General features: G+C 41.9%; 3 protein-coding genes across 8 annotated transcripts in view; 2 read left to right on the top strand and 1 right to left on the bottom strand.

Moving 5' to 3' along the window:
• MAT2A (methionine adenosyltransferase 2A) overlaps positions 1 to 9,929 on the top strand; it is an 11,144-nt gene extending 1,215 nt beyond the window's left edge. The window contains exons 2-9 of the mRNA XM_060683535.2: positions 2,870 to 2,947; positions 3,074 to 3,196; positions 3,351 to 3,463; positions 3,841 to 3,984; positions 4,097 to 4,315; positions 4,829 to 5,011; positions 6,366 to 6,499; positions 8,377 to 9,929. Of these exons, the coding sequence (XP_060539518.1) occupies positions 2,870 to 2,947; positions 3,074 to 3,196; positions 3,351 to 3,463; positions 3,841 to 3,984; positions 4,097 to 4,315; positions 4,829 to 5,011; positions 6,366 to 6,499; positions 8,377 to 8,479 (1,097 nt within the window). The 3' untranslated portion in view covers positions 8,480 to 9,929. The remainder of the gene's footprint in view (positions 1 to 2,869; positions 2,948 to 3,073; positions 3,197 to 3,350; positions 3,464 to 3,840; positions 3,985 to 4,096; positions 4,316 to 4,828; positions 5,012 to 6,365; positions 6,500 to 8,376) is intronic.
• Positions 9,930 to 15,657: 5,728 nt separating this feature from the next.
• On the top strand, positions 15,658 to 30,423 carry VDAC3 (voltage dependent anion channel 3). Of its 6 annotated transcripts, none has more exons than XM_087875805.1 (11): positions 17,580 to 17,663; positions 19,950 to 20,032; positions 22,673 to 22,790; positions 23,535 to 23,606; positions 24,157 to 24,206; positions 25,698 to 25,850; positions 26,678 to 26,730; positions 27,164 to 27,391; positions 28,239 to 28,389; positions 29,385 to 29,442; positions 29,868 to 30,423. In XM_087875805.1, exons 3-11 carry the CDS (start codon positions 22,763 to 22,765, stop codon positions 29,957 to 29,959), a joined length of 885 nt encoding a protein of 294 aa, XP_087731931.1. In that variant the 5' UTR covers positions 17,580 to 17,663; positions 19,950 to 20,032; positions 22,673 to 22,762; the 3' UTR covers positions 29,960 to 30,423. The 6 variants fall into 6 exon arrangements, with proteins under 6 accessions (XP_060539514.1, XP_087731931.1, XP_087731928.1 ...); XM_087875802.1 differs by having other exon boundaries at positions 17,580 to 17,690; XM_060683531.2 differs by lacking the exons at positions 17,580 to 17,663; positions 19,950 to 20,032 and adding an exon at positions 15,658 to 15,880.
• An 867-nt stretch (positions 30,424 to 31,290) lies between these two features.
• On the bottom strand, positions 31,291 to 66,214 carry IKBKB (inhibitor of nuclear factor kappa B kinase subunit beta). Its single transcript, XM_034435198.2, has 21 exons — positions 65,749 to 66,214; positions 60,950 to 61,044; positions 59,311 to 59,428; positions 55,846 to 55,915; positions 54,421 to 54,509; positions 53,295 to 53,384; positions 51,722 to 51,846; positions 50,845 to 50,952; positions 50,606 to 50,735; positions 48,562 to 48,756; positions 46,451 to 46,565; positions 45,922 to 46,045; positions 44,941 to 45,092; positions 43,162 to 43,223; positions 41,670 to 41,779; positions 41,289 to 41,338; positions 39,482 to 39,581; positions 39,153 to 39,300; positions 37,512 to 37,639; positions 33,358 to 33,448; positions 31,291 to 31,992 (listed from the first exon to the last, which is right to left on the bottom strand). Exons 1-21 carry the CDS (start codon positions 65,896 to 65,898, stop codon positions 31,924 to 31,926), a joined length of 2,319 nt encoding a protein of 772 aa, XP_034291089.2. The 5' UTR covers positions 65,899 to 66,214; the 3' UTR covers positions 31,291 to 31,923.
• Positions 66,215 to 71,010: the final 4,796 nt, after the last annotated feature.

Raw genomic sequence — 71,010 nt, 5'->3', positions numbered from 1 at the left:
AAATCCCACCTCCCTATATTTCGCAGAGCGCTTCTTGGGGGTGGGGGGCTGGGAGGAGGGGGTGTACAAGACAAGGGGAAAACGGGGGGCTGGGAGGAGGAGGAGGGGGGTACAAGGCTTAAGGGGAAAACTGGGGGGGCTGGGAGGAGGAGGAGGGGGGTACAAGGCTTAAGGGGAAAACTGGGGGGGCTGGGAGGAGGAGGAGGGGGGTACAAGGCTTAAGGGGAAAACGGGGGGCTGGGAGGAGGAGGAGGGGGGTACAAGACAAGGGAAAAGGGGGGGCGAGGAGGAGGAGGAGGGGGGGTGCAATATTTAAGGTGTAAAACTAATGACAAAACCCTTTGCTGATTAAAGAAACCAAATAAAAGAAGCATTGGAAGGTTTAAATGGAAGGATTAAAAGAAAGACCACTCCCCCCCCCCAGAATGGAAATGGGCAGTTTAAGAAAGGCACGTCTTTTTTGAGCTCTTCTGCAACAAAGAGGCTTCAGTAGAGAAGAGGAAATGAGAACACAGGTCGGGCTTAGAACCAGGCGGGCGATCCTGCTTTGGATGCCCAACGATCTTGAAGGCATCTTCCCTTTTCCATTGTCTTCCGCCATGATGTCTGAGCTCTTTTTGGGGGGGGGGGTTGTACTTCAGCTTGCAAAAGGGCTGGTTTTCAGCAACAAGCTTTTGTTGCCATGTTCATCTAAATTTGAGTTATTTCTTATTGGAATATTGCTGCCTTGGATGTAAAAAGTGGGAGAGGTTTAGTGCATCGCCCAAGCCTCTTGCTACAAAAGAGCAGGAAGAACCGGTAGACCATTTCCGCCATTGACATGTAGCCATTGAACACCATGTGGTTCATATTAAAAGGGAGAATATTATAGTGTTCCCTGCAGGGTGGATCCGATGTCTAGTCTCAATTCCTCTGCTTTTGGGAATAAATAAAAAGTTTGATAGTAACTGACACACATTTAATACATGTACTTGGGGAAATGAATGGAGACTTTGCCCCCTTCACTTTTAACTCTTCATTACTGTCATTCCTTTCATATCATAGGACTCGGGCTTGTTTGGGGAGCCATGCTGTAGAACAGCATCTCAAAGGTCATCTAACCCTACCTAATGCAATTGCTAAAAGATACACAAGAGATCCTCTATTAAGTTTCTTTGGAGAGACTAGGAGCTAGAAATTCTCTGAAATTTATTCTGAATCTCCAGTTGTAATTTATTTTATGAAACTGATAAAATTACATTTTACTACAGAACATAACATCAGTATGTACACAATCTTTCTGATGTGACATCTACCAGAATATTGAATTGAATTCTAAAACAATGGGAGCCACATCTCTACTCTTCACTCTGAAGGGGATGTTTAAAATAGTGTGGTTTTCTTTTTTTAAAGCTTTAGGCGCAAGCATTGTCTAGGTTTTAGTAGCATTGCTTGTGGTTGTTGCATTGTCTTAAGATATTGCTTGCTTTTACAGGCTTAGGTACTCCAAAGCAGTCCAGCATTTTATCCCATAGCAACCGGTCATTCCTACAAGAAACCCACAGACAGGATATGAATGCAGTGATGCTTGTCCACTTATTTCACCACTTAGTATTACACCATAGCTTAAGCCAAATCTTCCATGTTCAGCTTTATTGATCAATAATTTTTATAGCAAATAGAATTCCAAACATGTTCCCTAAATGTTCATGTTTCTAAGGTTACCATTTCCTTGTAAAAGAATTGGGAAGAGCCTTGATTATTAGTTTGATAATACCACATTTAACAATGCAGTGTGTTCATTTTTCTCTTGTCCTCAATTGCCTGTATCTGGGATTCTCCTCTAAAGATGCTTATTCACCTTGTTGCCATCTTGTGTCCTCTAAAGAGCAGGATAGTAGGGAGAGTACAGATATAGCTTCTTATAATAGACTGTAAATCAGCAGGGGCTCTGTTAAGCTCTGTTAATTGACTGTAGGATATTCGAGTTTTGTGTTTTCAGAGGGGATGTGAAAGATAACCTTACAGTAAAGAACCGTGACTTTGCTATTAAGCTTTCCCATCCCATAAAGTGCCTAAATGCAGGTCTTAATAATTGATAATATACCTACCTAGTAAACAGAGTGGGTTGAGCAAATTTAAACATCCATGACATCAGGAAGAGCCACTTTGGTATGTTTAATGGTGCCAGGCCAAGAGATTTGAATTGCAGTCCTATCTTGGGCAGAAAAACCAGCTGGGCAGCTTGTTTTTCAGGCTTTAAGAAGAAAGCTGTGGCAAACCACTTCCAAGAATATTGCCAAGAAAACTGCATGGACTTCTCCAAGCAGTCCCCAAGAACAGGGATTGACTCAGAAGTTCACACATTTAACACCTGGACAATTGCAGCTGTGTTACTCAATTCCTTGAGTAACTCCTATGAAGCAATGAATTAGCAGAAACATAGTTTTATCATTGCCCCCAAAGCGAAGAACTATATACATAAATAACTCTTGAATAAAATAACATTTGCAAATTTCGGCCAAGCTATCTTCCATGGTTTATTGGGCTTGTGTGCCATCAGCTTAAACCCAGCCCTTGTGATCCTTTAGCTAGGATTTCCTAAGACGAACTGTTTAAAAGAAAGGATGGCTGCTCCCAGTTCATGTGCTAAACACTGGGTCAGACTGAAAGATTACGCAGGATAGGAGGAATGACTTGTTTGCCGTTAACGTAAACTTAAGTCACCCTGTTGCTTGTCAAAGATGACCAGAACAGATTTTGATGTGGTTTTAATTGATCGGTGAAGTAACAAATTTCTTAAAATGTGGGAACAGTTGCTCTTTAAAGCACAAAACACGAACAGATGTTCCTAGAATCGTAAAGAATGACGGAACCTTTTTGTTTTCAGATAAGATCTGCGATCAAATTAGCGATGCTGTTCTCGATGCGCATCTGAAGCAGGATCCAAATGCCAAAGTAGCATGCGGTGAGTGCACCTGGCTTTTTATGGAAGGGCTGAACAGTATATTCAATATTTTATTCTATTTTTTAATCTGTGGAAGATTCTGTTCCACTTGGAACTGACAGGCGTTCAATCTGTCTTCCATTGCAGAAACTGCTGCAAAGACTGGAATGATTCTCTTGGCCGGAGAGATCACCTCCACTGCCGCGGTTGACTATCAAAAAATTGTTCGTGAAACAATCAAGCACATCGGTTATGATGATTCTTCAAAAGGTGAGCAGATTGTGAATGCCCGTTTGGCTTAGCTACCTTTGTTTGGTTTGGGTTTTTTTTTTTTTGCGCTCCGGGTTTTGATCAAGAAGCTTTTTTTGGTTTGGATGCTGTTTCACTTCCTCTTCCTTAAGGTTAAAACTTTTGTGCATTTTAGGCTTTGACTTCAAAACGTGCAATGTGCTGGTTGCTCTGGAGCAGCAGTCTCCTGACATCGCTCAAGGGGTGCATCTTGACAGGAAGGAAGAAGACATCGGTGCTGGGGATCAGGTTGGTATTAAGACCTTATTGATTTGTGATAAACTAGAACAGGGGTGTCAAACTCAGGGGCCGGATCTGGCCCGGTGGGGGGTACTTAGATCTGGCCTCCTGCAACCCTCCGCTGGTGAAAACAGCGCTCGGGAGGGCCCATTTTCGCTGGCAGAGTGCTTGGGCCGCCACAGGCACCCCTGACGAGACATTGAGCTGGCCATGCCCACCCCGGCCACCCCCCCTACCTCCCCCCCTCTCTGAGGTCAAATACAACTCTGTTGCGGCCGTCAATGAAATCGAGCTTGACACCACTGAACTAGAACCTAATGTGAATTCTTAGCCCTTGCCTGTTTTGAGTCTGGAATTTATTGTTCCACATGTCGTCCTTGCTTCAGGGTTTGATGTTTGGTTATGCTACTGATGAGACCGACGAGTGCATGCCCCTGACTCTTCTCCTAGCACACCAGCTGAATGCAAAACTGGCCGAACTCCGCCGGAATCATATTTTGACTTGGCTGCGACCAGATTCGAAGACCCAGGTAACGATGGTTGGCATCTTTCAGTAGGAAGGCCTCCCTCGCTGCTCTAGGCAGGCTAAAGATTTCTTTTCGGCAATCGTACGAGATGTGCTCCTTTTTGGCTCCATTTCAGGTGACGGTTCAGTACAAGCAGGATCGCGGGGCCGTCATTCCCATTAGAGTCCACACGATTGTCATTTCCGTTCAGCACGACGACAGAATTGGATTGGATGAGATGAGAGATGCCCTGAAGGAGAAAGTGGTCAGAACGGTTGTGCCTGCAAAATATTTGGATGATGATACTATTTATCATCTGCAACCTAGCGGCCGATTCGTGATTGGTGGCCCCCAGGTATGTCAGCTGTTGCATTTTTGTTTGTTGTCTAATCTGGACATACAGTATATTGGCAGCCTTCTGAAATGACCACAGCGGGAAAGTTCAGAAGCACGTGGCAGTATTTTATAACGAAGCCAGGACTTTGCAAGATAGCAGAGATGTTTTAAAAGAACAGAATAATGAGAATTGGAGGGGACTGTGGAGGTCTTCTAGTCCAACCCCCTGCTCAAACAGGAGACCCTATGCCATTTTAGACATGGTTGTCCAGTCCCTTCTTAAAAGACTCCAGGATTGGAGTACCCACAAATTCTGGAGGCAAGTTGTTCCACTGGTTAATAGTTCTCACCGTCAGGAAGTTTCTTCTTAGTTCTAGATTCCTTCTCTGTTTGTTTGTTCGGTTGTTGCTTCTTCTCTTGCAAATCTTACCTAAGATTTGCACAAGAATTGCATAATAAGCACAATTGTTGATTTATGGTGATGCTGGTTCGACTGGCTGAGAAATCATTGTTGACACAATTGTTGTTTTAGGGAGATGCTGGTTTGACTGGCCGGAAGATCATTGTTGACACTTACGGTGGTTGGGGAGCCCATGGAGGAGGGGCTTTTTCTGGAAAAGATTACACAAAAGTTGACCGTTCGGCTTCTTACGCTGCTCGCTGGGTTGCCAAATCTCTTGTGAAGTCTGGCCTGTGTCGACGGGTGCTTGTTCAGGTATGTTCAGCCCGTTTCTTGGGAGCTAAAAGATGCTTGGATCAGTTTCATACCGACATTCACCTTGCTCTTCCCTTTTGGGGGATAAGCAGTGCTGTCTAAAGTGCAGATTACATTAAGTAGCCTGAGGGATTAATGCCATAAGATAGAGGAAAGGGAATATAGCTAAGTGCACAGTGCTATTTGTTATATAAGTCCATGCCTTTTATGGTTTTCTAAACACTGCTCGTTTCCATCCTGCCCATATTCTACATCTAGCCCAGGGATCTGCAAATTTAAAACACTCAAAAGAGCCATTTGGACCCATTTCCCACAGAAAAGAAAACACCGGGAGCCACAAAACTCTTCCCGTGCCTGACTTATTTCTTGAGCGGCTACAAAACTAGAATATATAGTTGAATTAAAGATTCTGTTTTCTTCTGAAACTTTTCTTTTCTTGGATTTATCCATGGTTGGCCTACCGGGGGTTGAAAACTTTAATAAATCATGTTCCAGCTGGTGCCGCACATTGGCGGTTGTGACACATATTTTGAGAGAGGGAGCTGCAGCAGAGGGATGACAGAGCCACATGTGGCTCCAGAGCTGCAGATTGCTGACCCCTGACCTAGCACTTGTTACTTCTGATGAAATGCATCAATTGCAGCCATTTTCCTCTCGCCCTCTTATTTTCATTGGGCACTTATTCATTCTTGACTGTTCCCTTGTTTTATTAAACCTTTTTAAATACTCACATTGCACTGAACTTCTGTTTCTCTCCCTCCATATCCAACCCTTAATATCCCTTAGAAAAACTGAGCAAAAAAAAGCCATACCCACATTTGTTCCCTCCGTTTTCCCTTCAAAGGGCAACTACTATTGTCTTTTATGTAATTTTGAGGTTCAGGTTCTGTGCCTTGTGCAGTTTTCATCCAGTATCTGCTACAGAGTTGGGTTTTCTGTCAGACATCCCAAAGGTGCTTTTTTCAAGAGGCAACTGGACTTTTTCTTTGAAGACATTTCTCTTCTCATCCAAGAAGCTTCTTCAGCTCCGACTGGATGGTGGGGAATGAGAAGCGAAACGTCTTCAAAGAAAAACCAAAAAGTCCAGTTGCTTCTTGAAAAAAGGGACAACCTGGATGACTGAGAATCTCCATAGGCTGTCAGCAGGCATATTGCCTGTATCCCAAAATACAATATTTAGCTTTGAAATAACGGCCCTGAAAGCACGATGAGTAAAAGTCAAAAGAGTTTTTGAAAAACATGGAAAAACGTGTTCTATGATTTTGGAAGTAGCAGCCCCCCAAAAAAGGAGGAATTTCCTGCTCCTGCTTGGTGGCCAACCAACCCCACTGTATTCCTTCCTCTTTGCTTGCAGGTCTCTTATGCTATTGGAGTCGCCCATCCGATATCAGTCTCTATTTTCCACTATGGCACTTCTCAAAAAACGGAGCACGAACTGCTGGACATTGTGAAGAAGAACTTCGATCTTCGCCCGGGGGTCATTGTCAGGTAAAACATGGTAACGCGTGTCCGTATACAAACATGGAAAATACATGGGGGTTAGGAAGGAGGGGATTAGGCATAAAGGAACAATGGCCGTTGGGGGCAAATCTTGCCCTTAATGTGCCAACGTTTTGTCCTTCCTTCTGCTGTATGCGCCATACCCACTACGAAGAGACAGAGGAAAGCAGCCTGCCGAGCACGGCGTGTCTTGGTTGTGTGGTCACAGGAGATGGCTACAATGTCAATCAAATCAGAGGTGATGTCCCTGCATTGGGGGGCAGGGGGGGCGGAATGCGCACTTGAATGCCTTCTAACTAGCAGCGGCATGTTCTTTGATATGTGACTGTCAAGGTAGGTTAGGTTAGGTTAGGAAATGGGTATTATGTAGGTTAATACTACCTCATTGGAAAGCTGTAGGAAGAGAATCTTGCACGCCTGAATGCCCTTCCCCTCCTCCTTCCCTTTATCTTTGTGAGAACTAGGAAGCGGGCTGTCTGAGACGCTGACTTACTCTAATTCTTGCTCCAGACTCAAGACCTCTTTTTGACCGTTGCCTTGATAAGCAGTTCTTCCTCCCGTCCCTCAAGGCCATTCCCTCTGACCTCTACAGTGATAGTTTTCATGGGATGCTGCCCTGAGAGACAGGGAAGAATTTGCCTGGAGGGAGGAAATTCCTGGAAAGCAAAACACCTTTGAGAGGCTGACCTTATACACACAAAGATACTTTTAGGTGGTTGCTTGACACCTTCAAAATCATTTCATGGCAGGGTGGATAAAAATAATAATTTTTTAAAAAAAATCAGATTTTTTTTTATTTAAAACAGATTTTTTTTTATTTTTATTGAATTTATTTTAATAAAAAACTTGGGGTAAAAATCTATCGTAAGATAGTTTTCTATTTAAGATACATAATTTAGTTTATTCAGCATGAAATGGAGCTGAGGCTGTATATTCTGCAACACTGGGACTATCGGTGAGTCAACAGTGGGTCAAAGGAGTAGCAGAGATGACAGTTGCTCTTTAAAAATTATGATTTAAATCGAGTTGATTTAAATCAAGCCTTTTTACTAGTGATTTAAATCATGATTTAAATTGTGATTTAAATCAACTCGATTTAAATCAAATCCACCCTGTTTCATGGGAAATTTCACTTGCCGTGTAACACCAGCTACATTCGCAATTGAAATGTTACTTTCTGAACAATGCCAGAACTGTAGGAGTGATTTATAAAAGGTTTTAATTGCTACACAGTAAGCATATAATAATACTTGGAAGTAAAACTCCCATGATTAATACGGTAATTATAGTTTTTTTTTTTTATGGGTTTTGTGTCCTGATTGAGCTGAGGCAACAGAGTCGTTGATTAACTCCTTTTTAGAAACATAGAAAAACTGCTGATGGTTAAACCTTAATTACTTTTCTTTTTCGTCCAGAGGCTAGCCATCGTAGGTAGAAGTTGGTTGTGACTTTGGGGGGGGGGGGTGGGTGGGAAGCTTAGCTCCGCAGACAGTTAGTGCAGGTTTGTGTGCCTGTTATCTGTCAGGGAAGTCTCTGCCTTGAGGTGGGCTGATGTTGAGATAGGAAGTATCCCTTCTGGAGAACTTCTGTGGTTTGCCTGGGAAGTAGAGATTCCTAAGTATAGAAGGTAAGTATCTCATTGCTCTCAGTTTGTGCCCGGGGGCTTAGAATTTCCAAGACGCGCTTCGGCAATGCTGTTTGTGACCCTAAAATGGGAAACTTTGCCTCTTGTAGAAGGATGATGGTCTCTGGGGCCAAGAAGCGTTGACCGTCCCCACTAACTCAGCGGCCTCTTGGGATGTAGGTGCTTTTTGCTTCGTTTTGGGTGAATGCTGTGTATTGAGTGATGGACTTGTATATTCCAGGGAGCTGGATCTGAAGAAGCCTATTTATCAGAAGACTGCAGCCTATGGTCACTTTGGTAGGAACAACTTCCCCTGGGAAGTCCCCAAAAAGCTTAAATACTGAATATGTTGGGCTTCTTTTCCCCCCAGACCTGTTGGTGTACATTACAGAGAAACCTTCAGGCTCCTTTGTGGGAAAGAGCCCCCAACCCCTCAATTGGTCCTATCCTTCTCTGCTCTTAAAACTTGGCACACTGTTCACGACCATGAATAATATCAGTCCTCTGGGGAGGGGCCGCAAATTGCACTGTGCTTCCTCCTCTGCCTGGTGTGGGCTTGACGTACGAGCCAGTTTGAGCCTAGGCACCATACAAAAAAAAAAACAAAAAAATACAAAAAAAATCCATAGAGAAAGAAAAAAAAGGCTGTAACGGAGACAGTGCTTCAGCCTAACCTTTTGCATCGCCCAAAGGCTTTATAAACCTTTAACCTTCGAAAAGAAAAAAAAATCCCAAGAAATTTCCCTTGTGATGTGTATGCAGTCCGTGGTTTTTACCTCCTCTGCCCAGATGCTTAGAGCAGGGCGGTGTCAGCAGCCGGTTTTGGAGAATGCCAAGGCCACCACCCCAATTGATTACTTAGAGAGAGCTTGCATGTTACACAACTCCCGATTGCAACTCTTAAAAGTGCGGTTCTTAAAACGTTCCTTAATAACGGAGGCAGTCCTGATTCCATGCTTTTAAATTCCAAGTCGGCATCACGTTGTGATCCTTTCCTGCTGCTTTCTTTGAGGTTCATTTTTTTTTATTTTTTACACCTATGCAGTTTTAGCACTAGCCAGACCTCAAACCCCTTCCCCCACTTAATCAAATGGGCGCTTGGGCAATCTTGGTATACTACAAAGAGGTCAGAAGATGGTACCCAGGACTTGTAGGCCGCACACTTTTTTGGCACCTGGATTTTTTTTTAATTTTTTTTGGTTAGAGCCAAGAATTTCATATTGCACAAAATTCCCAGTTTACTTTCACAGTCGAGTCCAAACTTGCATTCTGAAGTACTGGCGTAGCTACAGAGAAGCCAGGCCCCTTCAGAGCACACGTGCAATTCGGAAGGTTGTGGGAAGATAACCTACATACTTGAAAAAAACTTTTTAATAATTGCTTATTTATTGTGTTTGGGATGGGGTGTGAGTACAGAGAAGCCCTTGTCTCAAATGGCAGCTTTTAAACTTTACGTTTGACACCATGAAATTCCTTGACAGTTCCCAGCATTCCCTGATAGGCCAAGGTGTCCTACAGAAAAGCCTTGGGTGCAACCTACAGGGGGTCTGGCTTGTGTAAAACAGGGGAGGGCAGTGCTGGGGGACCTGACCATAGGATAAGGCTAACTTGGTTGGTGTTGTACAGAGAAGCCAGCTTGTTTACTTGCCCATCCCATGGTCAGTATCCTAAACAGGAAGTGCCTTTTGCGTTCCACTTTTTTTTTTTTTTTCCTGGGCGTTTTATTACATATGTCTGGTTCTTGAAATTCCACATTAAAATCTCAATAAAGTGCTAGGTTCTATCTTAAAACGATGGCACGTGTAATAGTTTGAATTTTTTTTTAAAAAAAAAGGTGAATGTTTTCCCTCTCCAATCATGTCTGACTCCGGGGAGGGGGGGGGGGGGGCAGTGTTAATCTCTGGTTTCTAGCTGCGAGAGCCAGCATCGTCTGAAGATGCTTCCCTGGTCATGTGGCCACTGCGACTATATGCCAAGGCCCTAAACCAGCAATGGCTAATCTTTTTGCCGTCGTGTAGCAAAAGCGGGAGCGTCTGGGGTCACGTGCACATACCCATACCCATAATTCAATGCTCCATGCGTACGCGACCCCTGTGCTCCCCCTGCTTTTGGCATGCAACAGCAAAAAGGTTACCAGTAGGCCTGTTTTTCGTCCTCCCCAGGCTCCAGAGGCTTTCTTGGAGCCTGGGGAGGGCGAAAACAGCCTCCCCCACCCTTCTGGAGGCCGGAAATGGCCTTTTCCCAACTTCCGGAAGGTCCGAAAATCAGCTGGCCAGTGTATGCATGCACGCTGGAACTGAGCTAGGGCAACGCACGCATACCCACAGATACGGCTCCGCGTGCCACAGGTTTGCCATCACAGCCCTATACACTGTTACCTTCCCACCAAAGTGGCACCTGCTTATCTGCTCACATTTGCATGCTTTCGAACTGCAGATGCTGGTGCAAGAACGGCAGCTCCTTCCTCTCTCTCTCCTCTCCTCCCCCCCCCCCCCGGGTCACACAGCAGTTGGTCTTCAAATTTGGCTGCTTTAAGATTTGTGGACTTCAACTCCCAGAATTCTGATCAACTCTGATCTAAACGGTTGGGGTGTGACTATAAAAGAATGGCTTCCTTAACAGCAGGTCTTCCCTTCCTGCTGCTGGACGGATTTTCATGAGCCATTAAAGAAGCGGAAGACATATTCAGCAAATACCTGACTAAAGCACGTTCCCCAGATAATCTGTCTCAAAACGTTGTGTAGGAGATTGCCACTCCTAGCTGGTAACATTGAATGAAATGCTGCCCTCTGTGCTAACTGAATAGGACAAAAGGATTTGAAGAGAGTTTGGCTTGTTCCTGGAAGCGATTCCAGGCTCATTTTCCAAAGCCAAGACGCTGCTTTCTGGCTGTCTGAACGCAGAGACACGGACCACTTAACTCAGAGTGGCTTGTGCCAAATGTTACTAGATTTTTTTAATATCCTGGCAGTGAAGTACTACTCGTTCCTCCTATTTTCCCCGCAATAGCAATAGAATATTGGCCAAGTGTGATTGGACACACAAGGAATTTGTCTTGGTGCATACGCTCTCGGTGTACATAAAAGATACATTTGTCAAGAATCGTAAAGTACAACACTTAATGATAGTCATAGGGAGCAAATAGCAAAACGCAACAACCCAGTGAAGCGAGTTGGGTGGAGAGAGGAATTGGCCCAAAATCACCCAGCTGGCTTTTGTGACTAGAGTGGGGCTTGAACTCGCTGTCTTCTGCTTTCTAAAAGCCAGCAACTCCACTATCGGCACCAAACTGGCGCTCTTAACATTTATCGCATCGCGAGGTTGAAAGGCTGGGTTTTACAGCTTTGCATGAACCGACTATTTTGGAAAGTGTGGCTGGGGTGGCTCCAATTTAGGTGTCACTTTCTGATTGTGGCACATTATTCTGCTTCTTCCCTAATGGACTGCTCTCCAATCTTTTTCCCCATCCTGAATTCACCGGGGAGTTGAAAGCTGGTTTTTAAATGGGAGCCCTGAGACCGAGATCCATCGACTCCTCTCAAGAAAAGTGAACATTATTTGGGAACTGAACAGGGGATGATAAGCAGTAACGGAAGTTAATGATAAACTGGTTTTAAAAAGCAGCAAGGAAAGAAAAGAGCTGCAGGTGAGACCAGTTGCCTTTGTGAGATTTTATTCTGGATTTATCCTGTTCAGGTAAGCATACCTGCGTCAACTTCCACCAATATGCAAGTCGGAGCTGGATAATTTGGGGACGATGACACTAAATTGGGAAAAGTTTCATGTTCCTAAAGGAGAGGAAATCACAAAAATACAGGGCAGAGTTGCCTTCCAATACTTAACTCTTGCCTATGTTCCTAAAACCAAAGAAAATTACCCTAATATACAATGTTTGCGTGCCTTATTGAGCAAATAAACTAAATAACCTAATGTAGGCAGCTATTGGCTTCAACAAGGGAAAAAAACCAGACTAACATTAAAAGTTAATGCTTGCTATTTTTAAACATTCGTTCCTTAATAGGCAACAAAAGTAGTATCAAAAGTCGTTTGATCTCAAAAGCAGGGTTGTTCCTATTTAATATTAGGGTGGGGCACAACCACGAAAATTAAGAAATGGGACGCTACTGTAGAAAAGCATGACTAATTTTGAGTTAGGTGAGCTAATATCAAAAGCATCTTTACCTTTGAATGCTGTTTTAGCAAAAAAAAATAAAAACATTCAAAATAATATCTCTGGCCCACATTTCTTTTGGAAATTCTTTGTGGAGAGAAACTTTTCAAGCACAGAAATTCTTGAGCCCCTTTTTATCATCAAGGGGAATAAATAGAGGCCATCTTCAATTTACAACATTTCATTTAGTGACCGTGTGAAGTTACAATGGCACTGAAAAAGTTAACATGACTTTTTCACACGATCGTGCGATTAAAATTGGGATGTTTGGCAACTGACACAACGGTTGCAAACAAATATAAACCTTTTGACTCCTTTTTTATTTTTGTTTTGGCCATCCTAATGTGGTTGTCTAACAATGTCTTCAAAAGTTTTATCTGCATTTCTGCAAACATAAAAACGCTCAGTAAACAAAAGGAGGGGTTTTGCAATCACCTGTTGACTCATGAAAATCCTATGTACCCCACAGAGGGAAAGGCTTATAAAGATCAGCAGCTTCTGAGCGGCTCCAAAGTTCAAAAATGACCTTTTGTAACATTTAAGAAATAAAATCCAGGAGCACATTGTTCCTTTGGGAGCTTGTTTCCCTGCCTTGTAGAATTTGGGTGAAAGGTTGGATTGGATTGGATTGAGCGGCTATTCACATTAATTCAACATAACGTGATCCCGCGTGCTATTAGAATGGCCCTATCGGCTGCAAAACTCCAGATCGCCACAAGGGGGCTGCGGAGACACCACGTTTTTCCTGCCCTCTGGTGGCCTGAAGTTCTGCAGCCTGAATCTGGGCTAAAACTATGTTATAATAATAATTTTAATTAGCAATTTTATGATGTTTGTGTATCTATATTTTTCTTGACAGTACACCGCCTTGAGTCCTACGGGAGAAAGGCGGTATAGAAATATAAATAAATAAATAAATAAAAGAATGGAATGAAATAGAATAATGGAATATAGGGTAAAATAAATGGAATGGGATAGAACAGGTGTCAAACTTGCGGGATGGATGTGTCACACGCTGGCCACGCCCACCTTGGTTTAGCAAAGGGGGGGAAATGTCACGATACATCACGACAATGTGACACCATGAGTTTGACACCCCTGGAATAGAACAATGGAATGGAATAGAATAGAATAAATTTATTGTCCCTTTGAGCGTACACTAATCAGCATATATTAAAATGAAATTTTGTTGCATACAGCTCTCAGAGTCACCAACCTCCAATATATGCCCCTTGAACATAACAAAACAAATGCAAAATTATGCATATAAATAGCGCAATCGACGGCCAACAATGGGGCAGTTGGTCCCTGCGCTGTGACTTGCTAGATCCCGTCAGGGTGGATCCCTGGAAATGATGCTATCTTAATATGGAGGCAGGTGGGGGCTCAGGATGCCTCCCCACCATGCCCGGTCAAAGCAGAGCGTCCAACCACCCTCCATAAAGAAGATGTGCTATGTCACCTTGGGTGACATTTGTCCTGTTGGTTCTAATGGCATGAAGCTGCAGATTTCCCCTGCGTCAGGCCTCGGGACCACAAAGCCCATCGATCTGCCAAAGCCCCTGCAGGAGGGAAGATCATGCTGGAGAGCGAGAGGTGGTGCATTAATTTACATGTGGTTTCTCCCGCACAGGGCAGCCATCAGGAGAAACTTGATTTCTTCAGGAGGCTTTTTTTAAATTTTTAAAATTTGATTTCTATGCCGCCCTTCTCCGGAGACTCAGGGTGGCTTACAATGTGCTCAGCAATAGCTTTCATCCTTTTGTATATTTATACAAAGTCAGCTTATTGCCCCCACAAACTGGGTCCTCAATTTACCCACCTTAGAAAGGATGGAAGGCTGAGTCAACCTTGAGCCTTGGCGAGATTCGAACCTGCAGTAATTGCAGGCAGCTGGTCTTAATAACCAGCTTAATAACAGGGTGCCTTAGACCACTGTACTACCAAGGCTCTTGCAAGGCTTGAATGCAAAATCAAACGCAAATAAATACCAAGTTGCTGGTGTCATGATTAATTACAGGATTTAATTAATGCATTTATTAGAGGACAATTACATAACTCGGAACATCCCCACCTCTTCTGAAATGTTATTTTTTTTCCCCTCTTCTAAACGCCCTTTCTGAGTTTCCAAATCTCTCAACTGCAATTTCCAAACAATTATTGGAAGGGATTCAATCAAGATCAAGGGAGGTACTACTAATAAATACCACCCTATAAAGCCTTGGTAGGACCGCACCTAGACTACTGCACCCAGTTTTGGTCACCACACTATTAAAAAAAAGATGTTGAGACGAAAAAGTGCAGAGAAGAGCAACCAGGATGATTAGGAGACCGGAGGCTAAAACTTGCAGGAACTGGGCGTGTCTAGTTTAATGAAAAAAAGGACCAGGGGAGACATGAGAGCAGTCTTCAATATTTGAGGGGCTGCCCCAGAGAGTAGGAAGGGGGTCAAGGTAATTCTCCAAAGCACCTGAAGGCCAGATAAGGAATAAAATGGATGGAAACGGAACAAGGAGAGATTCAAACTAGAAATAAGGAAGAATTTTCTGACAGTGAGAACAATCAAACCATGGAACGGAAGTTGCGGGAGCTTCATCGCTGGAAGTTTTCAAGAAGAGACTGGATTGCCATTGGTCAGAAATGGTGTAGGGTCTCCTGCTTGGGTGGGGGGTTGGACTAGATGACCTACAAGGTCCCTTCCAACTCTGTTAATCTGAATGTCTAAAATGATCAAAGGCCTGGAGACTAAAACATACATTGTATGAACGGTTGCAGGAACTGGGCATGGCCAGTCTAGTGAAGAGAAGGACCAGGGGAGACAGGAGAGCAGTCTTCCAATATTTGAGGGGCTGCCCCAGAGAGGAAGGGGGTCAAGCTATTTTCCAAAGGCCAGACAAGGAACAATGGATGGAAACTGATCAAGGAGAGATTCAACCTGGAAATAAGGAGGAATTTTCTGACAGTGAGAGCAATCAACCCATGGAAGCTTTCAAGAAGAGACCGGGCTGCCCTCGGTCAAAAAATGGTGTGGGGTCTGCTTGGGCCCGGGGGTTGGACTAGATGACCTCAGGGATCCCTTCCGACTCTGCTAATCTCTTCATTTGAAGAAGCAGACCAAGCAATTATTGAGGACCCAGATTGAGACTGTTGGGGTCCCATAGGCTGCGGGTAAACCGCTCAGAGAGGCCTTTCGAAGCGGTATTATAAAAAAGTCTTAAGGGCTAATTGCTAATTATGGGGAAAATCATTCCTACGCCCCCCATTAAAACAAGCCGAGGAAACGCTCCGTTTGAAGTTTGAAACCGTGGAGAGGCCCTAGCGCGCGTGCGCGGAGTTAAATAAAAAAAAAGGGGGGGTCGGGCTCTGCGCAAGAACCGGCGCGAGACCGACCGGCCGACGCGCCTGCGCCCCTCCGCAAGCCGCGTTCGGCCAAAGGGCGTGGCCAAAGCCGGGGAGGCCTCGAGCGTTGCGCCTGCGCAGTGCGCGGAAACGAAGGGAGAGAGAGAGAGACCTTCAGCTTTTTGACAAGGAGGGACGGTCGGGCGGCTGAGGCGGCGGAAGAGGCGCCCCTGAGGTGCGGCCGGTGGGCGAGTGAGGCGGCTTGCGGGCGGGGGAGAGAGAGAGAGCCGGTTCTTTCCCCTCCCCCTTCCCCTCACAGAGGGTGGGGGAGGCGGAGGCCTCGGGGGAGGGGGAGGGGCGCTGAGGGCTCTGTGGGGGGTCGTGGGGAGGGGGGAGGGCGGACAGGCTCCTCTCTTGTGGTTGTATTGATTTATATTATAATGTAATGAATTACATTCGTCTCTTGTTAAGGCCCTGCTTGAGCATCCCGCGCACCCGTTTACTCCGCTCTCTGGGGGGAAGGTCGGAGCTGTTGTGAGGGGATGTGTGTGTGGGGGGGTCATGAGGGGCAAAGGCGTGGGGAGGGGGGGGCGTTTCTCGGGTCTAAAGCGGGGAATGCGCTATGAGCCCCTTCCTTAACAACCCCCCTCCCCTTTCCCTTCCCCTCCCCTTTCCCCTTCCCCTCCCCCTTCCTTTTACCCTCCCCCTTCCCTTTCCTATCCCCTTCCCTCTCCCCTCCCCCTTCCCTTTCCTATCCCCTTCCCTCTCCCCTCCCCCTTCCCTTTCCTCTCCCCTTCCCCTCCCCTTTCCCTTTCCCCTCCCCCTCCCCTTTTCCCTTTCCTATTCCCCTTCCCTCTCCCCTCCCCCTTCCCTTTCCTCTCCCCCTTCCCTTTCCTCTCCCCCTTCCCCTACCCCTTCCCTTTCCTCTCCCTTTTCCCCTTCCTTTTACCCCTTTCCTTTCCCCTTCCCCTCCCCTTTCCCTTTACCCTCCCCCTCCCCTTTCCTTTTCCCTTTCCTCTCCCCCTCCCTCTTCCCTTTCCCTTTCCCCTCCCCCTCCCCTTTTCCCTTTCCTATTCCCCTTCCCTCTCCCCTCCCCCTTCCCTCTCCCCTCCCCCTTCCCTTTCCTCTCCCCCTTCCCCTCCCCCTTCCCTTTCCTCTCCCTTTTCCCCTTCCTTTTACCCCTTTCCTTTCCCCTTCCCCTCCCCTTTCCCTTTACCCTCCCCCTCCCCTTTCCTTTTCCCTTTCCTCTCCCCCTCCCTCTTCCCTTTCCCTTTTCCCTCCCCCGCGCATGCTAAGCCTACAAGCAACTTGGTGCCTCTCTGCAGGTTAAGAGACGGGGGTTCCCAGTAAACCTCTCTCTCCACCCCCCACCCCTCCCCCAGTGGGTCCAGTTATATAGAGGATGCTGGCTGGGCCACCAGCACTGAAGTGTGTGTATGTGGGGGGGGGGGGCAAGTTGGGTGGGAGGGAGGTGGGTTGGGTAGATCTTCTGCCCACCTTGAGTGATTTGTAAAAATAACAAAGTGGGATGTAAATAAATAACCAAAGCATGATACCGTAGGAAGGTGTGTTAGGTGTGCCGCCTTGAGTTATTTGTAAAAAAAACAGTGGGATATAAATAAATAAATAAAACAAAGCATGATACCGTAGGAAGGTATGTAAAGGATAAGGTAATAAAGGATGCAAACAAAGATATAAATAAATAAATAAAACAAAGCACGATAGGAAGGTGTGTTAGATAAGTTCACCACCTTGAGTTATTTGTTAAAATAAAGTCGGATACATACAAACAAATAAAACAGAACAAAGCATGATGCTAAGCCAAACTCAACACATGACACCTCACCTTGAGGGGCAGTGGGTGAGACTGGTGTATATTCCATGAGGTCACAATGGGCATTGTTTACTTTGGCTTGGTAGGAGCCATTTTGGTTGATTGACCTTGGGGTTTGGTTTAGTATGTTGAAGGCATAGGCTGCCATGGAGGGAGGAAGCAAAGTCATCTTTGTGCAAGATGGGTAGGTTCCGAACCTTCCAACCTTCAGGTGTGTTTGCTAGGAATTGCGGTTCTGACGTACGTGGGAAAGGATTAGTTATAATATTGGCTTAGAAGTTGGAGAGGCTTGGGCTAAAAATGAAATGGGAGATGGCGTATGCGGATCATAATCAGAGAGATTAGATCGGGGTCGGCAACCCATTGGCTCTGGAGCTGTGTGTGGCTCTTTCATCCCTCTGCTGCGGCTCCCTGTCGCCAGTCAGCTCCACAATTGATAGGGCTTTCGGTTAGGACAGGTAGAGGAAAAAGGATGCTGCACTAGGAGAAGACTCTATGGTGGGGAACCGGACTTCCGGTCGGCTCCAGAATTGAATGAGGGGCTTCCGGTTAGGACTTTGTGGCTCTTTGAGTGTTTAAGGTTGCCGACCCCTGGACTAAATTGAGGATCAGACCCTTGCATAGCCAAGAGACCCATTGAATCTTGCCTTTCTGACAAGGGTGGCTGTACAGATCAACCTTGGAAGGACCAATATAGTGACTTGGCTTCTTGGCAAGAAAGGTGAGGTAGCAGAATATAATAAATACAGCCATGGAAAGGATGTTGATTGCCTCTTAAGTTTTAAAATGTAGAATTGAAGAAGCTGATTTAAAGGCCAGATGTCTGTCCATCCAACTCAGTTTTATGTAGAATTGCCCAACTTGGTGCCATCTGGATGGATTGGGCTATTGCCCAGACTTCATCTAGCATGATTATTGGCCGATTGTGCTTGGTTTATTTTATTTTTTTTATCTGAACTTTCAGATGGATAGGGTAAGATAAAAACATTTGAAGAATGTCTGTCCTCTGCTTCAAGCAGCAGGTTGAAGAGGATGATAGGACTTAGTGGGAAAGTGGTATAAGTAGTAACATTTGAATTATATCCTTCAAAATAGCTTTGAGTGGGATGTATTCATAACATAAAGCAACCCAAATAGATTCATGACTCTGGTGGCATGCGTCAAATAAAATCCCAAAGAAAATAATGCTATATTGCAATCAAAAGCCATACAAGATCAAGAACATAACTCCAGAAACAACATACAACCAGGACTCTCCCAATTATGCACGCCCAAAAAATTGTCTCATCCATCATTCTAGTTTTAACACCTGGGGTGGGGCTGGGGGGGCAAAACCACATTTTAAAATCTTGAAGGTTCAGGCCATAAAGGGCTTTTTGGTTGAATAGAGATATTTATTTATTTATCATATGTATATTCTGCCTTTTTATCAGGAACTCAAGAACTAAGTACTCCCCGATCTATCTTATGTCATTCTGCTCAGTTTGGTCAAATGTTTAACTTCATTCCCCCCCAAAAATTTGAAAATGAAGAATGAATTAGACCATGCAATGATGCTTTCTCCCTTATCCCTAATTAGGTCACATATGGGGAATTACACGTACTGTGAAGTCGGCAATGATGTCACAATCCACAAATGATTTTTTTAAATAAAACCTACTGGTATTCTAATCTTTTAAAAACAAACTTAAAAAGTGGCTAAAAGGTGAAAAGTTGTATTCCCAACCTATTCAAAAAAACTGTTCTAGTCCTTTGTCTAGTTCACCTCTTGCATTATATTCTAAGGCTTCTATTAAATCCTATGTGAGACTGTATTTGAAGATTTATTGTTCCATGAATATAAAGTGCTTCAGCTTTAATACCTGAGGCTATTGTGAATCAGCAGATGGGTTGTATCTAGGAATACCAACACACATTCTTGTTTTAGAGTCGTGTGAACATATATATATATGCATACGTTTGTTTGCATTTTTGTATCTGTTGTGTAAATTTGCCGGTTTGGTTACACTACTTTATGGTTCATCTAAGTCAGGGGTATCAAACTCACGTTGTTACGTTGTCATCACATGACACATCTGGCCCACGATTCATTTATAGTATGTTATGGGAAGATTGAGCTAAAACTCCCCCCATACTTGTTACATCAATTCAAAAAGGGAATTTACTGGTGCCTCGAGGAAGCAGATTCTTTTATCCTAAGGGTAAAATAGGAAGTAACTCAATTCCAGTGTTTATTTTCAAAACTATTGTATGATGAGTTGACATAACTTAGTTTAAAAGTTCCTATAGCTTGCAGTTGGCGGGATTACCATGCATCAACTTGGCGAGGTACATATTAATACCAGATATGAATTTTGCAAGGGATTTTAATTTGAATTTTTTGGTACCCTCTTGTGGAAATGCTGTGCTGAAGTACCAGTCTGAAAGAGCACTCCATTCTGAGCTCACCTTATAATGTTGTCATTCACAGAAGCACCTAAGCTTGTGGCAGGCACTGCTGTTGAAAGTCAGTAAGGTGCTGATCTTGTAGTTCATACCATGAACCAACATCTGGTAAGACTGAGCTACGTGGTATAGTTTCAATTGAGCACAGCATCAGTGCAAGAGTGAATTTTGCTTTCTTACACAAAGCTCATGTTTTCCCTACTAGCAAGCAATCTGAGTAGAAGCTATTCAGACAAAGTAAGCACGCGCAGGGGAAAAAATGGAGTGGGCTATTATTTGAAATGCCCTTTGCCAAAACTCCATGAATGAGACAAGCAGCGTAACTTGTATAAATTAGAAACCGATCCTTTGAATTCAAAATGGAGGATGTTCCCCCTCCAAACCTTTCCCCAAGATTGTGAGTTTCCTGAATTGTGTCTTTGAAGTAAAGAATTAGCAACACAGTCTATTTTTATTAGAAAGTGATTTTTTTTTTCACTTGAGAAATGATACAGATTGAATGGTAGTTGAAACTGGTGCATTTTTGTAATAGTGTAGATTCTAACTCTGGAAATTGCATTAGTCATTTGTTCCCCTCTCCTAAGTCAGATTTCTTGGCCAAGCCAAAAAATAAATCATGTTTATGTTCTCCTAATCGTGAGTAGGTGATCATTCCAGATCAACATGGCTAGATACAGGAAGTGATTTGAGCGGGAGGGGGGGAAGGAGAGAGGAGGGAGAGAGAGATAATAGCTTGTCCATACTTACACTCAGTCTGTACACAAGATATTCTTGGTCCTATCTTTTTTTTTGTAAAGTGACTTTTATCTAAGCATCATTTGGTATGAATGAGAACAGGAGGAGCTTCATCACTGGAAGCTTTCAAGAAGAGACTGGACTGCCATCTGTCAGAAATGGTGTAGAGTCTCCTGCTTGGGCGAGGGGTTGGACTAGATGACCTACAAGCTCCCTTCCAACTCTGTTATTCTGTTCTGTTAGAACTGAAAAAGGATTATAAGAACTAAATAGCAGAAGATGTGCATGTCATAGACACAAAAGTAGAATATTTCTACATACTTTTTGCTGAGCAATGAATATTTTGGGAATCATTTATTGTGACAAGAATTAATGCAAAGAATGGAAAGGCTTAGTCTGAATCTCTGTTTTTTTTAAAGATGTCTGCCAGTTTGGGGAATCATTAATTTGCAGAGAATAGTAAATGGTAAGGTTAGGAACCGATGGGATTATTGAATGCGAGTGTGCTGTCTTTGCTGATTTATCTGTTCTTCGCTTACGCAGAGTTGTATCCTATCAATAGTCTGATGGTCAGTCCAAAAAAGCAGATTTCTTTGCTTACAAATTCTCAACAAGTCTATTAAAACGAGTGCGACTTTTTATTTTTTTAAAGAAAAAAAACCTGCTCAAGAAATGTCCCAGTAGCATCCTATATGCCACCATTCAGATGGAAAGTATATTCTGGAGGAAGCAGGCACCTGTGATGCTTTTACATTTTTTGAATACATTTTAGGAAACCCCCTCCCCCCCTCAACGTTGGAGTACTTTCTTATTGTACATGTGCATCCCTCAAATGCACACAATCTCGTGCTTAGAAATATGCAAAATTTTCTATCACACTGTCCTGACTCCGGAACAGATGGTTACATCAAAAAACAAGCCCCTTCCAAGTGTCCAGTAATGGCCTGACTTCAAACTGGACCCGCCTAGATGTTCCAGAAGTGGAACACTTCCAGGTCACACTATTATTGGAACACTTAGAATGTTCCTTTAGATAGTTGGATCAAGCTCTCAGAACATGGTTTCTTCATCAGGCCTGGGGATGCCTTAGACAGCAGGGAGACCACACAACATGTAACATTCTGATTTTAAACCTCTCATGAACTTGGTTTTAATAAGTAATGTAATCGTTTTAGTTGATTTTACAATATGGGTAAATCATTGGCTTTATTGTACGCCACTCAGAGTCACTTTGGGTGAGATAAGTGGTCATATACATTTGATTAAATAAATAAATGGCATATTTTACGTGAGACTGCTCTCCACGCAGATTGTCCATGATGGCTTCTAATATATTTGGAGGGGGGGGTGCTTACTCTTTGGAATTTTATTTAGGATAAAGCCAGTAGTGTTTGTCACTTTTCACATCCAGAATCTTTCCGATAGAATGTGGGTTGAAATTAATAATCCAAATTTAGGTAAATATGCATTTTTCAGAGAAACTGGAATACCTGGTCAACAAATTATATAGAAGTTGGTGTCACTGAAAATAATATTTTGAATTGATACGTTGCTGGCACACTCAAATGTATTTTGAGGTTAATCAAAACTCTTCAAGAAATGTTTTCAACTTATTGGGACCTAAAAGGTAGGGATGCCAAAAGAATTATGTGACATATGTTTAGTCTGAGAAATGGAAACTGATTTAGAGTCACACCAGATCTAATAAAACTGAGATTTGAATTTCCTTGATATTAAATATATTGCTGTATCAGGTATATGATCCTGGCCTAGGAATGCATTAGATCCTCTTTATTGGAACAATATTCTAACTGTACATCAAAGAAATTACATTCAGGATTAGGGGTTCAGAATTTTGAGAATATTAAATGTACAGTATGTTTAGTTTTATATAAAGGTAAACTTGGATTATGTTTGAGTAAAAAAATATTTCATATTGCAGGTCTTTCGCTACAAGTGCTAGTTATTATGTTCTAATGATAACACTTTTTCCCTCTCTTCCATACTTGACAGGTAAACTTAAAAGAGGCGAGTCCTTCTGTAGATTCACAGTGAGAAGTAAATGATTTAGGGGCTAAGCTGTGAAATACAGAGTCTGCAACCATGTTCGCCTGTCCCCCTAGAGTGTCAGGTAGGTCTCTTTCTCGCTCTTGCTCTATAATTGTCTACATATACATGTGTATTCTTAGAGACGTTCAAACGTTTCAAGTAAATAATTAGAAACCAAGAGTCCTGGGATGATGTATGTTAATAAGAAAGTTACTGCTTTGATCTTGCCTTTTATCGTTTACAAGGAGTTCTTGCTTGTCTTCTGAGGGGCCATATTAGAAACCATGTCTGGCAAGACTAAAATTCTTGTCGAGTGGAAAAACAAGGCAAAGTCAGCAGCCGATTTAGCACTAATTTATTCATATAAAGAGACAGGCCCCAGGGTCCAAAATCAGGAAGGAAGCAACATTTCCTCTCAAAGAAATAAGATACCCTGTTGAACTTCAACTCACTTTCCAACTTCTGGCTTCCCACAGGCCTGGAAATTTCTTGTTGAGGATTCAAAAAAGTTGGGATTAAAAATACGTGAAGGATGGGCAGGAATGGAGAATTCTTGAAACGAGTCATAATGTTATTGTTGGAAGGATGTCTAAGGGAGGGCGGTTGCCTTGGGAGAAATGTATTGCTGGAGTCTAATCCAATTGTTGGGAGTTGTGTTTTTCAACAGACAGCATTTTTCACAAGCCTTGTATCCCTGAAGGTTTGCGAATAGACTGTCAGAATGTCATCACTTGTGATATATAAAGAATTCTGAACCGCTACTGAAGTTGTGTCTATGTGTGTGCTTGAGTTATTTCTAAATCCGTTGTAATCGTGCTTTTTGTAGACCCCATGAATATTCCACCAGCTTATTGTGACCTGGGGAAATCTGCTAGGGATGTATTCAACAAAGGATATGGTGAGTAATGCCCACAAACCCAATTTTGTTCTTTTCACCTCAATCTTAGACTGGCCGTCTAGAAAAATTATACTCTGGTACTACTTATCTCTTAGGGAAATCATCTTTGCAGGTGACTTAAAAATGTTGGATAATATTAAACTTGCAAGATTTATTGCAGTGCTCGGGACTCAAACATTTTAAAAATGTATTTTTCTAGACTTCAGTAATTGTGAGACATAAAGGGAATGTAATAGCAGAGCTCAGCAATTAATAAATAAAATTGATATTTTTTCAGATGTCATAATTTTGGAAAAACCTACAATTATTAACAATTCCGTTTCTGAGAATGGTTAACTTTTACTTATTTCAAGCGTTTCTGAGGGGGCAGATAAACTTCTAGATTTTTCCTGAGCATGGTAAGAACTTCAGAAGGGCATGACAGCATCAGGCAAACAACTGGAATTGCTGTTACTAAGTGACATGGTCATGTTGCCTTTGTCTGTAACTATTTCAGACAAATATATGTTGTTTATCACATCATTGATTCTGGTATGTATTTTAATTTTAGGGTTTGGAATGGTCAAGTTAGATTTGAAGACCAAGTCTTCCAGCGGAGTGGTAAGCAGTGACTTTATTAAATAATTTAGATAACAAAAAAGGCTTTGTGAAACATCTAGGAAAATCTGTGTAACACTAAAGAAGTAGCGCCTACAAATATTCCTTTTTTAGAATCCCCAAATCTTACCTGCCTGTCACTGTTTTGTAATTTGACTTTTTCAGAACTTAATAATTTGGAGTGTGGTTTTAGTAACTGGCAAAGAAAGATTTTGATTGATGGCAATTTTATCGTGCATTTCTCTGCTATACTCGGAACAATTATAGCAAGAGAGATAAATAATTGAATATATAATATGATTGATATAATTGGAAATCCAGGTATAAATGGTAATATATAGGATTAATCAAATTTTACTGATGAATTAACAGTGCTAATTTAATTTTTCCCCCTTTTTTCATGCAACACTGTTTTTGGATGTGTAATTAGCTGGTAAGAATACACTATATTCTCTTCTATATGCTTTTTGTTAAGGTTTATTTATTTAGACTGTGATCCAGTCCGTCTCTTAAGCCATTCCGAGTTTAAAAAATGTGATAAACAGGCTTTAAGTGTTGCATTATTAAGAAGAACCATTTATATCAGAACTGTCCAAAGAATGAGAAATTGGCATAAAATAGTCATTCATATTTTATCCCATGCACCATTCCCCAACCCAGTGTAAATTCTTCACCTGCTTAGAAATTCTCACTAATTCTTGAATTGGGCTTGACTATTAAAAGCAGTCTAAGGGTGTAAACCCTGATCAGATTAATTGTAAAGGTTGCATACTTTCTGGCAGAGGTTTTTTTTTTTTAATTGGCATCCATCTATACCAGTGTGGAATTTCTAGCGGGGAGTTCCGTTTTTGAAATTTGTCTGGGTGGTGGGGAGTGAAAGATGATTTCTCCCAGTAGCTCTGTATGGCTTTGGCCAACCACCAGAAGGGCTGAACCCCCTCTCCATCTTTGCAACACTTAAGATATATTAACCTGGAATAATGGGATTTATTTCTTCTGTCTCATATTTGATTTTAAGTGTAATTAACTAATGTATGATAGTTTTAAGTACATTCTGTTTTATTAAAATAGGGGCAGCATTTTTTCTGTTCCAGAATGAAAAGAATCGGGAAAGCTTGACGCTGAATTAATAGACTATCAATATTAATAGATCAGTAGTAGTATGGAAAGGTATAATTTTATCGGTGTCATGACACCACTGAATTATAAGACCTCAGACAGGAGAAATATATCTTGATAAGGTCCTGAAATCCAGTAGATTACATTTATAACGCTGCACGGGAAGTGTAGATCATGTTGTAGATCAGGGGCGTCTAACCTTGGCAAGGGTTAGTTAGCATGGCTGGTTGGGGAATTCTGAGAATTGAAGTCACAAGTCTTTAAAGTTGCCAAGATTGGACACCCCTGTTATAGATGGAGATTGTATAATTTGTCAACATTGCATGTTAAAAGCCCAACTCTTTGCAACTTAAGATAAATGTAATTTATTTGCAGGAATTTACTACTAGTGGCTCTTCCAACACAGACACAGGCAAAGCCTCAGGCAACCTTGAGACTAAGTATAAATTTAAGGATTATGGACTTACATTCACTCAGAAATGGAATACCGACAACACCTTAGGCACAGAGCTCACCATGGAAGATAAGGTAAGAATGGGGAATTTAGGCTATGACATTTCTTGTATTGGGAGAAATCAATACAGTTAGTACCATTAATTGCACCTAATTTATTCTGTGCACAGTCCAGAATAAAATAGATTTTGTGTATTATAAACGTTTTTTAAAAAATCATTTTCTCCCACATTTTTCCTGGATCAGATCTTCATACTAATCTGTACAAAATTTAAAACAATCAGAATAACATTATGCTATGTTTTATACTGTTAGTGTATTTTCCTATTTTGTGAGCAGCAGGGTGTAAATTTGATTAGTAAATAAATAATGAATGAGCATGGGTAGCACTAGATCTGTGGAAATCCTTGGAGAATTAAAACCTGAGGATAAGCACCGGGTGGATTTGTCTCCTAGTATCTAAAGATTAGGAAGAGGAGTTCTGAGTGAAAAAACTGAGAAAATAGTGAATTCCACGAGTCCTAATTTTGGGGAGATTTTAAGATGTTCTGCATTCTTCTGACTTGCAGTTATCCTTCTGGTAACTGAAGAACGACGTCATTTAGTGTATGTACATAGCAATGCTGCTTAGGTGATTGAAGGACAAATTCTCAGTTTCCAATAATCCAGGAGCTTCATGCTATAATGGTAAATGAGAACTGTGCCTTGTCCGTAAAATTAAAACGCAGCTTTTAGGACACCATTACAGCAGTTCTTTCATTTCTCTGTGTTACAATTCTACTGTGATTTACTGAGAGAACAAGAAATGTTAAGTAGAGGATCCAAAAACGGGACCCAAAAAATGTAACCCATATTATGGGGAGAAAGAACCAATGTATTCATTTCCTTTTTTTTCACTGCAGTTGGCTGAGGGAATGAAGTTAAGTCTTGAAACCATGTTTGTACCAAATACAGGGTAAGTATTCCTCTCAAAGGCCTCTTGCGTTACATCCCTTCCCGCGTAGGATGTGGTATTAACATCCAGACCGCTTTTCTAAATCCATGAGGACACCCTGTCTCTCCTGGAACCACCCAGGCACTTTTGGAAAATGACCAGGAGGCTGTGGGAGATCAGTTGTTAATAGAAAATGCTTGTCCTTCTACACGTATGTAACATGCCTTTAACATGTCAACAAAATACAATTTGGGGATCCCATCGATACCTCCTAACTATTGCAGGGACTTGGTTGCTGACTGTTTTCATAACATTGAGTTGGCCGAGCTCTGATCCTTCAAATGTAGTAGAAAATGTCAATAAAACATAGTCTCTGCTATATACTAAGACAGCCTGACCCGAATTTTTCTCTTCTTTTTCTTCTTCTTCTCCTCCTCCACCTCCCCTTTGCCAGGAAGAAAAGTGGGAAGTTGAAGACCTCTTACAAACGAGAATATATAAATTTAGGTTGTAACGTTGACATCGATCTCTCCGGACCAACCGTTCATGGCTGGGCTGTTTTGGGCTATGATGGTTGGCTGGCTGGCTATCAGATGGCTTTTGACACAGCTAAATCCAAACTTTCACAGAATAATTTTGCCTTGGGTTACAAGGCAGCAGATTTCCAGCTGCATACAAATGTGTAAGTACTGATTGAAGGACGAGGGGTGGGCGGGGGCTGAATGTGTGTGAGTGAGATAAACTATTACAGTTGAACAGTTGCCTGTCCTTGATAGTGGGGGAGGCGAGGAGGAGTGAAGACTTCAGACTAAATGAAGTCTCGCTGTACCTGAAATAAGGTTTCTCTCCTACTTATCAGTTGAGATTTTGGTAGAGAAGCAGCTGGTAAGCTTTTTATTTAGCAGGTCCTACATTTTGAGAAGAGCTGAAGTGTCAGAGTGCAGACACAGCCGACTGGCTGGTTGTAGTCATGTCCATCCTGAAGAATTTGGACTCCTCGTTTATATTTCTGCCTGGTTCTTCTTCCCTGTATCTACACTGTGACTTTTACAAAGATTGTAGGAAGAAAGCTGTGGCAAAAAAACAACCACCACAAAAAAACCCAGGAATTTGGAAGGATCTGATGAAAGCGCTCAGGTCTTTGAATAAAGCATGTTAGTTGGAAAAAGTGCAAGCAAACTTCTGATTTCGCCAATTGATAAGTGATTTTTAACTTTACGCGCTTGCTCCATCGCCTGGTACAGCTGGGAGAAATCCATATTTTTGTAACCTTTTCAATTCCGGCTGTTCTTGAGGAATCTTTGTACATCACCTCGCTCTGAAGTGATGGATGCATTCAAAGAATGCCAAGGCCAGAGGAAAATTATTCAATTGGATTATTCAAACACTTGTCAGTCTGTTTACTCAAGGAGAACAGGGGAAAGCAAAAGGTGTGATTGTGTGTGTGTTGTTGTTGGTGGTGGGTTTGAATCGAGGTAGAATTCTTTTTAAGGGCAGAAATGGAATTTCTTCTGATTTGCTGCCAACAGGAACGATGGCGCTGAATTTGGTGGCTCAATCTACCAGAAGGTTAATGACAAGGTTGAAACAGCTGTAAGTCTTGCTTGGACTGCCGGTAGTAATAACACTCGGTTTGGCATTGCCTCCAAATACCAGCTGGATGATAAAGCCTCAGTCTCGGTAAGAACTTTGCCAGTTTTCTAGAATATTGCAACTATGCGTTGGTTAATGGAGTCGTTTGGATGTCATATTCTTTCTCTCCCTTCTCTCTTCCTCCTATTTACTTAGAAGTTTGGAAACTCCTTGTTGGTTAATGATTTTTCTGAATCTGCCATAGCTGTGGTTAATTTCAGTTTAAGCCAGCTTCAGGGACTATGATTTGAGGTTGGCTTGTTAGCCATTGCTAAGTTTGGATGATGTGACATTGAACAGCAGAATTTGAGGGCAAGCACAGACTATTTGCATCTCACTAAACCGTCATTTAGCAAAATTTCTGAACCTCCTCTCTGAATGTGTTGCACCCGTTTTTGCTACTTCTTAGTTTTAGAATATGGAACATAGAACATTTTTAATTAAGTTTGTTACCATGATGGGAAACACTAATATCAAACTTTCCTTTTGGGACCTTCTTTTGGAACTGTTTTGTATGTTTCAGTGAATGCTGCTAGTTTACAAATACGTTTGTGAATATGATCATTTGCTGATGGTAGCCTTAAGCGAAGTGTCCTTAACCTAGGATTCATGGATAGACTTCAGAGGATCTAGGAACTTGAGTAGGAAAAAAAAATTGCAATCTTATTATCTCTAACCTCTAACATATCTTTAGTTATTTACCAATGAATGTGGGCAATCAATTAATTTATGGCCTCTAGACTGAAAGAAAATCCCTTAGTTATTTCCCAGTAGTTTCATATATAAGATATATTTCATATATTCATATATTTCATATATAAGAACAGCAAGATTTCTATCTATGGTTTAGGAACTGTTCTTTTATCCAAGGTCAGTGAAGGAGAATCCTTTTTATGGGCAATTGTTACTAGCTTTTCCTTATCTGTAAGTTATTAGCTCTCGTTCTCAAACTTCCGCGTTCAAGATATATGCGTAAATGCTTATCCTAGGAAGGAACCCACGTGTTACTTATGCGCTACACTTTTTTTTTCCTTTCTTTTTAGGCCAAAGTGAATAATGCCAGCCTCATTGGACTTGGTTACACTCAGACTCTCCGACCTGGTACGTTAATGATCTGCTTTTCATTTTAATAATAGTTGTACAAAGCTTCTCGCGATTGTGATCGTCGGCTTGGAAGCCTGCAGGCAATCTCAGCTGTCATTCAGAATAGCTCAGTGGGATTCCATGTGGATCACAGGAGTGGAGTAGACAAATCCGGCCAAGAATAGTACGTGTTGTAACAACCATGCCAAGAGAGAATCCGGTCCTAAGAGCTGAAGGTCAAATGAAGGGAAGGTAGCGAGTTTCTCATGGCGAAACTCTCCAGCAAACGGAAAGTGGCTTGAACAAAAACTTAAGAATCTTCAGACCTGGCATTCTGTGCTTCAACTTTCCCACCCTTTCTCCTCCTGCCTGTTAATTTTTTCCCCCCTTTATTCTCTAATTCTGCTGTTTCTCATTCTCTAACAATGTCATCTTTCTATCAGGTGTGAAGTTGACTCTCTCAACTTTGATCGATGGCAAGAATTTCAGCACCGGCGGCCATAAAATCGGTCTGGGATTTGAGCTGGAAGCTTAATGTAGGTATTGATGAAGTATTAGATCTTTATTTGGAAGATGAAGGAGAAAATAAAACCCCACATGTTCTGGCCTTAAACTCTTCTGTGAAACTTCAAAAAGCGTGAACTTGATATTCTTCCAAAGAATTGTTGTAACCCCCCAACACTGAAGTCTGGAGAGTGCAACCTAATGAAGGGCAATACTTGAAGGAATGCATGGAAGTTGTAATGGTTGTAATGTTACATGGAAGTTGTAATGCTACATTTCAGTTCAGTTCTTCAGTTATTTTAAAAGTGTTCCTTGGAAGACAGCATAGCATCTGGTTAAAGGAAGAATCTCCCACTTCCCATCCTTCTGTGTTACTTCATCACATCGTGCATGTCCGACATTTCACGACCTTTTGTAAAACTGGTCTCTGTGCTGTAGTGAAAGCTTTGGTTTTGCATCAAAATGGAAATAAATGAAATCACATTTGGAACCCAATCCTTTGTTTGATTAATGCTACTTTTAAAATCCTAAATCTTCTCCGTTTGGGACCAAACCAGCCAAGATAGGAAAATAATTGTTGGAGGGGGATTGCGTGACATTTCTGTAACTCACACAGATTTGCTGCCAAAGGAATTTTTTTTTTAAAACTGCTGCTCTCTCTCGAGTAGAAAAACTAGATTCTTTTATATAGCACTTGATAGAGAATAAATATAGTGGTAGTAACAAGTTAAATGACCTTTTCTTCACCACTGGAGGAAGACATGCTGAATAGCAGCATCCACCATTTGAGATATGTTTCTTTTTTCTTTTTGCTATTTCCCTCTCGAGGAATAGCATGATCACAATGTGTGCCTTTCAGATACTATCAACTAATACTTGCTTAACAAATAAATCAATAAAATAGCTACTGTGTTAAGTCTGTTTCTGTATTAAAACTGGTAATTTATAGTCTTTATTACAACAATACCTATTTTTCCATCATGGTCTGCTGTAAAAATAATGGGATCCTTTTTTGCAGCTGGAGGACAGTTAATTTTTTTAAACTGGTCTCTGAGGCCTGCAGAACATAATGGCTTGGGAAAAGATTCAGGCAAGACTTGAAGGCACAAAGTGTTCTCTTTTAATAATGTATTTTAAAATGTAAGCTTAATGTATCCACTTCTTCCTCTTTTTAGAAAAAAAAAATCACTGGGAATAATTGAACCATGGAATATTGGTGGTTCCTCAAATCCTAGATATTTCACTGCTTTCAATTTTTTTTTAACCGTACCTCAACGCAAAACCTGGTTAGAGGGGACCAAAATCTTTGGCCCATTCACACTAGAAGAAGAGCGGTGAATTTTCCACTTACAATAACCAAAATAAGGCTTCAATATCTTTTTATTTCAATGAGTTTTTTTACTTCTCTCAAAAAAGTGTTAACACTAAAGTCCATGGAGGAAGCTGTAAAACTAAATGCTGGGAGTGCATCTATAACAGTGCCTGCAAATGCCATTCAAACTTTCCAATGACTTCAGGAGGAAAGACTGCGTGTAGAGAGACTGATCTGTTGGCTTCTGTCCCTACATCATGAAGTTCCCAGCTCTCATGGAAATCGGCGCAGCTTCTGTCCCACAAATATATTCAGAGCAATATTAACAGAATTGTATCCTATGTGGAAGCCTCATGTTAAAGAGCGCTCCACGTTCTTTCCTTGCTGGAAATGGCGATTTATTTTTTTTTCTTGTGTACATCCGTGTAAAAAAAATATATGCCAACTGTTTTCAGTGTCTGCAATTAAGCAGTAATACGGAAACAGGCACCACCAGGTCAAACAATGGAAACCGTACAGAAAAATATAGTTTATATTACAGTAGAGTAAGAATCAAATACAACACTTAGGGTCACCCAGCAGGCTGCAAGTATAGATTTCTTACCAAGAACAGCACTTACACTAAGGTCAGGTCATCAACATGATGGAAAGTTAATTATTATGTGATTAAATTAAGATTATAGTCACATCTGAGTTTGTTCTAGCCTTTTTCGTTCTTCCGCTGGAAGTTCCAGCCAACTCCAGTCCAAACTCTAAATAGAAAGAAAATTTATGTTCCTATTAATGTCCTCTGCATTTGTTAACATACAGATAGATCAGAGGCGAACAATTCGTTTTCCCACATGAGAAACCATTGCTGTTGGGGCGAGCTGATGCCTCAGTGGTTAGAGTGCAGTCCTGCAGGCTGCTTCTGTTGCCTGCCAGCAATTTGGCAGTTCAAATTTCACCGGGCTCAAGGTTGACTCAGCCTTCCATCCTTCCGAGGTGGGTCAAATGAGGACTCAGATTGTTGGGGGCAAGAGGCTGACTCTGTAAACCGCTTAGAGAGGGCTGGAAAGCACTGTGAAGCGGTATATAAATCTAAGTGCTATTGCTACCCTGTTTCCCCGAAAATAAGACATCCCCTAATAATAAGCCCAATTGGGCTTTTGAGCACATGCACTAAAATGCATGTGCTCAACCTTCCCCAACCTTCTTTCCTTCCGTCGCGAGCTGAAGACGTGGCTCTTTCGTCAACTCAACTGATCCGTTTGGGGGTACACTGTCATAATTTTAAACTATTTTTAATAGGGTTGCTGATTTTAATTTTATTTCATTGTGATTTGTATTGGAATTTGTCATTTTGTACGCTGCCTTGAGTCCCCAGGGAGAAAGGCGGCATATAAATCACAATAATAAATAAAATAAGCCCTCCCCGAAAATATTTAAACACAGAGCTGGAAATCAAGACAGACAGCAAGAGGAGCCCCATCTTGCTCCACGCCCCCCCCAAATAATAAGACCTCCCCCAAAATAAGGCCAAGTACTTATTTCAGGGTTCAAAAAAAATATAAGACAGGGTCTTATTTTCGGGAAAACATGGTACCAACCCCACCCCCGATGACGATGCCTGCTACCCCAGGCTGGAGTGGAACAGCCCATGGGCCGGATGTGGCCTCCATGCCTTAAAATGCTCGGGTCTGAGATAGACCAATAGATATGTGAGTTAAGTACTTTCTCCCCCTCCTCTTTTTAATTTTTCTTTTCTATTTTCTCTGTTTTAAGCAGTATTCTGTATAACTAGTTGGCTGAAAAGTGGGAATGGCTCTTACTACTTTTCTCCCAACCCAGGGGTCAGCAACCTACGGCTCTGGAGCCGCATGTGGCTCTTTTATCCCTCTGCTGCAGCTCCCTGTCACCGGTCGGCTCCACAATTGATAGGGCTTTCGGTAAGGATAGGTAGAGAAAAAAAGACGCCATGCTAGGAGGAAACTCTATAGTGGGGGAACCGGACTTCCAGTCGGCTTCAGAATGGAATGGGGGGCTTCCAGTTAGGACTTTGTGGCTCTTTGAGTGTTTAAGGTTGCCGACCCCTGTCCTAACCCATCACCCATCTGCTAGAGAGGACCAGAACTTACCATAAAGCTGTGCTCTTGATCCCTCATTGTATCAACCATGACATTCTCCAGCTGACTGCAGAGGCTGTGAGTTTCCACCAGAAGATCCTCACTAAGAGACCAAATTATAAAAAAAAGAAGCTTTTATAAAGACAATTTCACAGGCAAAATGTTGGGTACAAAGAGAGGCCGCCCTCCTCATTCACTGCTTGCTTCGTCAGGAGCGAGCAAGCTTTTCATTTCTTAAGAATTCTGTACTAGCCCAATTAAAATAGTACTTAATTTCGCACGACATTGATTTTTTTTTCCTAAATACAGAAGGCTTCAAAGGACAATCCACTACGTTCTTAAATAGTCTTCAAGAAAATAAGTGTAACAAGCTCCTGAATTAATAGATATATCTGAGATTCTGCCAGTTTCCGTTATAGGTAGCCCTAATTGGGCCTGGCAACTCCACCACTAAGCAACGGGGTTCCTGAATGGGCAATCCCAGCACCTTGACTGCTTTTTGATTGGAAAAAGACAAAATTACTCAGTTTCATACCTTCAGTTTTGTTTGCCTCTTAAGCACTCTTTGAATGCTCAAGTGCCTGCTTGCTGTCCTGAGAGCACTCAAAGCAATGCAATCACATAGAAGTCTCGGCTTGGGAGCTGCAGGCGCACTACACAAGCAGCTTGTTCTCTTGAAATCCCTTTCTCTCCAATATCTCTGCTCAGGGTGGCGGAGGACCAAGGTAGTCTCTCTCTTGCCTGACTCCTCCCAGCAGAACTGAGATTGAAGAGGGATTTTAAGAGAGTAACCTGTTTAGACAGCAAGAAAATGTCAGGCAAAGAAGAGAACGCCTACAGAAATGGCTTGCTTTTTTTTCCCCTAATACCCCTCTCCCCTCGCAACAGAGCAGAGAGATTGGAGAGAAAGATTTCAAGAGAATATTGTAAGATGTTTACATAATGTGCCTCTCCAATCTTTCTTCTTGGGGGGAAGAGAGCAAGCGATTCCTCTAGGCAATCTCTCCTTTGTTGCTGGCACAATCACATTACTATCAAAAGCAAATAGCTTGTTCACTTGTAATCCCTTTCTCTTCTATCTTTCTATTCTGGGGGAGGGGGGAAGATTAAAAAAAACAGGTCAAGCACAGGACAATATATACTAACGGCGATCACGTGACTAAGGGAAGCAACAAAGGTCATAAATGAGCCGTAGCTATTTTTTCAGCACCGTTCTAACTTTGAACAGTCACTGAACAAACGGTCGGTAAACAAAGATTACCTGTACTACAGTTTTCTCTGGAAGAATATAAAAAAAATAATATACATAAAAAGATATTGGGAACCAGTAATTCACTCCTGGTTTTGTATAAACAGTGAAACAATATTTTTGGGGGTAAATGTACCCATAATGAGACTTAAGTATTCCCTTCGTGAACTGAGTATCTGCAACCAAAATCTGCTACCCTTTACATATGATTCACTAGCTTTCCCCTCTTACACGAGTATCAGTGGTGGGTTGCCCCCAGTTTGGACCGGTTCACAAGAACCGGTAGTAAAACCAGCGGGAGGCTCCGCCCACTAACCCGGACGTCATCATAGGTGATCTGCGCATGCGGGCACAATGCGAACAGGTAGTAAAGGTAAGTAGAACCCACCCCTGATGAGTATGTAATACTTATGCCCCAAAGAACCTGTTGGTACCATGAATCTATAATAAAAGCTATATGGAAATACAGACATTTAAATACGTTTTCGAACTAATGAAATTGCTGAATCGTGTTCCGTGTATTTTGACATTCTTGAAGCACACGAGTTTGCCTTTAGAGATCTCTACTGATCTCTAAATATAAATCACAATATATCAACCCGATTCACCGTGTGTCATGCATCACGTTACTCATTCAAGTGCCTCTGATCTCTTTGAAAAAAGGGAAAGATAAGTTTCCTTATGGACTGAAAGTATTTCAGCAATGCTGCCCTGCTACATATCTGGCAGCGTGGTTTCCAACAGCTGCTTCTATTTTGAGGGTGGGGCCGGCGTATGTCTACGAGCAAAGTGCATTGAACGGACCGCGTGCCAAAATGGGATTGCTGTCCTATGGATCAGAACTTGGAGACACACATTTTAAATTTAAAAGATGGTGGCGCAGCAGACTAAAGCACTGTTAAGTAACACCAGCTGCCTGCAATTACTGCAAGTTCAAATCTCACCAGGCTCAAGGTTGACTCAGCCTTCCATCCTTCCGAGGTAGGTAAAATGAGGACCAGGATTGTGGGGGCAATAAGCTGACTTTGTATAAAAAAGAACACCGCTTGGGGGGGGGCGGGCGCGAAAGCCCTACTAAGCAGGTATATACAAAAGTATGAAGGCTATTGCTTAACGCATTGTAAGCTGCCCTGAGTCTCCGGAAAAGGGTGGCATATAAATCGAACCAATTAATTAATTAATTAATTAAGCAGGTTCTAGACAGGAGCTTTAAACTGTTTTAATTGGGTTGTTGATTTTAATTTCATTGTGATTTGTATTGGATATTGTTTCTGTAAGCCGCCCTGAGTCCCTCGGGAGAACGGCGGCATACAAATCGCAGTAATAAATAAATAAAATAAAATAAAATGAGCTGCTGTAGTTGGTTTTTGGGTCAACCGTCTGGGTTATCAACAGACAATGGCATCTGCAGATGTTAAGAGCAAAAGCATATTACGTGCTAAAAGGGAATAAAACCATTTATTCGATGCTGGTAATCTGTGAGGTTGAAAATGAGCAAGCGGTAGCACTTCCCACTCAAATATATTTTCATTTCTCCTTTACAAAGCCAGACGGGAAAATTAACTTCCAATTTCGCAGCTATTAAGATTGTTGGCCGAGCAGGTACAAAGATAGCCAGGGAAATGATTGAAGCCTGGGAAACGTGCTCCTTGTCAGTCAACAGGACTGCTGATTTACCACCAGTTTATCAAATACTTAGGAGCCAAGGACTTGGCGGCCCAAGGAAAAACAGCCAATCATTGGCCATCAACCCAACAATCAACCAATAGGAAGCTACCGCATAAAAACGAATCACAGGATAGCCCCGTGATTGGGTGGGTTCTACTTACCTTTACTACCAGTTCACAATGGGGCTTGCTTGGCGCTCTCTCTCGCGCTTCTGCACATGCGCAGAAGCGTTTTGATGACATCGGGGTCGGTGGGTGGAGCCTCCTGCCGGTTTTACTACCGGTTCTATAGAACCCAGGTTGATGGCAAACCTATGTTGGAAGTGGCACGCAGAGCCATCTCTCCGGCCACGCGAGCTGTTGCCCATTGCTCTTCCAGGTTCCGGTCCGCCGGCCAGTTGGCCTTCACGTGCATGGGAGCATCAGAAACCAGAAGAGCAGCTTCCCGGTGTGCACGCATGCACCAGGAAGATGATCTTCTGGTTTCCAGCGGGCACATACGCACTGACCACCTGGTCTTCCAGTTTCTGGCGGCCATGCGAGCGCGAAGACTACCTGCTACCTGAATAATGTGCTAGGGAAGGCTCTTATCTCCTGGATGAAGCGTTAAAAGACTGAGGTGTTTCTATATTGCATTATATGATCCTGCACTGCTGAGTGGGACCACGTCACCCCTCCCTATGACTTGTCCCCCTTCGGCAAACAAGGTCAACCGCTTTTGACTGGAGCTTCAAGTCAAAAGGACACTGGATCTTAATGCAAAACGGAACAGATGCCTCTTTCTCCACGCACTGACTCTGGAAGTCAGGTGGGCAGCCCCTGGTTGACTTCGGCTAATCTCAAAAAGCAAAATGAGACTGGATCAGATGACTTTTTGGACCGAAGGCCAATTTCAAGATAAACTGGAAAGAAAGAATGGGAAAAGAAAAGGAAAAAGAAAAGAAAAAGGAAAGAGGGAGGGAAGGAAGGAAGGAAGGAAGGAAGGAAGGAAGGAAGGAAGGAAGGAAGGAAATCAATCCCAGAAGGCAGCAATGGAAACCATTACCCTGAAACTAGGTAAAGTTCAACTCAAAGAAGATTCCAATTTGGAATATGTTACCAAACTTCTTTTTCTCAAAAGATTAATGGAAACCGTTGAAGTTGAAATGATGCAAACTGTAGCTAAATACCAGATCCACATCAACCGACCAACCGCAGGCAGGGCCAGATATATTCCAATTTTGGAAGCTAAACTATTTTTTCACCATTACCTTTTAACCCCAGAATCCACCAAATGATTCTGTGGAGTTGTAACCTGGAGTGACAGCTGACCAGGGTTACTAGGACGCGATATGTTGATGCTATCTGGACTTCCACTGACCGGCCCACGGACTTTGCTCTGCGGAAGGGGAAAGGGAAAAAAAAAAGGTGGTTTTGCATGCAAACTGGAAATTGGGTACGTTAACGGGATGCCTTAAATCAACATGAATTTTCTTCATTGCTTCTTTGCCAATACTGCGGAATTTGAGCATTTCCCATCAAGTAGATTTAGATATGGGTAGTCCTTGACTTATGACCACAACGGGGTCCAAAATGTCTACTGCTAAGCAAGACATGTGAGTTTTGCCTCATTTTATGACCTTTCTTGCCATGGTTGCTAAGTGAATCCCTGCAATTATTAAGAAACACGGTTGTTAAGCGAATCTTCCCCACTGACTCTGCTTGTCAGAAGGTGATCACGTAACACTACAACCTTTATAAATATTAACCAGATGACAAGCATCCGAATTCTGATCACATGATCATGGGGATGCTGGAATGGTGGTGTGAAAATGGCCAGAAGTCACTTTTTGCCATGGTGGCGCAGTGATTAGAATGCAGTATTGCAGGCTAACTCGATGTTCATGGCCAGGAGTTCGGTCCTGACCGGCTCAAGGTTGACTCAGCCTTCCCTCCTTCCGAGGTGGGTAAAATGAGGACCCAGATTGTTGGGGGCAAGCGGCTGACTCTGTACACTTCTTAGAGAGGGCTGGAAAGCACTGTGAAGCGGTATATAAGTCTAAGTGCTATTGCTATTTTCCTTCCTTCCTTCCTTCCTTCCTTCCTTCCTTCCTTCCTTCCTTCCTTCCTTCCTTCCTTCCTTCCTTCCTTCCTTCCTTCCTTCCTGTTAGAATGCAATATTACAGGCTAATTCTGCGACTGACAGGAGTTCGATCCTGACTGGCTCATGGTTGACTCGGCCTTCCATCCTTCCGAGGTCGATAAAATGAGGACCCAGATTGTTGGGGGAAAGAGGCTGACTCTGTAAACTGCTTAGAGAGGGCCGTAAAACACTATGAAGCGGTATATAAGTCTAAGTGCTATTGCTATTGCTATTTTTCAGTGCCGTTATAACTTTGAATGGTCATTGAACGAATGTCTCTGGAGATTCTCAAATCATCCAGGTCATGGTTTATTTATTTATTTATTTATTGGTTCGATTTATATGCCGTCCTTCTCCAGAGACTCAGGGTGGCTTACAATGCGTTAAGCAATAGCCTTCATACTTTTGTATATACCTGCTTAGTAGGGCTTTTGGCCCCCCCCCCAAGCGGTGTTCTTTTTTTATACAAAGTCAGCTTATTGTCCCCACAATCCGGGTCCTCATTTTACCTACCTCAGAAGGATGGAAGGCTGAGTCAACCTTGAGCCCGGTGAGATTCGAACTTGCAGTAATTGCAGGCAGCTGGTGTTACTTAACAGCACTTCAGTCTGCTGCGCCACCAAGGCTCTTGTTATGGTTGTCCCAATGATGCTTTTTCAAGAAGCAACTGGACTTTCCAGAAAGTCCAGTTACCTCTTGAAAAAGCACCTTTGGGTCACTGAACAAATGGTCGTAAGTCGAGGATTACCTGTCATAAGATTTTACTCACACATGCAATTTTCAGGAGGTTCCAGAGCTCTTTCTGTCGTTTCTCCTGAAGCCGGACAACTGTTTTCTCATCTTCGTGCATAAGAGTCATCACCTCATCTACCTTAGGAAACAATTCCAGGGCCTTCTGCTTACAGACCACTGTATTACTGCAAAAATGACAATCAGGTCACCTGTTAAGCAGCTGCACCCCAGGCGGCCAGGATGTTACAGGTTGCTTTTAGCTCTCTGCGTGCTGAGAGTATTCCCCCTGCTGTACCTATATTCCGAATTCTCAGCCCACTTGCGTTAGAAGTGGGCAATTGCAATTTGCAATTTTGGGAGTCTTACCTGAGCTGAACGTAAAGGAGGCGGATCTTCTTTTCAAAAGTCTGGATTGCCTGTAGGAGCAACCGTACTACTTCTTGGCTGTCCCCGCTAGTCCTTTGATCTGGAGAAGAATGAGAAGTGTGCAAAACACGATGAACCATTTTAGACACGAGAAGAGATGGAAAGAGACACTGCTAAGTTCTGCCGTTGCTGGAGGGCTCAAGAGTGGTTGGGCTACCCTGGTAGCTTTCAATGCTTTGGGTCCACCAGCTTCAAGAATTCCCAAGCATAAATCTTGGGTTGTTGCACAAAAGGAAATAAATACAACATACAATCAAGTCAAGTTAAAGGAGTTTGTGTTGTGGTCCGCCCGCAGTCCGCGGAGCTAGCAGCAGAGTCGGACAGCGATGAGGCTGAGAAAGAACAGGGGCCAGTCCTGGAGGCTGGGGAAGGCCCGGATGAGGGCTCTGCGTCGGAGGCAGAGATAGGGCCAAGGCCATCGGGGAGTGATGTGTGGACTTCAGAGCCTCCAGAGGCTGACAGTAGAGAGGCAGAGGAACAGGAGGAGCCTGTTCCTAATGCACGCATGAGAAGAGCTGCCAGAAGGCAGGAGCAACTAAAGCAGAGAGGACGACTCCGGAGTAGGGCCAAGAGATGATTGGCCCCTCCCATAAGCCTTAAAAGACCAGCAACGGCTCTTGGGCTCTTTGTCAGAAAACAACCGTTGAGAGAATTGCTTCTTGTTTGGCTGTAGTTATTTCTTCTGTTCCTGAACTGTTGCCAAGAAAAGCCTTTGGCAGTTTGCCTAATTATTCCAAGGTCAGTGATAAACTGAGGAATGGTGTTTTGAAGAATTTGCTTTAATTTAGTTTGGACTCCGCTGAGAATGAGTTCATTCTCAGCTGTTCTAATAAAATCTGTTTGTTTTCGAACTGTTTGCATTTAATACTAACTACTTGGGTGGGTCTGGGTCACAACAGTTTGATGATGCTGTGTTTTCTATTCTAAAAAGTTACTTGTGAAGCATACAAGGGAAGAACTTGTCTGTAGCTGCTTAAAACAACTTCCACATTCCTACTCTTTGAGTTCAGGAAGAAAAAAAAAATATACCCTTAATTTGTATTATTAGTCACATGTCACCAAACTCTGAGGGAAGGCTCCTGTTTGCATCAAACATGGCATAATTACATTTTGTTACATATCTTATTGCAGATGACTATTCATTTGTATTTTCTAAAACTATTTAGAAATCAGTTCTATTTTGGTGAAAGCATGAAAAAAAAAATCCAGATTTGTACCATATCCTTTTCACAAAAAAGAAGTCTCCTTTTTCACAAAAAAGGAGCTTGGATAGCTCAGCAGACTAATGCATTGTAATTTAATTCCAGCTGTCTGCAATTAGTAAGTTCGAATCTCGCCAGGCTCAAGGTTGACTCAGCCTTCCATCCTTTCTAAGGTAAGTAAATTGAGGACCCAGTTTGTGGGGGCAATAAGCTGACTTTGTATAAATATACAAAAGGATGAAGGCTATTGCTTAACGCATTGTAGGCCGCCCTGAGTCTCCGGAGAAGGGCGGCATATAAATCAAATTAAAAAAAAAAGTGAGTTATGTCAAACGGGCTTCCTAGGATAACAGCAGTACTTTATGTTCTGTGAAATAAAATCCAGATTAAGAAATGGGGGGGGGGAGTTTGTAATGTGTTAAAATGACAAAAGATTTAAGCTTGAAAACTGCAGCTGGCTATTTCTCTCTGGTTTTATAAAGTGGTCTCTGTAAAAAAAAAAACTATGGAGCAAGACTCCAATGCTGTAAAAAACAATATATTACCTCTTGGTTTTTCTCTCAATTTCCGGTACAAGTCTCTTGCCTGGTTCTCCCTATTGAAAAAAAAAAATTGAAGAATAAAGATTTCAAATATTGTTTTATCAAGAACTGTTTTCTGTTTTTGTGGTGGCTAGGATATCATCTAAAAAAGCTGCCTTTCTTAGATGGCAATCTGACTAGGGCCCTTATAATCATAGGCTAATGGTGCCGAGAAATATTTGCCTTAAGGGAACAGTGAAATCAGGTATATGATATGAACACAATTTATTGGGGGAAAAAATGCTATTCTTTGCTGCTCCGAACGAATGGATATTGGAACAGATCCTTCTTTTAAGCAGATCATGACGACTGCTAGATAAGGAGTACCATGAAGTCACAACTTACAGATCATCCAAGGAGCTCCCTTGTTTTCGGCCCTGTGGGATTCTCTGTAGTTCCACGATGTCTGTCTGCAGGGCCATCGTCTTCTTCACCAGCTGCTCCGCGTCTTCCTCCTTTCAGAGGCAAAGGAAGTACAAAGAAGGAATAGCAGAAAACGCTGTTGGGCCTTAGTGAGCCATATGCTTCTAACTACAGTTTAACCAGCTGGTAGCCACTTTTTTTTGGATCCAGAATTATCTGGTCTGAGTATCAAATGGCTGGTTCACCCAATATGCTATGTCGACATTGGCCGAATATTCACAATTTGTTGAGTCACAAATTATCCAACATCCTCTTAGTTTGACCTGGCCTGCTGCATGAACCCAACTTGTATTGAATCCGCCCGACTTGCCGAAAGTTGATATATATAAAGTAAAGGTAAAGGTTCCCCTCGCACATATGTGCTAGTCGTTCCTGACTCTAGGGTGCGCTGCTCATCTCCGTTTCAAAGCCGAAGAGCCAGTGCTGTCCAAAGACGTCTCCATGGTCATGTGGCCAGCATGACTCAATGCCAAAGGCGCATGGAACGCTGTTACCTTCCCACCAAAGGTGGTCCCTATTTTTCTACTTGCATTTTTTACCTGCTTTCGAACTGCTAGGTTGGCAGAAGTTGGGACAAATAAAGGGAGCTCACCCCATTACGCGGCACTAGGGATTTGAACCGCTGAACTACCGACCTTTTGATCGACAAGCTCAGCGTCTTAGCCACTGAGCCACTGCGTCTCCTGACCTATATATATATATGAGTTCCAGGTATATTTGAAGAGAAAGAAGCAGACATTCTGCGAGCTCCGGAACTAAAATAATTAAAATTTTATTCTACTAAACTTTCATCAGCCATCTGCTGACATCGTCAGAGTATTAAACTACCATTACAGAGATCTCTGCCTTTATATGCCATTAATCGATACCTCAATTTTATTTGAGTTAATGTGTATCTCTAGTTAAAAATTTAGAGCAAAAAGCATCCTTCTTAGGTTCTGAAACCAAAGACCAACCTACGTAGAGTTTAAAAACATTTTCACTGATACCTTGTAAAAGATGGCTCCGTGCATAAATCAATTTAACATGTTTAAAGCTTTTGACGGATAGCAATACTTGTTGCTTACATATTCTGAATGAGAACAGAAACAATGATGTTGAGGTAGCAGACTACCAAAGAGCCAATAACCTCCAGAATCAAATGTCATTGTGAACATTACATTTCACTAGGCAGCATCTCTGTCTCAGCCTATTTGCCACAGAAGCACAGGAATACAGAACTCCTGTATGGTTCACACACAGAACTAAGCAATATTGTGGTTTCTTCATTCATGTCATACGCAGGTCCACTCATCTTGACGTGTTCAACAAACCAGGTTTCTTCCTTTAGTGACCTCGGCCAGCCTATACAAGAGCCGGGGAAAATATTTATTCTACGGTTATCAAATCTAATTTTAAGTAAATTACAACTTACTCTTCCACGAAGCTCGACGGTCTGTTCCATCTCCTTCCAAGCAAGTAGCAGCTTCTCAGAAGCTGTAAAAAGAAATACCGCTATGATTTTCGGTTTCAAAAGAAACATGTGCCCCTTTCTAAATTTTTATTAATTGTAAACTTTTTTATTATACCCTAATGAAACAGCTCAAATAGACATTTTATTATGTCTATTTGAGCTGTTTCATTAGGGTATAATAAAAAAGTTTAAAATGTCAATACCCTGGTGGGGAATACATTGATTTCACTTAGGCAGTCTGAGATCATGTGCCCAGCTAGACATGTGCACATGAGAAGATAGTTTGTATTTAGAAGAGAATCAAACCAGTAGAAAAACCATTCAAAATGTACTGTAGATTTTGTACATGCTACAGCAGGTCCAGGATGCAAATTCTAAGAGGCTTCCTTCCCCCCGCCCCCTTGAAACTTGCTTTTTTGGCAAGAACAGCTTATTCTATTCATCCTGGTTTATTTACCCTGGTTATTTCTGGTGGGATTGGAAGTTAGAATAAGCTAACTTCCAATCCCATCAGAAATAACCAGGATAAATAAACAGATAGACAGATACCCTGACCCAGCTCATGCTGCTTCTTGTTGAATTATTAATTATTATTATTATTATCTCTTTTATTCATTAAACATGAAACTCAACTGATTATTTAAAAATGCGATTGACTGGTGCTAATGGCTGATATGGGTTGCTGCCAGCGTCCTAGGTATCAACCAAGTATCATCTTCCTCTTCCTCTTCTTCTTCTTATTATTATCTCTTTTATTCATTAAACATGAAACTCAGTCGACTGAACATTTAAAAATGCGTCACAAATACTATTGACTGGTGCTAATGGTTGACACAGGTTGCTGCCAGCATCCTAGGTATCAACCAAGTATCTTCTTAAAATATACGAAGTTCCAAGTAGCACAGTTTTTTGCAGTTCTGCTGGTGTTATTGCGGGAAGCTGCAATTTCTTGATGTGTTTTGTAAAATTCTTGGACATGGTACCAAGTGCTCCGATGACAACGGGTATCACTGTTACGTGTTTCATCCATAGCCGTGTAGTTTTGATGGCAAGGTCGCGATATTTCGTGATTTTTTTCCAGTTCTTTTTCTCCAACTCTGGTGTCTCCTGGTACCATGATATCAATAAATTGTACGTTTCGGTTTTTGACAAGTGTGATCTCTGGCGTGTTGTGTTCCAAGTGACGATCCGTCTGTATTCGAAAGTCCCACAAGATCTTCACAGTCTCATTTTCGATAACTTTTTCCACTTTTATGTTCCCATTGTCAAATTTCGTGGTCGTCTCGAATAAAATGCATTTCAAACAGAATCTTTGCAGAAAAAACTCCTTTTTATTGAGCACGACATCCTAACATGACTCCATACGAAGCCAACACTGACGTCCAGCCCCAAAACCCTCCCTTTCCGTTCCCCATTCCCCTGCACTCATTGGCCATCTTCCAAGTCATTCTACCCCTAATCTACTCCAACTCAAAGGAATTCCCCCCTCCCATCTCATCTCCTCGGAAACATTATCTCCAGGGAAAATAAGTAGGTGAAAAGTCAGCCGTCCCTTTCCAGACGCCTTCGCTTCTCCTTCTTATGTCAGCACTAGAGTAAATGCAGGTTGAAGTGCTGACACCCATGACTTTTTGGATACAGGTTGCTGCTGTTATTATTATTTGGCCCTGAAACAAATCAGAACTAGGGAAAAGAACTCCTAACCACTGCTGACGTCTTATCAAAGAGAATGAAACTCACTGATTCCAAATTCAATTTGCTCGTTATATTTCTCCAGATCAATCTGAATGCTGGTTTTGAAGAAGTCCAATTTTGCCTTCAGCTGCTGGGATAGCGAGGCCATCGTATTCTTCATCTTGGAAAGAGTGCTGTTGTGACGCAGCAGGTTCCGCCTACAAAGCCAGGAAGGTGGGGGGGAAAGAAAGAGAGTCACCCTCTGCAGAAACTCAACAGACCCTGCCCTGCATTGGGGGAGGAAGGAACCATTTTTTTAATTATTATTATTATTATTAACAGAGACATTCAAACTATAAGTAAGATGTAATGTAGCGGGGCTGGTGGTGGAATAGTTCCATGCCAGTGGCGGGGACACACATGCGTGTTAAGCAACATTTGCACGAGCTGCAGGCACATGCGACCGCCGCTAGCGCAAATGGAGCACACCAGTGGTAGGTTTCAAAAATTTTTACTACCGGTTCTGTGGGTGTGGCTTGGTGAGTGTCGCATGGCTTCGTCGGCGTGGCAGAGGAAGGATACTGTAAAATCTCCATTCCCACCCCACTCCAGGGGAAGGAGACTGTAAAATCTCCATTCCCTCCCAATCAGCTGGGACTCGGGAGGCAAAGAATAGATGGGGGGCGGGGCCAGTCAGAGGTGGTATTTACTGGTTCTCCGAACTACTCAAAATTTCCGCTACCGGTTCTCCAGAACTGGTCAGAACCTGCTGAAACCCACCTCTGGAGCACATGCATGCACACGCTTGCCCACTGTTCGCGCAAGTTGGGATGCACTTGCCTGCCACTTCCATGGCCCGGTTCTGAACCGCTCAAGGCCCAGTAGTGGGCCATGGCCCGGGAGTTGGGGACCTCTGACAAAGCCCAAGTTTTTAAGACGGCACATTGGATAAGGAATTGGGGCGATGAGGTCAGATGTAGGATGGTGCAGAGTTCAGAAAGACACCTGGATAGCCCCTTTCCTTAGGAAGACCGCCGTGATACGTACATTGCTGCTCGTTGTCCCTTCTGAAGCTGATTGAAGTCCTCGTTCAGACTTCGGATTGCATGCCACACCTGACCCCACACTTTGCGCAACTGCAAGAAGCTGAGGATCCTTTTGGGGTCTTGAACTGAGGAAGAAATATATCGTCGCTAAGAATGACCAGATGGAGAGATCAGGATCTCTCAAAAACAATCAACAGTTGATGAACAAGCTCATGCTAGTTCCTAGGAAAAGACCCGTGATATTTGAGAGGTTTAGATCTCCTGATTAATTGGATATCATGTTAAATTCTATCCAACCAAAGCCTCAATTGAGAATGTCTCTACTACAACGTGGATGTCGCCCAATTTGCCAACTGGCGTTCAGCTCAGTGCAGCAATTGGAATTGCGATGGCTCCACTACCTATCGGAAAAGGTCCGAGGTTTCCCCTGCTCAGTTGTGTAATTATATATCTAGCTACAAAAGCTCTTTACTGGAGCCTCTCATGCAAAAAGAAAAATAAGAAAGTTTCTTCCCATCCCAGATTCTTACGAATGTAGTTTATGCTTTCTGGATGGGACCGTGGAGAAATCTGAGACTCATAGGCTACTTTTCGGTCATCAAACAGGAAGAAAAGGTTGGTGTCAGCAGCTGTGGCGTCATTAAGCTGGAAGAAAAAAAAAACTCATTTTAATAATGTTGTCAACGTTCCGACTGACGAACCCAACCAAAGCAAGCACAGCCGAGACAATCCAATCTCGGAGTGCAAAACTTTATTGAATACATCATTTCGGCACAGATGAGGGCAAAACTAGATCTAGTTAATTCCCGCGCGAACCCACTTAATTAAAGTATAGATACTCCCTTCCCCTATTAGATCAAGTCACATTGTCCAATTGAGTCTCATTGTATTGTTATGAGAAAAAGTCTTTGGCTCCGGCAAACACCTGTCCTTGGTTCTCACGGCTGTCTTCTTGATGTTTGGAGCCCACATTCCATCTCCCCTTTCCTTTTCCCCCTAGTTCGTTGGCAAGCTGAGAAGCGATAATGGTTTGCAAGAAGCAAAAGCGCACTTTGAAACTTGACAGATGTAACTTGTTATCTGTTAGGATATGGTTTGAGCCTAACAAGTTGTCCAGGCAATATATGTGTTTTGTGACTTTAATATGAATATGTATTGTGTGACTTTAAAGTTTTACTGCTGATTCATTGTAATGCTGAGTCATGCTGTAATTAGTTGTGAATGTATTTAAGAAAGGTACTGTAACGTATTCAGTTGATGATAAGCTACCATTGTGTGAGGAGTGCTATCCATTGTGCTATCATCGTTGGATGGATCTGCTATCATCGTGGTTTGTGAACCAGAGTGAGTTTGTTATTCTAATCAACTAATGTTTGTTTGGTAAGAAGATATCTGTAACTACTGGACTGATTTAACTGGCAAAGACCTGGAATTTGTTTAAAGACTATGAGATTGTTTTTTCACTATAAACTTTTGATAAACCAGTTTGCGTATCTCTTATTCATTGCTCTCAGCAACGTTTCTCTGTGCTCTACGCTCTGCTGGTTGGTAACACAACAACAATATCCTTAACAATATCAATGAAAAGTTTCTCTGATCATATCCAAGATCCCGCCTTGAGAGTCAAGGCAGGCATAGATAATTTCTTCAGTAGTCATCTTCCATCCCAATTTTGCTAGTTCATGCAACTGAAAATTATGGATAATTTTCAAGTATTCCTTTAGCAAGCTCTTCCCCAGCTTTAAACATCAATACTTTTAAAAGGAAGAATTGTATGTTACAAGTATACTTTCCTTCAGCTGTCGTGTGGTTCAGAAGCATGCCTTTGTAGAGCTGATGTTAAGATACAGCCTTTTATAACAATTTTCCCTTCAATAGGCCAACTGATTAGCCTAAGGCGGGTGTCTGCAACCTGCAGCTCCGGAGCTGCATGCGGCTCTTTGGGCCCTCTGCTGTAGCTCCCTGTTGGATGATCCCACCACTGGCTGGCCTTAGCCCTCACCCTCCCCTCCCAATCATTCCTCGCCTGGCCTGAGAAGGTAAGGGTGACGGTGGGGGATGGAGAAGCAGCTGGGGCAGAGACAGAGAGATACAGAGGGAGGGGAGGGGAGAGAGAGAGACATAGAGAGATACAGAGGGGGGAGAGAGAGGGAGGGGGGAGGGAGAGAGAGAGAGATGTCAAAAGGGTTTTGTGGTTCCTGTTGTTTTTTAACAACTGGTTCTCTGCCCTAATGACTGGCTGGGTAGGCGTGGCTAGGGGGTCATGTGACTGGTGAAAGTGAGTGACGTCGAGTTGGCCACACCCACCGAGGTTTTGTGACTCCCGGTGTTTTCTTTTCTGTGTGAAACGGGTCCAAAAGGCTCTTTGAGTGCTGAAGGTTGCAGACCCCTGACCTAAGGACATAGAATTCTAAATTAAATTTGTGAAATTACAGCATTACACTGATGCTGTTTTATCACTCACCAACCCTGCCAGGGTAAGAATACTCTCTTTTCCGCTTCGGAAAATGGATTAAGAAATTGAGAACATGATTTAGTTTGAAGAATTAAATGCTTTTAATTAAAGCAATGATAGCTGAAAATATCTCTGCATCAGCCATAGCGCGCTGAGTGCTACTTAGTGAAAATATTACAGACTCACCTTTATGTCAGCCAAATATTGAACATCAGGTTTCTCAGGAAATAACACTAATCCTCCTTCCTGTAACAATTCTTGGTCCTGCTCTGGAATACCAGTGTCTGCCTCGATCTTAACCTTTATGCTCTGCAAAGTCTCTCCCTCTGCTAGAGGGTAGACGTGCGTTGAACCCGTTACCATGTTTAGGATGTGAACCAGCTGGAAAAAAGAAATTCCCATAAAGCAACAGAAATGCAAATAAACAAAACGACAAAAATGTTGTGGCTAAAGGTTCTTTCCCTCTTCTTGTCAATTGCTTAACGCATTGTAAGCCGCCCTGAGTCTCCGGAGAAGGGCGGCATATAAATCAAATAAAAATAAAAAATAAAAATAAATTGAGTCTCATACTAAAGCAGGTAGTCCTTGATTTATGGCCACAATTGAGCCCAAAACGTATGTTGCTCAGCAAGACAGTTGTTAAGTGAATTTTGCCCCCATTTTATGACCTTTCTTGACACAGTTGTTAAGTAAATCACTGCAGTTGTTAACAAAGTAACAGGGTTGTTAACTGAATCTGGCTTCCCCATTGCCTCTGCTTGTCAAAGGGGGATCATGTGACTCTGGGACATTGCAACCGTCATAAATGTGAATCAGTTGCCAAGCACCTGAATTCTGATCACGTGACCATGAGGACGCTGCAATGGTCAGAAGTGTGAAATTTTCACTTTTTTTTCAGTGCTGTTTTAACTTTGACCGGTTACTAAATGAACTATTATAAGTTATGTGTAGTGTTAGACTAGAATTATATACATTAATATAGATAAATATGTATGTGAATTGTATAGATAGGTATATGTAGGTATAGATAATTGTATAGGAATAAGGTATAAATGATTAATATTATACTATGTTTAAATAACATATAATATGTAAGGAATATATTATTATATATCATTAATATATTATGTATTAACTTAGTGCTGGAAGATGCTTGAGACCAGTGATGTCATATCTATGTCCAATATTTTTAATTTTGAATTACTAATAAAAAAACTTTTTAAAAAAAGTTATGAACTACCTGTAATCACATCAATGATCAGGAAAATCAAAAAAATCCTTTTTTAAAAAAGCAAAAGCGAAACCTGGCTCAATTAAATGAAAATAACACTTTCCTTGTTCTATTTTTTTTTATCTGTTTAACATGTTAAAATATATTTTGGCTACATATTCCAACTAACTATACTGTTTTAAGTCCTTAAACAGTATCTGACATTTTTAAATAAAAAAAATTCTCCTTTCCCGGTTTTAGATATTTGTGAACTATAATGTCCATAACCCCAGATTAAGGTCCTCTTTTAAATTTTGCAATCTAAACCACCCGGAAATCTTTATATTATATAAAACTGCATTATATCCTATCAGTGCTCCACAATGTGTAATCCATCATTTCTACTTACGAAACAATATGCCAAATATAATAGAATAGAATAGAATTCTTTATTAGCCAAGTGTGATTGGACACACAAGGAATTTGTCTGTGGTGCATATGCTCTCAGTGTACATAAGGAGAATAAATTACATTCATCGACACAACACTTAGTGATAGTCAAGAAAGTAGGATGACCAATAAAATACATTAGAATAGAATAGAATAACAGAGTTGGAAGGGACCTTGGAGGTCTTCTAGTCCAACCCCCTGCTTAGGCAGGAAACCCTCCACCACTTCAGACAAATGGTTATCCAACATCTTCTTAAAAAGCTCCAGTGTTGGCGCATTCACAACTTCTGGAGGCAGGTTGCTCCACTGATTAATTGTTCTAACTGTCAAGAAATTTCTCCTAAATTCTAAGTTGCTTCTCTCCTTGATGAGTTTCCACCCATTGCTTCTTGTTCTACCCTCAGGTGCTTTGGAGAATAGTTTGACTCCCTCTTCTTTGTGGCAACCCTTGAGATATTGGAACACTACTATCATGTCACCCAGACTTCCAAAACTGCTCCAGTGTGTACTGTTATCACACACCTTCCTGAATGTCACTCTTCCTACTTCTTTCACCTGGACAGAACCTACCTTTACATTCAGAATATCATCCAAAGCCTTGAAACAGCCATTGGTGCCATATGTGGGATGAGTACCTCTTTGACGTGGGTGCCATTTCAGCATCAGCTGTAGCCACTTCTCCAGTCTATCAGCCAAAGCACTACGAACACAAGCACGAAATAGCAAAAGTGGGAAGGAAGATCACTACTGAAGAGGCTGAGGGGTAGGGGAACTGAACTGATTTCTTTGATCTTCATATAGCTCCTTACCTATTTAGATTGTTAGGATAGGGCAGTTTGTTAGAAAATTTCACTTCTCCAGACAAATCTTCAAAAACAACAATATCCAGTTCACTCTTCTGTCGGACTTTTGCATGCCTAAGAGAATAGAGGGAGGTCTGAATGTTAAGGGATTTCAACCCAGCATAGGTTTGCTCCTTCAATAAAAGCTAAGAAATTTATTCTGTCAAAAAGCTTTTATGAACTTGAATCTATTCTGTCAGATGTCAACAACGTTCATCTCAATGGCTGTGTGCATGTTGCTAGTTTCTGGGCAACATCGACCGTATTTTTCGGAGTATATGACGCACCTACCTTTTTTTTGGTGAGGAAAAAAAGAAAAAGAAATCTGCCTCTGCCTCCCAGCAATTTTGCCTCCTTGCAGCAAACAGCCTGCTTTACTTTCATTTTCGTTTTCAGCATAGCTTGATTAGCACAAGAAAAAAAAAATCTGCTCCAGCAATTTACCTCCTTGCAGCAAGCAGCAGAGCCCTGCGCAAAACAGCTGAGAGCAAAACAGCTGAGAGTCGGGAGGCCGATCCAATCAACTTGTGCTAATCAGGCTGTGCTGAATCTGAAACGGGCTGTTGCTGCTTGCTGTAAGGTGGTAACTGCTGGGAGGCAGAGCCCAAAGGGTGGGGGCCAGTGGGTGGGCGGAGCTACATCCGGTGTATAAGATGCACCTAAATTTTCACCCCATTTTAGGGGGAAAAAAGGTGCGTCTTATACTCCGAAAACTACGGTATTTAAGTTGTAGCCAAAAGTGTTTTATGGGCCGTCGTAATTTAAAATGGCCGTTAAGCAACTGATCGTAAATCCAGGGCTACCTGTAATAGCTACTCCAAGTTACAAGATATGTCTGAATTACCATTGTACTGGTTGCCAGCTGGGAAGGAAAGGTCGGAAACCGGTTATGCACTCAAAAGCCAGTGTACCAAAGCTCCAGTAATCCACTGTCACCGTGTATTTCTGTTGTTCTAGCAGCTCTGGAGCCTAGAAAAATAAGAAGACAAAACTGGCTACCAATGCGATCCCATACTTGTCTACACAGAAATCAGAATCAAGGATTCGAATAGGACTTATTTTCAATTAGGGTGCATTCATCTATATGGATCTTATTTAAAAGGGAAAACTCTTGAGACCATCACTTCCTTCCCCTTTCCCTACAAAATCCGAGCCTTATAAGAACAATGGATAGGTGAGAACTCACAAAAAGGAAGTAATTTTTGACGCATCAGTCACGGAATTTACTACTATAAACTAGAGTGATATTTATTACATTAGAATGAATTGGAAAAAACGATAAATCTATAGAGGAAGAGAAGGTGGAGTTGGGAGAGCTCCGTTCATTTTATTACCTATAAGAGACAAATAAAACTACTACAGATCATACAGTACTGCATACAGTGATAAATTAGACTCGTCTCTGTCAGGAAGATGAACATTTACGTGTTATAACTGAGATCAGTGCTGAAATCCAATTTTTTTTTACTACCAGTTCTGTGGGCGTGGCTTGGTGGGTGTGGTGTGGCTTGGTGGGCGTGGTAGGGGAAGGAGACTGCAAAATCCCCAATCCCTCCCCACTTCTGGGGCCAGCCAGAGGTGGTATTTGCCGGTTCTCCGAACTACTCAAAATTTCTGCTACCGGTTCTCCGAACTACTCAAAATTTCTGCTACCGGTTCTCCGAACTACTCAAAATTTCTGCTACCGGTTCTCCAGAACCTGTCAGAACCTGCTGGATTTCACCCGACTGAGATGCTTTCCCACAATATCATCCTGACAATTTCTTCATCTCAATATGCTTCTTATGTTCTTCAGGGCAGTGCGATGGCTCAGCTGTTAAGCCATTGGGCTCGTCAGCTGGAAAGCCTGCAGCCCAGATTTGAGTCCCGAGTGCCACATGACAGGGGGAGCTCCTCCCATCCTCACTCCAGCTCCTGTCAACCTAGCAGTTCAAAAGCATGCAAGTGCAAATAGATAAATAGGTACCAACAGTGCTCCGTGACCTCATATTGGCCATGTGACCGGGGAAACATCTTTGGACAGCTCTAGCTCAATGGTCTTGAAATGGGGATGAGCTGCGCCCCCTACAGACGGTAACTGAGCAAAATCCGCAGGGATTCCTTTACCTTTAGCAATAGCACTTAGGACTTATATACTGCTTCACGGTGCTTTACAGCCCTCTCTAAGCGGTTAACAGAGTCAGCCTATCGCCCCCAAGTATCAGGGTCCTCATTTGACCGACCTCGGATGGATGGAAGGCTGAGTCAACCTTGAGCTGAACTCCTGGCAATCAGCAGAAGTAGCCTGCAGTACCGCGTTGTAACCACTGCGCCACCACGGCTCTTTTACCTTATGTTCTTAATATGTGAAATCTCATTGTACAATTCTGAATTGTACAATCCCATTGTACAATTATTTACTCTAAAAGAATGCTTACCAGATATTGCAAAGTCCCAACGAAGGATGTGCAAAGACTGCCTTGATCCAGTTCTTTGGCATAGCCCAAGTCAATGATCTTATGTATTAACTAAAGAAAAGCACAATGATGACATATGTGAACATGCTAAGAATGCTGGGAGTCAGAGATGCAATTTATTGTCTTGGTTTCACTCAACCCAGACAATTATTATTATTAAAAATAATAATAATTAATTACACCTCTAGATTATTATTTAACATGTTGTGTAAAATCGGCTAATGTGATTGGTAAACCATGTTTTATAGTTCAGAATAGACACAGACTATTGTAGATCATTCAATAAATTAGAATCAATATCTTGTATAAATACAACTGTATTTTACTGTAAACTCTTAATGGGAAGTGGTGTATCAATTATTTAAAACAATCAATCCCTGGAAAGATACAATTAAATGCCCCTGGCAAGATCACAGATTCGTCTAAAATCCTAACTCTTTCCTGCTACAGGAGAATGGGAGAAACGGACACACAGAAGTGATGCACGGCTGAATTTGGAAAAAAGATCCACAAAAAAAACAGCGTGCCTACTAAAGCTGAAAAGCAAGCTCTCCATCCGGTGTCTCTTGTACAAAAGACTTTCTGTTGCAGTACCTCACTGCATCTTGTATCTTTTCTTTTATGTACACCAAGAGCGTATGCACCAAGACTAATTCCTTGTGTGTCCAATCACACTTGGCCAATAAAAAATTCTATTCTATTCTATTCTCACCATACAGCACTATGCAGAATTCAAAACCCAGTGTGCTCCTAAGCCCTTTGTACACTACTCAAAGATAGCAGCCTTGAAAGTATTATTTAGGCCATCCAGAAATGCCTTCAACTCCCAGATTCCCCAGCCAGCAACCCTGACTGGGGAATTTTGGGAGTTAAAGTACACATATCTTAAAACTCGTTTGAGGGTGAGGAGCCGTGAATTAGTTATGTAAGCAAGCGACTCTATTTCCGTCTTCTTCTTGACTAAATATGACAGATCAATCTCTGAGAGTGAATGAAAGCCATCCCCAGCCTTCTCCCAAACAGAAAAACGTTTAACCTCCTGCACTTTATGAGGAATGAGGAAACGTACCCGAGGAATCCTACTCACCCTCTCTTCACCTTGTTGCAAAACTATGTTCTCTGGTTTCAGGTCTCGGTGAATGATTCTGTTCTCGTGAAGGTATCGCAGGGCTGAAGCTAATGTTGAAGGGAAAAAAAACACAATCAACCAACTCTGTCATGTTAAACAAACACTCCACTGCGTTTTCCAACGAACTGAAACGGGTTCAAAAAGGGTCAGTGAGGTTGGTCAGAGGAACGAAAGCTATGCCTTACGTAGAGAAACTGGAGAATCTGGGTATGCTTAGGTTTTGAGGAAAGATGGCTTTGGAGAAGCATGATTCACTGGGCCCAGAGGCTTAGATTTCCCAGGACAAATCATGCATTGCAAAGATCGCTTGGAAGAGGGAGATCCTTCCAATGTAATCTACCGGATCCCCTGCATGGATCGCCCCTGGGACTATGTAGGACAGACAAAGAACACAACTGAGAGTTAGACGAGGAGAGCCAAACTCATTTGGTAGCCTCCCATTGCAACGAACAAGGACACAAATTCAATTTTGCAGCTACTAAGATTGTTGGCCGAGCAGGGACAAAGATAGCCAGAGAAATGATTGACGCTTGAGAAATGGGCCCCTTGTCAATCAACAGGAGGGCTGATTTACCACCAGCTTGTCAGGTACTCAGGAGCCGAGGGCCAATAGCCAGCCATCAACACACTAATCAACCAATAGGAAGTCACACTCAACCAGGCACCACGTAAATGCATAGAACAGCCCAAAGCACACGTTCCGGTAGAGAGAAGTCCTGAGGATGGACTCCGGCACGAGTCCTAGAGTTCGGAAGACAAAACCTCTGGTCCCAGTGAGTGACCCAGATTGGGTCTTGCAACATTATCCTGGGACACGTATATATTTGCCTTCGTTCTTAAGCATGATCCCACTGCGAGCTTGGATCCTAATAAACTGAAAAGGAGGGACAAAAAAACAGATTTCAAGTTTGCTAAACTGACTGTGCTGAACCGACAGCATAAAAGCAGTTGTAATAAATGCAGTGCTCTTTAATGCATGTGGTTGCTTCCATAGGCCCGTCTGGCAGGCCTTTACTGGAATACGGCCAAACGTGGAACTGTTTCAGCCCCGCTCTGCTATCCTTTAAATTCAAAATTCAGAATAGAGCTGGAAGGGACCTTGGAGGTCTTCTAGTCAAACCCCCTGCTCAAGCAGGAAACCCTATACCATTTCAGACAAGTGGCTCTCCAGTCTCTTCTTAAAAACCTCAAAAAAAAAAAAAACACAAAACATCCCCCCACAAAAAATCCTCCTCAACTTCTGGTGGCAAGCTGTTCCACTGGTTAATTGTTTACACTGTTAGGAAGTTTCTCCTCAATTCCAGGTTTGCTTCTCTCCTTGGATAGGTTCTACTTCTTGGGATTCCATACCTTTAGATTTGGCCCACAGTATCCGATACTTACCGATATCTGATAATAAAATGAGAATTTCTTTCTCACGCAGGCCACAGCAATTCTCAAACTGGTTCAGATGCTACGGAAAAAGGAGAAAATAGTTTATCTTTGTGCGAGTTTTGCATTTTACAGGGTAGCCAAATAATTTTGTTTTATTTTCCATGAATCTATCACTTAACAGTATTTCTACAAGGGGAGAGACTGTCAGCTAACCAATAACACTGCCAGCACTGACTTTCAGAGCTATATCAAGTCTAAATGTCTGTAGAGATTCTCAATTGGCCAGGCCATGGTGCTCCCAAAGGTGCTTTAAAATGCAGTTGCCTTTTGGAAAAGCACCTGTTCTTTGGGTAATATACCAGGCCTAGCAGTACAGCTCTTCTACACTGAACAGATTTTTTTTTAAAAAAAAATTGATTTATATGCCATCCTTCTCCGGAGACTCAGGGCGGCTTACAGTGCGTTAAGCAATAGCCTTCATACTTTTGTATATTTATACAAAGTCAGCTTATTGCCCCCACAAATTGGGTCCTCAATTTACCTACCTTAGAAAGGATGGAAGGCTGAGTCAACCTTGAACCTTGGCGAGATTCGAACCTGCAGTAATTGCAGGCAGCTGGTCTTAATAACCAGCTTAATAACAGGGTGCCTTAGACCAGGGGTCCCCAACCTTGGCAATTTTACGACTTGTGGACTTCAACTCCCAGAATTCCTCAGCCAGTTTTGCTTTGCTTTGCTGGCTGAGGAATTCTGGGAGTTGAAGTCCACAAGTCTTAAAGTTGCCAAGGTTGGAGACCCCTGCCTTAGACCACTGTACTACCAAGGCTCTTGTACCACCAAGATTCTCAAAGCAGGACATATTTGTGGTCTTCTATACCTAAAATCATATATATCTTTAAAGGTAAAATAAGTATTGGATCCCAGAGAAGAATGGGGTAGAACAGACTTTACAAAACAGCATTCTAGAGGGGAAGAGATTTTGATGTCATCAGTTTAGCCGTTAGGAATGTGTACGGAACTGCGATGACACAAAAGGACATCCCTGACTTACAACCCCAATTGGGACTGAGGCTTCCGTCGCTAAGGGGTGAGTTCATTAAGTGAGCCGCGCCTGATTTTATGATCCTTTTTTTTTTCTTTTTGGCCATGGTTGTTAATTGTGCAAATTGTGTGGTTGTTACGCAAAACTGGCTTCCCCCGTTGACTACGTTTATCAGGAGCTTGGCTGGGAAGGTTGCAAATGGCAGTCACATGATCCCAGCAAAGAACTAAGGTCAAGGCACGAAAGAGAGTGAACGAAGTTGTTCCCTGCAAATTGCTTCAGTCGGCATTCCTCCTTAAATAGGCTAAGGGAGTGGCCAATTAGCCCCAAGCCTTACTTTTTTTTTTTTTTTTTTTTTTTTAATTTGATTTATATGCCGCCCTTCTCCGGAGACTCAGGGCGGCTTACAATGTGCTCAGCAATATACTCTCGAGGAGTATACTCTCGAGGAGACCTCCTCCTGAGGAGCCACTCCTGCCTTTTGGCAGCTCTGCGCCCCCGTGCATCGAGAAGAGGCTCCTCCTCTTCGTCCTCCTCACTTATGGGAGCTTCTGGAGGTTCTGAAGGCCCTGGCTGAATCCCTGCCTCTGGCACCACATCTTCTCCAGCCTCCTCATTGTCCGACTCGAGTGCCAGCTGCACAGGCTGCTGGCGCAGCACCACACCAGCCTCCTCGCTGTCCGAATCAGCCACCAGCTGATGTGTATGGGCCACAACAGTGGGATGCAGGGAACATGCAAAACCATGCCCCCTCTGGTCCACGGAAAAACCTCTCTCCATGGAACCGGTCCCTGGTGCCCCAAAAGTTGGGGGTCGCTGCCATAACAGAAGCCACGTTTTACAACAATTGAAGTTTAGTTCTCTTTAATGAAGCAAATATGGATTTCTCTTATTTGACAACTGGAAATCCTATTCCATAACACTTTCCACAACCCTCCTTAGAAAAGGAGGAAATTAAAAAAAAACAAAACAGAAAACGTTCGTCACACTTTAATCTCTGGACATTATGTTTTTCAGATTAGAATATTATCTATTATAAAGGGCTTATTGTCATTTTTTTTCCCTATAAGGGAACAGGATGAATAAAAGTCTCCACCGGAAAAGCTGCAAGGATTGATTCGCTGGTCAGAAAGCTGAATCTTCCAAGTTTCTGAGAGATGAGATAAAATGCTGAAACATTTTACATTTCTCACAGTATTTATTTTCCACTTCAGAGGGGGTGTAAAATGGTCTGGCACAATTAATCTACCAACCTACTGGAATACAGCCAACTGGTACCAACATGAGATATACTGAATTCATTTACAGTTGGGGAGGAACGTTGTGACTGACCTACTGCACACTATCGCCAGATTATTGGTCTAAATCAGGGGTCTGCAACCTTAAACACTCAAAGAGCCATTTGGACCCGTTTCCCACAGAAAAGAAAACACCGGGAGCCACAAAACCCTTCCCGTGCCTGACTATTTCTTGAGCGGCCACAGAACTAGCCTATCTAGTTGAATTCAACGTTCTGAAACTTTTCTTTTCTTGGATTTATCCATGGTTGGCCTACTGGGGGTTGAAAAGCTCAATAAATTGCACGCCGGCGGGTGTCGCACATTGGCGGTTGTGACGCATATTGTGAGTGACAGGGAGCCACAACAGAGGGGTGAAAGAGCCACATGCGGCTCCAGGGCCACAGGTTGCTGACCCCTGGTATTTATTTATTTATTTATTTATTTATTTATTTATTTATTATATTTCTATACCGCCTTTCTCCCGTAGGACTCAAGGCGGTGTACAGTCAAGAAAAATACAGATGCACAAACATCTATAAATGCTGGCACACCTAATGATATTCCAGTTCTGACTCCTGACAGACAAATAGAGATGTTTCCCCCCCACCCAGAATCTCATTCTTCATTTGCTGCCCCCAGCCTTTGATGTTCTTTCACTCATGTCTGCCTATTGCAACCACTTGGCCAGAATACTAAACTAACGAAGTAGGAAGGGGCCTTGGAGGTCTTCTAGTCCAACCTCCTGCTCAAGCAGGAAACCCTGTATCAATGGTTCCCAACCTATGGTCCGTGGAATTCTGCGGGGCCACGATGTTGACACAGTGGGTCTGTGAAGGCTTGAAGAAATTTTATTTATTTATTTATTTATTATTTATTTATTGGTTCGATTTATATGCCGCCCTTCTCCGGAGACTCAGGGCGGCTTACAATGCGTTAAGCAATAGCCTTCCTACTTTTGTATATACCTGCTTAGTAGGGCTTTTGGCCCCCCCTAAGCAGTGTTCTTTTTTATACAAAGTCAGATTATTGGCCCCACAATCCGGGTCCTCATTTTACCTACCTCGGAAGGATGGAAGGCTGAGTCAACCTTGAGCCTGGTGAGTATTTTCATTTCTTTCTGACATGCGACAACATAGGTGGCAAAAGACTCACCCTTCTAAGATCTCCTCCTTGGCAATATTCCATAGCCAGCAAGGGCAAGTCATTGGGTGCAACATTTTGCATCCCTTCCGGAACATCCCGGGCAGCCACCACATTGGGGTGATTTAGACTATGAGAAATAAAAGGACACGTAGAGAATACACAAAAGCTTGGGAAAATGTGACACTCAGCTTTAAAGCAAAGGCTTTATTGAATGCTGGTAGGTTAAGTGGCTAACACAGAATACTTAGATGCTGTAACTTTGCAAAGGATTCTGGGACACATTCAAGAGCATGCTTTTTCTCATTTTAATCCTCTGTTCACATCATTAGCCTAGGCAAGCAGCACTCTTGTTCCAAATCCTTTCTGTTATCACGCAGATTAAAGAGAATATTTTAAGCATGTTGTGTTATACTGCCATTTTCATGTATTCCTAAAGAAATTATATATATATATATATATATATATATATATATATATATATATATATATATATATATATAAACATCATACATTCATCATCTTCATTTAATGACCCTATAATCCCTTGCGGGGTGGAGTCTGGACAACTGAATGGAACTAGCAAAGTGTTTTGATGGCCGGATGCCCTTCCTGTCACCAATGCGGAGTTTTGTTCAGCAGATATATTCTCAGTGTGTCCAGAGAGAGAAATATCTGCCTCTACCTAGGATCAAACTCACAGCCTCCTGATTGTGAGGCTAGAGCTCCACCTCTAGGCCATCGCACCACTCTGCACATCATAAATTGCAAGATTAAAATAATTTAAACTGAATTACCAAAAACAAATGATACTATCCTGTTTCCCCCACAATAAGACATTATCCCCTGATAATAAGCCTAATCGGGCTTTTGAGTGCATGGTAATAAGACCAAGCGCTTATTTCAGGGTTCAAAGAAATATAAGACAGGGTCTTATTTTCGGGGAAACACGGTATTTATACAGAAATACATGTAATGGTATATCCATTAAAGATATCATCATTTTGAAAAAGGAATACTGCAGAATTAGTTATTAAATTCCACCACACAATAAGCAGCAAGACTTCACGCTGTACTTTAGGCACAATCTAAAGATAAATAGCCAAAAAAAAAAGAAAAGAAAAAGATTTTCAAAGACAAGCATGAAGAAACCTAACTTCAAACAGACTGATATTCAGGCAACCCTCTAATCACTTTTTCAATATATAAAAATTGGAATTTACTTCAGAACACTTGGAATGACGCTGTATTTCTTTCTGACATATGATTAATTTCCTGACCTACGGAATATTCTGTTTTGTTTTGGTACACCCTTAAGCGTTCCGATGATCCTGAGCTCGCTTGTTATTTTATGATCATCCAGGATTCATATTGCCAGCTCAGAATGTTTTCCTGTTTAACGACACCTGCATATATTTAATGCTTTACAGATATCTCAAAAGGTTAGATTTTAAGACAAGATAAGTAATTCTTTTTCAAGTGACGTACAAGGATGCTCCAGACTTTGGATCATATTAGCTGTGCCATCTGGTATTAGACATGGCTAAATAAATACTTATGCAACAGGATTATAACCTTCATGATAACTGCTAAATCAAATGTCTATTTCTCACAATGTCTGTGGAAAGTCGTGTTTTACAGTATTACTCACCGTTTCATGATCTGTATTTCCAAACACCATCTTTCTCTGTTACGGAGGCTCAGCTCCTGACGACACTGTTTGATTGCAATTTGCTCTCCAGTTTCCTATAAAAAAGAGGATTTTTTTTTAAAAAAATCTTTCTCCAACAATGCAAATACAACGTGAAGACATTTAAATTCTCAGGAACTGTTACAGGAGTGTTAAGATGGCTTTATACTTCATGTAAGTCATGGTATGTTTTAGTCATGGTTTATCTTTGAAACGGGCCACTGTATAAATTTGATAAATATTAAGTAAGTTACAGTGGTCGGTTTACACAGAAACCTTAGTTAATATATCACAGTATCAAATCCCTATAAGCTACTTTATGGCTTAGCATGATGAATGAACTCTGCCAGTGTGCTAGAGGGAGATCAACAGATCTCGTTAAATCTGAGGAAATCACAATTGATAATTACTTTGATATTTCATATTAAGGAAGTTTCTCCTTAATTCCAGGTTGCTTCTCTCTTTGATTAGTTTCCAACCATTATTTCTTGTCCTGTCCTCTGGTGCTTTGGAGAACAATTTGACCCCCTCTTCTTTGTGGCAGCCTCTCAAATACTGGTCCTCTTCTCCCTACCATCTTTCACTAGAGAGCCTCTTTTTAGGATCTGTGGCGATCCAGGAGACAGGCCCTTTTCCCCACCAATCTGTCATTAGCAGAGAAATGGATCCTTTGGGAGGTAAAACCACACACTCCTTTCTTGCTGAAATCCCCAGATCCACCCCTGCTGTCAGCCTGGTAATTCTCACGTTGCCCTGCATAGAACAGAGGAACACAATTTCAGTGTGCTTTCTCCCATCTGACTACTGAGGATGGTTGTCAACCACCCTATTGGAAGAGGATGATAGAATTGTAGTGAATACCTCTGAAAAATGCCAAGTTTTTGCAAGCAGAATCCATGCAACATGTGACTTGGCCAAGTTCTCTTTTGTCAAATGGTGCTTTTCTCTTGCTTTAGACTTCACTTTCCCTTTCTCTCTTCCTGAATGAAAGTTTTCATGGGCTTGAGGTTATATCAAGTGTATGAAAAAAACAAACATCAAAGATAACATTTCACACAATATGAGGTTTCTGGTTCCTGCAAGCTTCGATTTGTTTTCCTGGAAGAGCAATACGTTCAGGGTTTTCCACTGGCTTTGTGAAATCTAATCTTAGATCTAGATTATTAATCTAGATTGATGCATAGAATCCATATCCTTCTAAAAGTGTATTATGTGCCCTAATTGGAAAGGGAGCATGAATTTGTGAAGTGAAGAAAATAAAAGCATGATTTAGCAACTACACTAAGGACGGAATCTCCACAAAATACTTCTGGATGAGGTTCTTATAATGCTGATCATCTAAGCACTTTTTTTATGGCAACCTAGACCACGTTGCAAATTATTCACGGATTCTTGAATGCCAATTGCACAAGCAATGTCATTAAAAAACTTGTATTTGGTCAAAAGCGTAGATTTTAATCTCCTATTAAATCATGGAGCTGATGGCCATGTCCATCACACAAAATTCCCAACTTGAGGTTCAATTCCTTAGAACAGGACATGCAGCTTCATTCAAATCAGGGCTTCTCAAGCATGATATGTCTACTACAGGTGGAGCTCAGAAATCACTTTGGTGGGACATGAAAAAGTCCTTGAGAAGTTAAGTCACATCATCAAAAATAACTACTCCTAACCCAATAATTGTTGGGGTTATGTTATCTTAGATAGTTGATTTTTTTTAAAAAAAGTGTTTTATATTTAGGCTTGTTATTTGTAAGCCACTTGGGAGTTTTGGAAGAAGAGTAGCGATCCAAAATAGGTAATAAGACAGAAATGCTCAAAACCAAAACTCATGGATGCCCTCCACACTTTCTGAAATTGATTTTTGAAATACATTTTAATTGTACAATGACTTCTTAGCTGTTCTGACGGTTCAGAAATGAAATGCCGTATGGACTGACAAAGAACATTACAAGCCAAGCCCAAAAGCTAGCTAGGAAAAGCTCAAAGCCAAAACCTTTGACACCTACTGTTATTTACTCTTTTATATTTCAATGTTATTGTTTGTTAACTCTGAACCTCTGCTCTGGAGGTTCAGAAATAGAGCATCACGTAGACAAAGAAAGGAAGCTAAAATTAAATAAACTAGAACACACCAAAAAAGCTAGGAAAAGCTCAAAGCCAAACCCACTGATGCCCTTTGCTCCTTCTGTATCTGATTTTTTTATATTTGCGGAGTCCTTGCTGATTTGTTTGCTTGCAAACATTTTGTTACCAGACTAGGTAACATTTTCTTTGCTCTGTTTATATACAGTAGCTTGTCCAGCCAGTGTTGGTGGGGACGTTTTTTTCTCCTTCATAGTTCCTCGATTATGCTGTTGTTTACTGCTTGATTGTCTGAGTTGATAGTTGTTTTATTAGGATACTCTTTATTACTTTTGTCAAGTGTTAATCCCTTCTTATCTGGGTGTTGATTGCTGGCAGGAAGGTGCTCTCATCTTTTTATTTCCTTTTTAGCTTTTTTTATTGCCTCTTTTGAATGGTGTATAAATGTTTATCTCTATGGGCCTGATGATGGCTGATCTGTCTGAGCACCAGGCTTACAGGAATTCCCTAGCATTTTTCAATTTAGCTTGGTTTAGGATGCCTCCAGTTTGCCAGCTGAAACTATCTTTAAGTCTGTCCCTTGTGAAGTTAAGAGTTTTTAAATCTGTCTTTTGACTGCTAGTTTGCATTCATGGATGTGCTCTGCTAATCTTCCTGTCTGCCCAACATAGTGGTTGTTACAGTCCTTACATTTCATATTGTGACTCTAATTTTTATTTCTGGAGGGGTTTCTTTTAATTTACTTTGGTTGGTTTTGGTGCCAAGGTGATGCTATACAGCTGTAATGGTCTTATTTCTGAGATGTTTTTGATATGTACTTTTTCATAGTTTGTATTGTCTGTGCTGTAGTGGGTTCAGTTGTCAGGCATTTTTTGCTAAAGTTGCATGGATGTTTTGTTGAAATATAATGTATAGGCAATCTATTTCCTTTTTCTGATATTCTGGATTGCCGCAATGCATTTGTGCTTGTTTGAATAATCTTACACAGCTCTTGCAAGAAGTTGGGTTGTTACTTCGATAAGAGAAACAATGTGTTCGTTAGCTGGTGTAATTTTTCAATAGACTTGTGTTTCTAATTTCTGCCATGCCCTCTGCTCACTTTCACTTTCTCTTCCACTTCCCCCTATATTTCCATTTTCTGTTTATTATTTGTAAGATCCTCAGTGTCTTTGGAAAATGGGCAACCTATTTATTAGTTTAACTAACAATGCCGAACTTCAGAGTGAAGGAAGAGAGAAGGTTTTGGGGTCCTGAGCTACAAATATTCTCTTCTATCGAGAGAGGAAGTTGTACATAAATCAGCCAGAAAAGAAAGTACTGCAGGAAAGGCTGCTTGAAAACAAAACCACAAAGGGCCTCAGATCTGTAAAGCTACTTTTATATGTCATATATATCACATTATATATAATATAAATACTCTCTCTGTCTCTGCCTGTTTTTCTATATATAGAGGGGGGAGAGCTGATAGATGGATGAGGAATAGATAGATAGGTTGACAGGTTCTATTCTATAAATAGAATAGAATAGAATAGAATAGAATAGAATAGAATAGAATAGTAAATATAGAATGGAATGGAATTAGAATGGAATGGAATTAGAATAGGATAGGATAGGATAGGATAGGATAGAATTCTTTATTGGCCAAGTGTGATTGGACACACGAGGAATTTGTCTTCAGTGCATAAGCTCTCACTGTACATAAAAACACAAGATATATTCATCAAGAATAATAAGGTACAACAATTAATGATAGTCGTAGGGTACAAATAAGCAAATAGATAATAGATATACATAATACAAGATGGATGGAGATGAGAGAGATAGATAGATAGATAGATAGATAGATAGATAGATCAATAGATATAGATGGATGGATAGATAGATGATATAGATAGATTAATAGATATAGATGGATGGATGGATGGATGGATGGATGGAGATAGATAGATAGATAGATAGATAGATAGGGATGATGGATAGAGATAGATATAATAGATAAGAGATGATAGATACAGATAGATATATAGAGAGATATAGATGATAGATGGATAGATAGGGAAGATGGAAAGATAAGATAGATGTGATAAGAGATGATAGAGATAGATAGATAGATAGAAGATAGATAGATAGATATAGATGGATAGATAGAAAATAGATGATGGATAGATAAGATTGATAGATGATTGATAGAGATAGAGATGATAGATAAGAGATGATAGATACAGATAGATATATATAGAGATATAAGATGATAGATAAGATAGATGAGATGGACAGACAGACAGATAGCTCTCTCACACACAGAGAGATTTTTTAATTCTATTTTGATCTGGCTGATTTTTAAGAGAGTTTTATTTCCTCAGAGGCAGAGGAAACCCCAGATCCTCAAGAAAGAAAGAGGAAGGAAAAAAGAAAAAAAGCTGGGAAAGGCAGGACCCCCCCCCAACCCAACCCAACCCAAAGCCCCCTCTCTGCCTCCTTCTCTCCTTTTGGGGGGGGGGGCGGGAAAAGAGGGGCGGGGGAGGAGCCGCGGGCAAAAGCCTCCCCTCTTCTCCTCCCCCCCCGGCCTTTTTTCCCGCCAATTCCTGTCAGGCGCGCGCCAGGCCCACCCCCTCCCCCCTCCCCTCTTTCCCGGCCTTTTTTTTTTCCCGCCAATTCCTGTCAGGCCCGCTCACCTTGTGCTGCCAGCGGAGGACGTTGCCGAAACCGCCGGTGCCCAGCCGTTCGCGCATCTCCCACGGGCCGCAGCTGCTCAGGGGCTGCAGAGGGGCCGGCGGCGTGGGAGAGGGCGAAGGCGAGGCCGAGGGCGGCGGCGGTAGCGGCATGGCTGGGCCGGGGAAGGCCGGCGACAGCAGCCTGAGGTTGAGGTCGTGGCCGCCTCAGCAGCAGCCTACGCTAGGCCCGGCAGCGGCCACTTCCGCGTCGTGAGGAGAAAAGAGGGCGGCGGCGGAGGCCTGGAGGCCGGGTCTTAAAGGAGCAACTCCGGAGGAGGCGGAGAGGCCGCCGAGCTGAGGCCCGGCGTCGGGGTCGCGCTACCGATTAGGGAAGGCCCCGATGAGGAGGCTCCGGGCTGCAGTGCCCTGGCCGGCCCCTAGAGGGCGGCGAAGAGCAAAAGTTCTTCAGAGGCTGGTCTGCCCCCTGTTGGCCGCCCGAGGCATTGCAGAGCTACCTGTCGGCCTCCCCCTCAGAGTATACTCCGCAATACAGCTAGTCCTTGACTTACAGCAGTTCATTTAGCGACCATTCAAAGTGGCAACGGCAACCGGGAAAAAAGTGGCCGACCTCCGGTTTTTTCTCACACTTAACGGCCTTTGCAGCATCCCCTTAATCATGCCATCAAAAATTCAGACGCTTGGCAACTTGATTTATATTTATGACGGTCGCAGCCTCCCAGGGTCACGCGGATCCCTTTTTGCGACTTTCCTTTGCGGGCAAAGTCAACGGGGAAGCCGGATTCACTGAACGACCGCGTTAAAACACAGCAGTGGTTCATTTTAACTGGTAAGAAAAGTCCTAGAATAGAATAGAATAGAATAGAATAGAATAGAATAGAATAGAATAGAATAGAATACGGAACGGAACAGAATTCTTTATTGGTCAAGTGTGATTGGACATACAAGGAATTTGTCTGGTGCATAGGCTCTCAGTGTACATAAAAGAAAAGATACATTCATCAAGAATCATAAGGTACAACATTTAATGATAGTCATAGGGAACAAATAAGCAATCAAATCATATTAGGAAACAATATAAATCGTAAGAATAGAATAGAATAGAATTTTTTATTGGCCAAGTGTGATTGGACACACAAGGAATTTAGCTTGGTGCATGGGGCAAAATGGGGCAAAACTCACTTGACGCATGTCTCACTTAACAATACCCACTTAGAATAATTTTATTGCCACCTTGAATGTACACTAATCGGCGTACATTAAAATGAAATTTCGTTGCACGCAGCTCTCAAAAGGTCACCACCTCCAATATGCACTAATCCAATCATTCCTAGTAATATTGTAAGTGAAAGCTAAGCAAAACATATAATGGCTAAGCAGAATGTGTGATCCAACTTCCTTCTGATCTAGTCCTCACATCTGAGAGACGTAGATGTAGTTTTAAATAATCACATCTTATGTTACCTATTGCTTGATAAAAGCAAATAAAAATACACTTTTGTATTCATGTTCTGAAACTTGTCCATTATTCTGCCTTGTTTAGCAAATCTGTGTTGCCTTGAGCTTCTTCAGCAGTTGTAACCAACTGACATTCCATGGATTTGGAAAACGTGCAAAACAGCTCAGAAGTTCTCCTTCAGTTAATTGCAGATTATTCCAAAAGACTGAGATAATTTGGAATTTTTTAAGAATGTGATTTGTGCACATTTACAAAATGGCTGCCCTAGTGGCATAATCAACAATGAAACATCAATTTACCACAAGAAATGGTAGTTCCCTGCCCGTTAGCTTCCCAGTTTGTTTTCAGTTGCTACAAATATAACTTTATTCATCATGGAACTGAGGTATATATTTCCAAGGGATAACAATTCCCTAATAAAAATAAATGCCCTCACATCTTAAGGGTTTAATATTCACACACTGGATTTTCCACTGTAAACCATTATCAATGCCCAGAGAAAATGACAAATTTCCTTCAGCCCCTCCCATGACTACACTGTAGTGTATTTTTTTCCTGTTATAGCTAACAACGGCTAGTCCAAGTGGTTTCTGTGCTCTTAAATGGTTGGATAAAGCAAATATATCTGATTTTAGCTTGTAAATAGTACATAATTAATTGCAGTGTGCATATCACAATGAGGGATTATCATGGTGTAGTCCTTTTATGACAGCTCCAATTACAGAAGCTGTAGGGATACTGGATATCTCTCTAGCTCTGAGATGATAATTTTAGAACACATACTAATTATGGCTTTGTGATCTGTACTGACATTATAACTCGCTGCTTTTCATTTACCAAATACTGTTGGCAATCAGTATATCACCAATTGTCAGAGTCTTTTATCTTTTGTGGTAGCCCTCTGAACTATAGTTTGGAGAAGGCTTTAGAGAAATCCAAAATGGCTAAAACTGAGCATGGCATGAGGGCTTCATTAAGAATCTTGTAGACCCCACAATAAGTGTCGCAATTTCCTTTTCCCTCAACTTGTGTTACCTGAAGTCGTTTTGTGAAGTCATTTTAAGACTGGAAAGGGCTACATATTTTTGAAAAGTGCTAAGAAGTGAGCAATGTTTTGGATATGGCCACTTTGTCGTTCTCTTATGTAGGAGCAGTAATGCTGGATCACTATCATAACAATAGTTGCAGGATGGAGGGAAACTTCCTCTCTAATTTTTGGCTTCAGAAGTGATTGCATAACCCATCTATTAAATTATCTGAAATTTCCACATGACACCTTTGAGATTCAGTCTCAAGTTTCTACATATTGATGTCAGTGTCAATATGTCAGATGATTTCAAAACACTGGATAAATCTATGGAAGTTAAGTCAGTCAAGAACAAACACTTACAGGCCTATGCAGCCACCTGTGCAAGATCTAAGGTAGAGCCATTTTTGCAGGATTACACAGTTGTGGTTCTCAAATCCTGCTGTACTGCCTTATCTTGGCAGAGTGTTGTTACTGGGAGGGACAAGCAAAGAACATTGGGAATGTTACCAAGAGGATATAATCCCAGCTGAGTCACCAGAGCAAGAGAAGGTTACTTCAGCTGTCCATCTAAACTAAAGAAGCAGGCACCTACGTTGGGTAGCAGTCACATAGAAATATTCTGGAGGTGGGTGATTACTTGGGTGACAAAGATATGGGCACCATTCCATATTGTGCAGAAGAAGGCAATGGTAAGGTATTCTTGCATTTTACGAAGAAAATCTTATTGAAATCAGTGAAAAATTAAATGACTCAACCATGCATTGGCATCTTTGGTGTCAGCAAACTGAAATGACAGGAATTGGACATTTTTCAGTTGGAATATCATACTATTTATTACCAAGATACCTTAGAAGTTAATCCCTGCCTACAAGAACCTCTGTTATTAGAAAATGAAACTAGGTCATTACCAAGTCCAAAGGGTATGAAAATTGATGGAATATCTATAGAAATACTGTTAACCTAAAAGAAAAAGAATCTATGAAGGTTCTAACGAAGCTGTGCCAGCAAATCTGGAGAGCAACACAGTGCCCAACAGATTGGAAGAGATCATTCTACAATATTTTGGACATATTTGATACTTTTCCATAGTGCAATTGTAACAGACATGGGATAAGCAATACATTGTAGCATCCTTTGTGTTTAGAATGCATACTTTTAAGATAGAACATAGAATAAAAGAATTGGAAGGGAACTCTGAAGTCTTCTAGTCCAACCCCCTGCTTGAGCAGGAGACCTATATCATTTCAGACAAATGGTTGTCCAGTCTCGTTTTGAAAGCCTCCAGTGATGGAGCACTCACCACTTCTGAAGGCAAGCTGTTCCATTGATTGATTGCTCTCACGGTTAGGAATTTTCTCCTTAGTTCTAGGTTGCTTCTGTCCTTGGTTAGTTTCCATCAGTTATTTCTTGTTTTGCCTTTTGGTGCTTTGGAAAGTAGTTTGACCCTGTCATCTTTGTAGGAGCCCTTCATATATTGGAACAGTTCTATCATGTCTCCCCTAGTCCTTATTTTCATTAGACTAGACATACCTAATTCCTATAACTGTACTTCGTATGTTTTAGCCTCCAGCCCCCTAATCATTTTTTTTTTTGCTCTTTTCTGCACTCTTTCCAGAGTCTCAACCTCTTTTTATATTGTGGTGACCAGAACTGGATGCAGTTCCAAGTGTGGCCGTACTAAGGCTTTGTAAAGCGATACTAGAACTTTATATGATCTTGATTTTATCCCTCTATTAATGCAGTTTAGGATTGCATTGGCTTTTTTTGCTGCTGCCACACACTATTGGCTCATATTTAAGCGATTTTCCACTAGTAATCCAAAATCCCTCTCACAGTTACTAGCATTAGGACAAGTTTCACATGGTCTATAACTATATAGTTGGTTTTTCTTGCCTAAGTGTAAAACTTTACTTTTATCTATGTTGAATTTCATTATGTTAGACAGGGCCCAGCATTCAAGTCTGTTAAGATCTTTTTGAATCTTGACAAACTTAATTCATAGTTCATAGATTATGAACTATGGCACATGTTTTAGTGACCAATAACATTTCAATCGAAAGCTCAGTTGTTTCACCTAGCTTTCTGCCTTTGAACAAGCATTGTGTAGAAATATTACTCCTTTTATTTCTGAACTCAGAGGGGAAAAATGGGAGAGGTGGAGAGAGTGAGAGCATTTATTTGCTCTACTATGAGAGAAACTATGGTTGCCCTTCCCCACTTGGCCTTCTCTTGGCACTTTTGTTCTTTTTCCAGTAAGTTTCACAATTCAGTTCTAGAGAATCTGATCTATTCAGTTCAATGATTTTTTCTACTTGGATTAACATGCTCTGCCCAGAGAAAACTGGCCTGCTTGGTGTCTACTTATCCTTAGCATAGACTGTCTCCTAGCAGCAGCCTTTGAGTAAAGTGGCAAGCATTGTAACTTGGAACATACTGTAGTCAGCAAAGGCTGCCTAAAGTCTTTGTCACAAAAGCAAGCAGACAAAAAGGCGATTTCTGAGAAAAACAAATAGTGCCAGGAAATGCCAGATGGACATGTGCAGTGTATTCTAACAGTGAGGCAATTGTCACATTGGTGGGATATGCTACCAGCCTAGCAGTGGTGTCCCTGGGCTTCTCATTGCAAAGAACTCTGGAATTCTATTGTTTAGTTTAACCTATGAATCAAAAGCCTGATATTCCAAAGGAAGTATTAAGCCACAAGAAGTGCTGAGCACAGCTAGGGAGCTTCATTGGGAAGCACGTGGAGGTTGTTCTGTGTCATTCCTATCTCACC

This window comes from Pantherophis guttatus, chromosome 9, assembly GCF_059756535.1.
Source record: "Pantherophis guttatus breed Tessera chromosome 9, ASM5975653v1, whole genome shotgun sequence".
Classification (NCBI taxonomy): domain Eukaryota; kingdom Metazoa; phylum Chordata; class Lepidosauria; order Squamata; family Colubridae; genus Pantherophis; species Pantherophis guttatus.
The sequence above is the reverse complement of the archived record's forward strand: the minus strand, read 5'-3'. Positions and strand labels throughout refer to the sequence as shown.

Bases quoted from the DNA above. Each gene is read 5' to 3' on its own strand.
- VDAC3 (XM_060683531.2), top strand. From the start codon at position 22,763: ATGTTCGCCTGTCCCCCTAGAGTGTCAG. The intron at 22,791-23,534 runs GTAGGTCTCTTT...TGCTTTTTGTAG, and splicing joins CTGTCCCCCTAGAGTGTCAG to ACCCCATGAATATTCCACCA. The intron at 23,607-24,156 runs GTGAGTAATGCC...TTTTAATTTTAG, and splicing joins TGTATTCAACAAAGGATATG to GGTTTGGAATGGTCAAGTTA.
- IKBKB (XM_034435198.2), bottom strand. From the start codon at position 65,898: ATGCCGCTACCGCCGCCGCCCTCGGCCTCGCCTTCGCCCTCTCCCACG. The intron at 53,385-54,420 runs GTGAGTAGGATT...GCTTTTCTTTAG, and splicing joins TGCAACAAGGTGAAGAGAGG to TTAATACATAAGATCATTGA. The intron at 46,046-46,450 runs GTAAGAATCTGG...TTTCTTCCTCAG, and splicing joins AGAAAGCATAAACTACATTC to TTCAAGACCCCAAAAGGATC.